The sequence below is a fragment of the Plasmodium gonderi genome (genome assembly GCF_002157705.1).
Source record: "Plasmodium gonderi DNA, contig: Chr12, whole genome shotgun sequence".
Lineage (NCBI taxonomy): Eukaryota > Apicomplexa > Aconoidasida > Haemosporida > Plasmodiidae > Plasmodium > Plasmodium gonderi.
The window spans coordinates 70,225-133,875 of record NW_021628937.1 but is presented as its reverse complement, the minus strand read 5'-3'; the positions used below and the strand labels follow the sequence as shown (position 1 = coordinate 133,875).

Genomic DNA, 63,651 nt, shown 5'->3' with positions numbered 1-63,651 from the left:
ATATTTTTTCAGTATTTCGAATATATCTATATAATTACATGTTACTATACAGTGTTTGATATTCAGGTTTTATATATTTCGATTATTTCTATATAAAAATATAAGTGTTTATTAAAATTAAACATACAATTCATATGAAATATATATAAATATTATAGATTGCGTCTTCATGTGATACAATATTATGTATTCTTTAATATGTTCCAATTATTGAATATAATTTAATATTATAAACATATATATATTTAAAATATTTTATATATTTTTGGTAAATTTATTTTTATTGTTATCGCAAAAGCACATTTATACATTATTTATGTAATGTTATATCCACTTATATATAAATGCAGCATTTGAGCATTACATGCTCACAACATCTTATATTATTCAACTGTTACATTTATTAATTTTTATTATTTATATTGTATAAAATATTATGAATTTAATACATATTCTTATCAATGTACAAAAAATTAAATGTTTTTATAAGAATGAACTTGCATATTGAGTTTTTTAATAACTATTCTAGAAAAATTAAAAAGAGAATTATATCGCATATATATATTTTTCCATATTATGAGCATTCAATTAATTATAATGATACTTACTCAATATTATGTTTACATATGGTGGAATGTATATAAATAAATATGCAGTGTACATTTGAAATTATATATAAGGAATAATAGGTATGTGATTTTTTATTTTGCTTCTTGCGATTTCATTTGTAGTTATTCTTCTTTGATAGATTATATTTTTTATCCTTACTGAATTATGCTTCTTAATCTAAATTGATCAAACTATTTTTATAACCTATAAATAAAATGATAATACATAATAAATTTGCGCAAAATTTATAATATTTTATCAAAACAATTTTGCTCGAAAAATAATTTATACACTATTAGATTTCTATAGCATTAATAATAAATTATTCGAAAATTTTAGCATGTAGTCTATACGTAATTATTTAAATCTTTCTTTATTTAATAATTATAATTTTTTCATGAGATAATATATTATATGAAGAATATAAACTTTATATATTTTGAAAAATCTTATATGATGAACACAGAATTCAAAGAATAATTATTAAACATAGTGCTTATCATAATTCTAGTTTTTTGCGAAATCCCTTTATATTAATTATAATAATTTGTGCTATAACGAATTTGTTAATTCTTTGAGCATCTGAAATATTTAATAATGTATATATATAAGTAATTTTTTTTACATTCATGACAAATAATATGAGTGCAGAAAATAATTCATTTTCACGCATATTATAAATAATACTGTACACAAAACTTTTTAACCAATGAATCGTCTGAATAATATAAAGTGAAATTGTACATAAATAATCATAGCATCATAAGAAAAAAAGCTATATAGGAAAAATCGAGAATAAATGATGCATGGGAAAAAAAATTGTTTTGTTTTTTCATGCTAAATAAGATTACATAGTAAATACATTATGCGCCCTCATAAATATGTTCCCTATAGTTAAATTTATATAATTTCTTATATATTATATTTCTTCGTATGAATAAAAAAAATGAAATTAATTTTTTTACAATATTATTCTAAAATTACATTGCATGTATTATTAGTCATATAGTGGTCCTTTTAATTATATCATATCATTAATTTATATTCGCTTCATTAATAACAGATGTAGTAATTATATATATTATTTGAAAAATGACAAATATTAAATTAAATACTTGTATATTAAAAAAATAAATTGTATTACAAATAAATAATAAAAATTAATAAAAAAACATAGATATAATATAAATACAATTTATATTTAATTATATCAATATAAAATAATGAAAAATATTTAATATGATCAATACAAATATTGAACAAGAATTATATGTAAAAAATGTGAGGTTGTTTCTCATGGATATTTTTTATCTTTCTATTTACTTAAATAAATGTTATATAAGTATTAATAATGCTTTTACACAAGGAATATTGTAATTTCATTTATTTTATTATGCATTATATATATGAATGAACTATTAGTTCCTAAAATGATTCCATGATTAATAACAAAACAATTAATATATTTAATATTACTAATTATTTCTAAATAAAAACAACTACGAAGTGCCATAGCCTACATAATGATCTTGTACATCTTGATAATCAGGTTTAAGGTATTCTGATGCATCGGTAGATAGCTCATGGCTTTCTTTATCCAGGCTACGTATAGCACTTTTCTTCCTTCTAATAATATTTCCTAAATATTTCCCCATGGGTGTAAACTATTATAAGCACGAATAATATGATATATGTAATGTATAAATTTATTATGTATGGTTTTGTTAGTCGTGCCATTACCGTGATTTAAGATTTATGTATATTAATTAAAATTGTGTTTACTTTATACATAACTCCTAAAGTAATAGTAAGGAAAAATACTCCTAGAATTACAATACTAAATGTTCTCATGGAATTTGGACTGTCATATATTAAATGGGGTTCATTATAAGGTATTGTTGTATGTATTGGAGATACAAGACTATCTTGTTCATTTTGAGAAATATTTGATTCTTGTGGTGATAATTCTGTTTGAACTTCATCTGTTTGTTCTTCTTCTTATCGAATCTATGGTGTTCTAGAACATTTTGTGGGTTGCATTCCATAAACATAGTATGTGATACTGGACACGAATCTTCATTACTACGTGTACAAAGTATCTTAAAATGATTGTATATATCTTGTATATCGACAAGGTGTTTAAGATATTCATTACATATTTCGTTATCATATCCATACATTTGCTTGTATGCTTTATAGCCTATGCAATAATCATATAATTTCTTTCTTTTTTCCCAATCATTGTATGAAAGTATATAAGGGTCTAGATTACAATCGAATAAACTGTACATACTCATAAATATAGATCTAGAAAATTTGCTTAATATACAGTGAATTCTATTATAAATAGTGTTAGCATTACAGTCGTTTTCTTGACATTTTTGTACTAATTGATTATATTACCAGTAACTTAATAAATTGCAGAACTCACCCTTGATAATATATTCATGTCTATTTTCGTATTCATTCTTCAGATAATTTAATAATTTTGAACATAAATTCTTAATTTGGGGGTATTTATCTAATGCATTATTATCTCTAATAGAACAGAAAGGGGTAGTATTACGCACAGCATCCACTACTTTATTCAATCTATCATAAAATTTTACAGAAGATAAATCAGGAGTGTTCAAAATCTGAAAATCGGAATGTAAAAATGAATCTTTGCGCAATATAAATATTATTAGATATTTATACATTTTATTATGCATCATGAAATGAAAAATATTTAAGAATACAATAATTTGTTAGAAATTCATAGAATAATGTAAAATATATACACACATGTACAGGTTCATGAATCATTGCAGTATTTTATATTAGTGACTTATACAAAATATAAAGAATAATTTATGACATCGAATAAGTATATACCAAACGACTGGGGATTGTAATTATTATGCGGTAATATAAAACGTATTTACATAAATATTTGGGTACATTATCTTTAAATATAATGTTATAATTTGTAACTTTATATTTTGAAAATTGCATTCAAATAGAATAATATTATGAAAGAAATTATTATATATTGCTTAATATACAAATTTGAGTAATAATTTTATACTTATATAAAAAATAATAGAAGTATAAAATAATCAATTAGAAGAATATTTTTGAAATATACATAAACAATATAAGGAATATATGTTAATTATTTATTATAACATAAGGATAAAAAGTAGTTATTATTTAATTTAAATAATTTCTGCAGTGTATATTTGTATATTATTGTTATATGTATTATATAATAAAGTTTGTGTTCAGTTTAATTGAAGTTGGTTCATATGTCCTTTTATATGAGTATAAATTATTATAATTTCTTATATATATCTCTTTTTAAATTAATATATTTCTAATTTTTTTTTAGCTATTATATATGCGACAAATGTTTAATGAAATAATGTAGTGTTATGCTATAATTTTAAATTTAATAATATTAAAGGCTTATGCAATTATTTCATGCAGGATTATTCAAGTCGCATATTATATATATATTTCCATGAACATTACATTAAATAAAAAATATTTCTTTTAATATTATAATTAGGTATAGTTTATTGTTTAGGTTTAGGATTTTATATATACCTTTAAGATTTTTTATTTATATTTAGTATTTGTTTTATATCTTTATGATTTTTTGTTTTAGGTATTAGTGTTGGAATTATAATATCTTTTTTATATATTTGGATTACGTTTAGTTATATATAAATTTTTTATTACATTTTTATTATAATGGTATGTATACCGACATGTGTTTTGAGGATTTATGAATTTTATTATATTTTATATTATTTTTAGTAAATATAAAGAGAATAATCTTAATAATAATATATTTTACGTAGGATAAAAAATATTCATTCCTATATATGTATGCTGTTGTATTATTTTTTTTATTATAGGAAAACTGTGTTCGATGTATGATATGTTAATATTGTCTTGCAGTAATGGTATATTATTTTATATATATATAAATTTAGTTCTACATTATTTTACACAATTTGTATTTATTATTTTATAATTATATATATTATTAATTCATTTATTTTATTCGTTATTAAGCCATTATTATTCTAAAATCCACTCGATTTTTTAATTTATTACACTATTTATTCATAAAATATACATTACTTTGCATATAAGCGTATTTATAAAAATAAATTAGTATGTTATTTATTATATAGTATATATTATGTAATTTACAATTAATACAGATTTTAATTTTTAATAATTGCATAATTTTGATAAATATTTAATAATTTATCTTATAAATCATTTAATTGAATTTTGAGATTTAGAAGAGGATTAAATAATCTTTTAAAGGTATCTTTTTTTTAAAAGATAAATATGAATTATACATTATTATTTTAATTCATCAATCTGATATATTAATTATGTGTACATTTTATTTTCTGACACATTTACATTAATTAATAATTCATGAAAATTGCACATTATTACAATATAAAAAATATAGTTCATATTTTGTATTAAGAAATAGAAATAAAAATTCTAATATATATGTTCTCTCTTATTTTTACAATGGAAGATATATCATAAGTACATTATATTTCACGAACATTTACTCCGATGCATAATATTTTGGAAACATAATTTTATTTATATTTAAAACGGAATAATATGAAAGAATAGATATATATGTGAGAATATACAACATAAAATTATGGATAATATATTCTTCAAAGAAATGTAGCTTTAAATTCATTGTTATAAGCAATATATTATATTATTGATATACGCTCATAGTTTTATTAAATGATTATATTAGGATATAGAAATAAAAACAATGATTAATAAACATTAAATACTATAACAGTGGTATATATAAAAAATATTATAAATAATAAATTATATATATATATAAACACTTCTATATACAGAACTATGATTAAATGATATTCATCGTGAAATTTATATAATGATAATGAATTTTCATATAATAAATAAAAAATCATGTATACAAAATAATTCATATTTATATGATATCAAGACATATTGACCAAATGAAAATAACGTAATCATAATATCATATACATAGCATGTCCATATTCTATATAATCCACATAAATGAGAACGACAATTTTAATACTGTTCAATTAATCATTATTATATAATTGAGAACCAGGATCATTAAAATCGATCAAAAAATTATTATAAAAACGAGAACTATAAAATAATGACAATAACAAAAGAACAATTATTTCAAAAAATAAAATTTAAAAATTATACGCAAAATCGAAAAACCGTGAACCCTAAAGCCTGAACTCTGAAACCCGAATCCTTAAATAAAGATTTGTACATTAACCCGGAACACTTAATAATCCTATAAGAAATATAAATATGGAAAGCGTTAGGTTTAATAAACTGATACATATAACATGAATAATGAGCTCTCATTGTGTCATTTTGGAATGAACCAATAAATTATGTGAATTTTGTTCAGCAAGAATAAAATGATAATATATTATTATTTTTTAATTTGAAAATTATTTTTATGTAGAACAGATATGTTTAATTCTCATTAATATTATAAAAATCTTTGATTAATTTTTTTTGAAATAATATAATATTTATTTTTCCCGCTTTTATAAATGTTGAAATATAGTAGTAACCAAAAAAGAAAAAAATAAATGTATGAAAAATATACGAATTTTATTAAACGATTAATCTTATATTTTATAAATAATACAAAATTTTATTAAAAAACTTTATCATAATATTCAGGTTTCCAAATATAATTCCTAGTTTTTAACCTATGTAAATAAAACATATGTTATATTTCAATAATGTACTTATTATGTATTTCCTTGAATTTTTATGAATAATATGAAAAAAAAAATATTCCTTGATATCTCATGTTATAATATATAGGAAATATATTTTTTATTATAGAAATCTGATTTCGTTATACATTCATTTTTAGATTTTATATGCGTCGAATATATTTTTCATATTATATAATATTGGTTTTTTTTATCAATAATATTATGGGATAATTAAATAGAATTAGATAGAACTTTATAGAGAAAATAACAATTATTATGTAATATATCAACATGATAATATACGTTATATTTTGTGGGATTTATTGCTTTTGATGAATATTATTTATATATAACATATATCAACTCTTTGTTATGTAATCACGAAATATTGAAAACTGACTACAAATTATATATTTTACATTTAGTCATTAATAACTCATTAATTACTATATATTACTTACGTTCTATCTACACTCTTATCTGAATAATGGGGTAATGATTCATATATTATTTTTTTTGACCTCAGTAAAAGCTCAATGGGCGATATATTATAGAATAACAAACTTATTTAATATGTTTCTGTCAGTTTCATGAACACTTTTCAATAAATATTATCAATAAATTACATTTAGTTCTTTTATTAGTTCTTTTAACACTTTACTGATTTTATGAGTTTGTTCTTTATTACTTATCCTTTTTTTTTATATATTTTATTTTTTTATGATTCATATTATAACAATTTCTAAAATTCCCCTAAATATATTAATACAATGAGTTTATTTATCTATAATACAGGAAAATAAATATATATCATGCAATAATTCAATGTATTATCATTTTTTATTATACCTATTTATATATATATCATCATTAGACGCAGAGCTCATTTATAACTTTTATTTACAGAATTATACTTGAATATAAATTTTACAAATAAAAAAATTATACATATCTATAATTGTTTTGTTGTTTATTATATTTTAATTCCTTATAATAAAGAAGTAAGAATTATGCATTAATATATATTTATTTTTTATGCAACTTTCAATTCATAGTCCTATGTGCTAATATCTTCCAGGTTCATGGTTATTATTTAAAAAAATATATAATCTGAATTATTATTATAATTAAAAAAATAATTTTTATATGTTTTATAATTGTCAATAATAATATATATAACATATTTTTTTTTAACTATGAATTACACATAAATATCTTTCTATAATATATGGAATATTTATTATATTCACGATAGATAATTCTATGCATATTATAAGTTTAACTCACTAATTATTGTAATTCTTAATTGTTTTTATTGAAAATACATTGTTCCTATAATCAAAATTAAAAATATAAAATTAATGAAATGGTAAACTATTCTGAGGAATTATGATGTAAATAATTTTTTTGTGATATATAATTGTTAATATCACTATGATTTATATAAAAAATGGAAAAAAATGTAAATAATAATTATTAAAACCATATATATATTTTTTATTGTTCCCGAAGAATGTAAAAATATATATACTTCAAATATTATTTTTATATATTTAATAATATACATAAAAGAAGTTTCATTGTCTTTTGCATTAATATATATTTATTCAGTTTAAATAGAATGCATAAGTATATTTTATATAATGCACAAAAAAATAATAAGAAAATCCATAGTCCTTATTTTATATAAAATAACAAGTTAAGAATAAAGTAAAAGAAAAATTCGATATATAAATAAATATGCATTTTATAATATTTTATCACTTCTTATTTTTATCATTTGCATTATTGGATACAAGGAATGAATAAATATACTAATTATAAGGTGTACACAAAAATAATATAAAAAATTATAAATTTATTAATTATGATACTAATACATATCACATATAATACATTAATTATTTCTATAATATTCAAATACAGTTAAAAAAGATATGCATAATTTATTTACTCAGATTTATAATATTAAATCACATTTTATTATATATTATACAAAGTATTTTACCACACAAAATTATTTAATCATGGTACATAATTAAATTTCATATAATTTAGATTTATTTAATAAATCTTTATATTATATATACATTACTCATTATATTATGTTAAAATTATTTTAAAATATTATGCTTAAAGCATAAATAATAAATTATAAACATGCATAATGCATAAATATTTTTCACTGTGCCTAATTTTTAATGGAAACTTAAGGCATGTAAAAAAATGAAGTACTTAAATTAATCAATTATTAAATAAATACATTTTTCATTTAATTTAGGAGTGACGCAAAATTGTATTGACTTTCATTCTCTATATAATTTTATGATATGTGTATTTTTTTTATTACATAATAGTGCAAATAATTTGCAATATTATATTGCTATTTTTTTAATATGAATTAATACACTAAAATGCTAATTCATTTGGGGTATTAGTACGGAGGATTAACAAATAAAAAGAATTAACCAAGAATATAATAATATATTAATTTTAATATATATTATTATAAAATTCACATTATATATTATCAATGTAGTACATATTCTAAGACATTTGTTATGTAAAAACTTAAAAGAATCTATTTATTTTTATGAATTCATTCAAAAATATTTATATAATGGTTTTCCCTAAATATACGAAACACAAAGTATATTTCTATTTGTTTTTATAAATATAATTTACATTATTTAATTATATCATATTCTTAGTTCTGAAAAACAAGTAATTATTTCAATTTAAATGTTTTTTTTTATATTTTTCAACACATTAATACATTTATTTTTAGTTTGATTTTAGTGATATATATCATAATTGTGTAGAAGGATATAATTGGTCATTCCTCTCTAATTATAATACTGTGGCTCAGGAGTTAACAACACTGTGTAGTTATTTTAATAATAGTATATATGGTTCTTGTAAAGGGAATTTTTTTCAACGTTGCCAACTTGTTACTTATTATTTATATTATATAAAAAATAATAAATCATATGCATGTTGTATATATTTTTATTACAAACTAAAAGATTTATTGAATAATTATGGATGCAAATGTAATAACCTTAAAAATTGTTATGATGAAATGGTGAGTCTAAGCAAGAATTCGAGATTGGTTAATCATATTTCTTTATTATTTTCGCAGTGTAGTGATTATCCATTTCATCTTGATGATGAAATATTTTTATTAATATTTAAAAAGATGGATGAAGCGTATTATAATTTAAAGGAATTCACAAAATACAAACAACCACAAGTTTCGAAATTTTTGGATTTTAATCAAGGGATGGAATATTTAAGAAGTTGTCAAGATAAATATAACTACGGTTTTGAAAAAGTACTTACATATTTTAATAAATCAATTAAAGATTATTTGGAAGGATTAGATAAAAATAATTCATTTGTCAAGGCATTCTTTAGTTATGATTACATATCTAGATATATTACAGGAGAATTGAGCGTAGTAGATATAAAGCCACAAATTCAAGCTATAACAGGTCAATATATTGGTAGAGATACTAATACACATACTATCAGAGATACTAGTACAGATACTAATACAGATAATGGTACACAAATAAGTACAGTAGTGACCTTTTCATTTTTTGCAATATTGTTATATATGTTTATCTTGTATAAGGTCCAAAATAAATTACATTTTTATAATATATATAGTTTTACAATTTATATTACATATTATGATGAATCATTATATCACATATATAATATACTCATATAAATAATATAATGTCACATTATTTTCAGTACACTTCTCTTGGATCATATTTACAGCCCAAAACAATGTGGTTAAGGAAAATAATGAAAAGAAAAAATAAAAAACATATGAACCAATTAGATTCATATGAAAATATGTACAATGAATCAAATGACAAACAATATAAAATAGCATATAGATCAATATGAAACGTTTGTAAAATTATTAAAATAAATAAAATAAGAATAAAATGAATTTATTTAAAATTTTTTTTTAAAAATTCTATGTTTAAAACATATTTTAGTTATGTAAGTTAATAAATAATTATAAGAAAAGGTTTAGGGTTTATGTTTATTATTTATGCCAGAGCATATAGTATAAGGCATATAATGAGAATTAAATATATTATTATATTCATATCTATTATATAGTTAAGAAAATATTGGATATACTTATTGTGTTCTTACAAAACTATGACATTTTTTCTACTAAATATATTTTAAGTGAAAAATGGACAAAATTATTATAATTATAATTGATTTATATTGTATAGAATATATCATTCCTCTTTATTTTACTTGACACATTATTTACATGTATTTTACTTATATATGTATTGTCTAAGTTATTTTAATTATAGTACGTAGTACATGAATATAATTTTTATATAAAAATATTTTCTATATTATTTTACAAACTTAATATTATTTAAATTTTATATTATTAATAGATATATTTTTACTTCTACTTAATAATTTATATGTAATTATCTACTTGGTATTTGAAAATTATTTATATACGTTTTCATTATTTCAATAGTGCTGCGTTTATAAGATTAATTATATAATATATTAGTTTTTTTTTCCTTTTAAATAAAAATATAATTAAAATATACAGCAGTGTATTCTAAAAATAAATGGTTTATAATTTTTTAATGTGGGTATATATTTTATGTATATGTTTTTTATTATAAAATCAAATAGTCTATAATGCATTAACACTTTTTTTATAAATATACATTTTATAATATTTAAAAAAATATTTTGTCATATTGTAATGAGTATTTATACATATGCCGTTATTTTATCTGAAACATATTCTATATTTTGAATAAATTTATACACTCTAAAGTGTATGAAATATTTGCTAAATCCTGATAATTTAGAAAGTTTTAATTTTATTTTTTCCTATATGGCTAGTATGAAAATCTAATAATATAGATTCATTTATTTTTCGCAATAATTTTTAAGTATTTATCCATGTAACATTGTTGTATCATGATTATATATGTTAAATTGCACGAAGTTTCTTATGTTAAAGAATAAACAACATATGTAATTTTGATAAATTTGTTTTATAGTTCTAAAATTATTTACTACTCAAATGTCTATATAATAATTAATATAAGTTGATATATCTGATCTATAAAAAAGTGAATATTTCTAGTTTTTATTAATGTATATATGTGATGTTGTTTTACGAAAAATAGCTTCTTAATTATATATTTTATTTCTTCAATGAAAATACATTATTGCTTCAACACATGATTTATTACATTTTAGATATACGTCAAAACATTTGAATAAATTAACAGTTCATTAATACAATCCACAATTAATTTCAATAAATAGCATTGTAATTAATTATTTTTATAATTTTTTCCTATTATTAACCAATTATATTTTTAAAAAAAAATTAAAATTTACAGTACTAAAATAATAAATAAAAAAGAACAACATTTTTAAAAAATATAATGATATTTTGCATAAAAGGAAAAATATGAGAAAAAAGTAGTTCATGTCTAAAAATAATTTTGTTCTGCTAATTTTTATATTACTAGATTTGAAATAATTTATATTAATAATTTTTCTTCTCTTTAATTCGTTATATACTATTTATAAATATATTGTTACTAATTTTTTTTCCTTCTAAATATCTTCATATGTTTTAAAGTAAGAAGCATAAATTAATAGTAATTAATTTCTCGTTATATTTATCCTATAATCTTATGAAGAATTATTGATTTCAGAGAAATTCAACTGAGATTATAAGAATATGGATTATATATATTTAAAAACGTAAAAGCATAGATTCTACTAATATTAGTTTATGAAAAAATAGTGTACATAATTAAAACTCCTTCTACCTGAAGAAAATATTCATCATATAAACTCCTAAATAAAAATAGTCTTATTGTGAAAAATATCATTTACATAGAGTCAAAATTTAAATGGGAAAAAAAAAAGAATCGTGAAATAAATTTTCTATAATATATAGCTCTTTACACTTATGATGATTAAGAATTATTTTTATTTTTTTGGTGAATTATTAATTGATATACAGTATGTATATAACTTATTAAAAATTTACAAAATAATAAAATTCAGCACAATGTTACATTCTGTGAGGATTATAATATTGTTATTTTTTTAATAAAAATAAATATAATCCAAATTTTCCATTTTATATTTCTAGCACTTATGCAGCTTGATCTGAAACACATTAAGTCTCAGTTGCTAATAATTTATTTATTTTTTTTAAAATTATACAAAGAACAAAAAGATATATTAATAAAAAATATGCTAACTTTTCACAGGTATATAAGAATGATATGAAAAAAACATTATATTATTTTATATTTTATAATGTTTTAATTTATGGTAGTATTTTTATGTAAAGTTAAATGATCGTAGTTAAAAATTTTTATAAGACATTTGTAAATAGATAATTAATTTAATGTTATATACACTACTCAAAGAAAAAGAAATTATTTCCTAAGGGAAAGTATATAAATATAAATTATTTTAATGTTTTCCTACATAACATAATGACTAATTACCGTATTCATTTGTGCATCTAAAATATAAGGAAATAGGTAATGTTTTATTTTTAAATATTGAAAATATTTAGGTCTATTACCAGGAAGGGCGTGATGATATGTATTATTTACTTTGCGTCAAAACATCAATATATTTAAACAAATTATATGAAGAACTGAACAAAATACGTAAAAATGTAAGCTATTGCGTCGAACACATGTTTCATGATAATATAGGGGAAAAGTATTATAACAGGCATGAAGCAGAAAGTAAATTTGTTAGTGATAAATTTTTTAATACATTATCCATGTTAATTAAAATTCATCCAAATTTGAAACAATTCCGATGATATGAATTAGATTAACGGGAACGATATGAAAAGGAGAAAGGTCAACATGATATTTATGAAAATTATAAATATATCTAAAGAAATAATTGACATAAAGAACAATTATGGAACGTATTTAAATTATGACATTCACATTGAACCAATATATATGATGTATTATTATGGATATAGATTTTACTCTTAAAATGAAATTGTTGAATTCCTTGTAATCGCCAATTTATTTATGATTTAACATATATCTCAAATGTTGTTCTAACCATTTCTAAGATCTTATACGAGAAATAAAGTACAAATTATGTTAAGAATTTAAGTGTATAGGAACCCCAAACGATGAGTTTGATAGCATTTTACATATTAAATTAGCACTCAACTTCAGTCTAACAAGCCATATAACATATTTAGGCTATTTTAATAAATCAGTCAAGAGAAACAGAAAATGATCTTCCCAGTAATATAGAAACATACTATTATATATAAAATTATTATTACTTTTATCATGTTTTTATAATTGCATCATTAGTAGAAGCAAAATTATTCTTAAGCATTTTCTTCGTGCAAACAAAAAATAATATATAAATATTTAAATATTTTCTTAGTATATATAACTTACTTATGTTATATTAATATTTATAAAATGATTATGTATTTTTTCTTTTTATACATTGGCCTCCTTACATGTGATCAACATTTTATAAAATAAGAATAAAATCAAATTAATATAAAGTCAAAATATATTTTTACAAGAAAACCTATTAAAATTTTAGTGTGTGTTCGATTCCTTAGATTAAAACAAGGGGAAATCCTATTACAGAAAATCATCCCTCATAATAATATTTTCTATATTTACATCATTAAGACACATTTTCTCTTTTTTAGAAGATTTATATGAATCTAGGTTCTAGTTCAGTTACATGAGCAGTCGGTGTTATGAGTTAAAAAGAAAAAAAATTATGAAATGTAGTTGTAACAATAAAACAAAAATGCAAGCATCACACATTAGAAGTGAATGTGTATTAATATTATAGATTAATAAATACTGTCATAAATTATAAATATGTTTCACTTGTTGTAATTATTATCGGCATGTGTTTGTTTGTAGATTATCAAAATTAATAATAATAAATATTAAATGTAATATAAATTTTTAAACAAAATGTTGTTCACGTTAAATAGAAAAGCAAAAAATAATATAAAATTAGGAACGAAGATATATTGATTATATAAATCCAAATAAAGTTTGTCATTTTGAATAATGACGTAGGGTATTAAAACAATATTATCCTAGGAAGCGATAATATAGTTAACATAATAAAAAAATTAACGAAAAAAAAAAATGTAATAAAAAGTAAATCGAAATATCGTGCTTCCGCTAATTATGCTTTTGCAAAAAAAAAAAAAAGATTTTTATTAAAAAGCATATTAGAAAATATATTTTATATTAGAGAATGTTACATTAAGCTAATTTAATGAATATTTGTGTTATACATGAAAAATAATGCAATTTAATGATTTACAGATTCAGTGAATATATATCAATCTATTTGACAATTAATAATATCTTATATAAATATATGTATGTATTTCAATTTCTTCCCTGTTGATGATAATACAGTGAAATTTATAATGGTATTTTTTATATTGTAAAAATTATTGATATCAATTAAAACAAAAAAAAATATATATAATGTAACAAAATAACTAAATAAAATGAGAAGAAAAAACGTAAACAATAAGTAATATTTTGTAGTTTTTGTTCTGGTATATACAGATAAACTTCTGTATAACAAAATTCCACATATTGCTGAATTAATCGTAAGGACAAATGAAACACTTCGTGTTGATATAGTTAGAATGAATTTGTATGAATTGTATTCAATTATTATTACAATATCATATTAGAATAATTTATGTTATATTACACTATATATATTTCCTTATTTTATATATAAAATACTAAATTATTATAAAAATATTTTATTCATGTAAAGCTCTATTTATTAAAACGACCTACATACAATATTTTTTCGTAGTTTTATTTTTCAATATTTATGGTAATATAATGCAATATTTATGAATTTCTATCTTATAATATTGAGAATTTAATATATATTTTTCCTTGATTATAGATTATGAATTATTTTGTTCTTTTGGTATTCATTTAATAAAATAATTCTCCGCTTAATTTAGCTATATTTTTCTTTCCGTTTTTTAAGATATGTTATTTCCTTCAAATTATGTATTAATTATAAAAATATTCCGAATGGTGTAGTAGATTATATCTATTACTTCTTGAAGCGTCATTGTACATTTCTGAAGGCTTCAATATGTTCCACTTTTTGTTCATATTATTCCACTTATTTATTAATTCCCTCATTCGACAGTTTATATATGAATTATATGGGGTGAACTAATTCGTAATAAAAAAAAATTGTGTATAGATTTCCAATATTTGTATAATAATTTTTTTTTTATATTTATTTAGAAAAATGATTTTACAATATAAAAATATGTCGAAATTTTCTAATTAACCCTGTATATAACAAATAGAAAAAATGGGATTAGAAACATTACAAGAATCGTTATTATAATGGTAGCTGATCTATTAATTCTAGATGAAATAATAACTTCCTTTTGAAGATTCAATAACGGTACATTTTGAGGTTTAATATTATCACAACCATGAATTAACATTAATTCCTTAAATTCAGTTCGAATATTTTTAAATGCACTGCAAAAATAGCTATCACGATTTGATTCACATTTATTTATGTACTTCATATATATATGAGAACAATCATTGGCATAATTGCATTTTTCTTTTCCTTTAGAAGGTTCAGATAAAGATTTCTTTAATTGATTATACTTATTATGCAAATCACATATATCTATGAGTTTTTCCCATTCCTCTCCTTCATTATCTTCCGGAAAAAGAGGTCTCTTAGCTGCTTTGCCAAAACTAGTACCATGGTATTTTTTTATTAATTTTCTATAAAGTTCTTTGAGTTGTTCTTTACTTATTCCATGCGTGGAACTATCCGTATATATCCAATAATACATATATTGTAATCCTTTTATAAGATTTGTCTGTATAATCTCAAAGCGCAAAGAATTTAAATATGGAAGCCAATTGAAACATTTATTATTTATATAATTTAATTGTTCATCTTCATTTTTTTCTTTTTGCATGAATTGACATTCATCATTGTATATACGAGGATTACTATTATCATCATCATACATAATAGCTCTGTATTTAGAAAAGTGCGAATCTAAGTTTTCAAACTAAAGATAAAAAAATAATAATGATGTAAAAAATATAATACTGAAAATAATTTCATCATATTTAAAAAAAATAAAAAGATGAAGAATTAAACAAATATGTGAATATCACTAATTAAAACCTACAACACCTTCCATATCATATAATATTATGAAACCTTATAGATCAACAAAGCGAAAGGATAAAATATAAAAAATATATAGTAATAATTTTTAAAAATAAACACACTTCATATGAACAGAATTTTCATATGTATTTATTTAATTATATGCTTAACACCAAAATGTAATTTACACCAGTGTGCATTTAATATTATAAAATATAAGATATGCTACAATTTATTTGTGACATAAAATATATATTCATAGTTATATTAATAAATGCATCAAACATTTGAATATATAATTTGGAAAAAAAATAAGCATTACTTACTAAAATGTAATATAAAAGATTTTATAATAAAAATTACGTTAATAAAAAGTTTTAACGTACAATTTTGGGCTGATGTATTATATATGTATATTATTTTTTTTTTTCATTTTATCCTTCATAATAATGTATTTAATTAAAAGAAACTTATAAGAAATTGTTCATTAGGCAATCCTTAAGCTTAGGATATTAGAATAAAGATTTTAGCTCAGGAGATTTAGTACATAATTTCATTTTTTTGATAAGGTTTTTTTTTTTTTAATGATTTATTTTTTATTTATAAACCTATAATTATTTTTTATGGTATTTCTTTTATTTAATATGTATGTTTCTTTTGAATTATAATTTTTTATCATTTTATTTCCATATTTATAAATCATTTATATTTATATATATATGTCTTTATAATACATATATTGTCTATATATTTAAATATTGCATAATTTTTTGTTTAATAAAATAATAATTTTTTATTCTATTGTCACTATTTAAAAATATATATTATTTTTTTATTAATTGTATTATTTTAATATTAATAATTGAATATTATTAAAATATATACATCATTTATGAAGTATTATTGAAAATAAACATTTAATGCAATTTTATCTAAATTTATTTAATAATCACGTAAATGTCGCATTATTAAAATATGTGAGTTGTATTTCATGTAATTTTTATATATATTAACTTTGATATATTACTAGAAAACATTTATTAATAATAAGATTTTATATAATCCAATTCAGTTTTTTTTATATTGAATTATTTGAAAATAAATTATTATTTAAATTAATTAATTTAATTTTCTTTTTTTATTCATTTATTTGTCACTTAGGTTAAAATTTTATTTGCATATTATCATTAAATATATATTTCTAATTTTTATATTAAACTATGCTAACTATATATATATAAATCTTTAATTGTATATAATTATATGTGAAAATTAATATTTCAATTTATCCTTTCATTAAAATACATAATATTATCTGGTTTTTATATTAGAGATGAAATCATCATTTAATAGGAATTATATTAGTTTATATATACGTTAACGTTTCATTTATCAAAATTCAATTATATATATAAAATTTATTTCAAATTTAAGAAAATAGTATTTTTGAAAGTACATTATATATTAATATGGTTATACCATTTTTTTCTTTTATTTAACGTATTCATTACTATAATTAGACTTTTAAATCTTTGTAATGTAAATAATATGCTACTATCCTCTGTATATTACATACATTTACTATTGAAAGAAGCAATATCAATGTTCTTCACATAATAAGCATATGAATTATGATGATTAAATGTTATATTTATTAATATATTTGTAAATAATATTATTATCATATTTATTTATATCTTTTTATATGCTGTAATATACTGTAGAATAAATGTGTAATAATTAAAACTTTATGCCAAAGGTATATAAATATTTTTAGAGAAATTTTATATAAATATTAATAAAAGTGCATCATAATTTGTATTAACGAAGATAGAACCTTATACATCCTTTATTATTCAATATGCGAATAATGTTTTTAGGTTATTGAAGTGAAATATTTTGTTGTATGTATTAACAAGCATGCGAAATTTTTGCATGAATATTGGTTTTATATGTATTTTGAAATATATTTTAAATAATAATCAAATCTATGCTTTATCATTTATGATACATATATTCCTCTCTTATAATTTATTTAAAGATGTATAAAGGTGACAGCTGAAATGTCTTTAATAAGTTTATCATTGTTACTATATATATGCATTTTTTTCATACTAAACATAGTAATTTCTATGAATGTGAATTAAAATTTATGCATATATTCTTAATAAAATTATTATACTGAATTAGTATTATATAATCTGTCTAATGCATAATGTTCTATTCATTATTTTTAGTATTAATTTTTTTCATATTATTTTAGATAAAAAATATTATTTATTGATACACTTAGGAATTTTGATTATACATTTTAAATAATATATATTTTTTTATTATAACGTTTTACGCAAATAGATTTTAAATTAATCATATTTTAATATTTTATTGCAAAAACATAAAGGCCATCGTATTATCATTAAATGAGGTAGAATGTACATATATGAAATTAAATATGTAAATTAAAAAATATTTCTAATATACTTTTATTATTTTTGTATGATTATAATGGTAAAAATATAAATTCAGTAAATCTATATTTTTCCTTTAGTTAAAAATTTATTTTTATTTATAATCATTCATAAAGTTTATAATTATATAATTTAATATATTGTATATTATAGAAATGCTATACTATCATATACCTTATTTGTTGTATAAATAATTAAACTGTGGATTCATTTAATATTTTCAAATAATATTTATATTTCGCATTAATGAAGAGTATATTATTACCTACTTATATTAATGTATACAGGATGTATTTAATATGAATAATATAGTTCTCTAATTTTTACGAATATATACAAAATAATGTATATAGTAAAATCAAGTGATATGATAAATAGGTATTATGTGATAAAAATATTATTCATCAGATTTAGATATATATATAATATAGTATAAATATATTGGACACAATTTTAATGTAATAAAGTTATACATTTTTATTTAAGCTTCATGTATCCTTAATATAATTTAGACAAGAGTTATATAAATTAAAAAATATTAAATATTATCTAAAAAAAAAAAAAAGAGAAGATACATATAACTATTAAATAGAGTTAAATGAAATATAAACGTAAAAAATAAATATTGTATTATTTTATATACATCCAAATAGAAATATAACATGTATTATAATATGATATTGTAATGACATAAATGTAGAAAGGTATAATATATGGACAATTAAATCATACGTTTGTAATTATCAAGAAAATATAATTAAAAAATCATTATTAATAAGTGCATAAATATATAGAAACATTTTTTTAAATATATTAAGTAGTTAAATAGTATTTTATAAATATAAATAATTCGTATTATGTTCATTGATTGTTTCTATATATTTATATTATATATATTTTAGTATTATTCTATGTAGAAAATTACAATTTTATTTATTACAATCACTTTTATAACTTAAAAAACTTTATGCATAAAAAAGACAACATAAGAATATGATATGTTCCATAATATTATACAATGTATTTTTAATTACTATTTACACATATAACAAATAAAATATATGTTCATATTATTACGTTTCTTTTTTACAAGCATTGTGGTACAATAGGAAGATATTCAAGTTAGCAATTTTTTTATATATTGTACCGATTATTTCACATTTATGTGAGTATTTTTACAGTAATCTTATTCGAATGCTTGCCCTGCAGTCATTTGAACATTATTTTAATAAAGGAATTTCTTTTACTTGTAAGTTAAAGTGAAAAAATAGGAGGAATTTTGTAAAATATTATAACTTTTATTTCTAGATATATTGTTATATATTTTGGATTCTTCCAATATATTTTTTTCCTCATCTACATTATCGTTTCCACATATTTCCATTAATGTTGTACGTCTAAAATATGAACCAATTATCATGACCTCATTAATAATTTAAAAAAAAATTATTAATTATAAGTCGATATTTTGAAATGTTTTAGAAGAATTAACTTATGGTATAAATATATATATACATATAATATCATAAATAATGATATATTAATACTACAAAAAAAGTATATTAATAATAATATAACAATTATATGTGTAATGGGAACTACAATATTAGAACATAAATGTGATAACAATTCGGATATTTTAATTTCTAAAGTTATATATAACACTTTTTCATAAAATTAGCTTCTAATATTTTTTAATACATCAAATATATTCTTATCATATGTTGGTTCATATGAAAACATAAGGAGCTTATACATGTCAGCGTGTTCAATTGAAAAATTACACTGATGTACTTTATAGAACTTACAATCTCTTATATTACTATGATTAAAGCTAATATCATATATATCTTTGAGATTTTCAAATTCTATCATTGTAAATTCTACATCATAATAATACATATTCTTCATTTTTACAAATTAATCATTATACACATTTTTCAATTCATAATAAAATTTATTGATGCATTCAACTTCTTTTATCATATCGTTATAACGAATATATAGCCAGTAGTACAACTACTCTCATTCATAATTGTTTAAAGTATTGTCAGAATTTCCACATATATTTATAAATAAAGCATAAATTGGAGAGATTTTTTTTTTAACATTGAAAATAATATAATTATAATTTAAATTCATCTGCATCATCACAGTCCATATTTCAGTAAACATGATCATTATCTTTATTTCTTCTATAATTTTATTATATTGAATGAATAAATCTATAAATATAAACTAAAAAACCTAATAGTGTGTTAAACATATATGACTGCCCACATTTTTATATAAATTAAAAAAAGCATGAAGTACATATATTATAGGATTGTTATTTCTGTTATAATAGGACAAAGCATACAATACTTCTTTTATTATCTATAACATGTACTTATTTAGAATAATTAAATAATGTTATAAAATTAATGAGCAGAAAATGCCAATTTTATTTAAAAATATAAGTAATCCCAATAAATGAAATGATCCAAAATTTTATAATTACAATATTAACATAAAAATATCATAGATTCGCAATATAATTAATTTTAATACTGCTAAATATTTATTAGTAATAACATGTTTGCATATAATATGTTATATATTTTTATAATAATTATAATGCGTAAATGGGAAATGCATATATATTATTTGGAAAAGGAAAAAATGTTATATCGTGCTAAATATAATATTAATGATATTTTTCTTTACAAAAGTAAAATGTTTGCTTATATAATCCTAATTTTTCATAGTTTAATAGTTTTTTTATGCTATAATAAAAAAAATAGAAGCTTAATATATTTAATAATAGTAGTTTGCTTAAATAATATATAAACAAAATACTATTAATGTTTTAATGACTTATTGTAATATATCTTTTAATATGATAATCACATACATAATAATATAGTGCAACACATGTAAGAATATGTACTGTAATTTCTTCATTAAAAATATAGGTATATAATGCATTTATATAATTATGTTATGAAGTATGATATCAAAATTATTCACATATTATTATTTCTACACATGTACATATTTAATATAAAAATTAGATTTATTTCCTTTTGATAGTATACATTTGATGATTCCATATATATATTATCATATTATTCATTGTGCCTAATAATGCAAACACACAATAAAGCAGAATTAGATCAAAAAGTAATTGAATAATCTAAAAATAAAATTAAATTATTATATCCATAGTAAATAATTTCAAGTAGGAATTTACATTTAGCATTTTAGTTACGATTATACATATTTTCTTTTTTGTGAATTATATCAATTAATTTTACATTTAATCAATAATACGAAAGATTATATTCGAATATACCCTAGTACAATAATAAGAATATATAAACTGTTGCATTAATGAAAAAAGAATAATTATGTGTAAGTTATAATTTGTATTTATGCTTTTATTATTGTGAGCGCTCTTATAATATGTATATTTTTATCATAATTATGCTGATCATAATCATATAATATATGCTTTATATAGGTTTATGAAAATGATAAATGTAGTACAGAAAAAATCTATATAGTTTAGAAAAAAATTTATTTAATTCTTGCAAAAATAAAATTTTCTTAGGAAAGAATTATTCCACGTGTGAATTTGGTCAGAATACATATTTTTTTAGATATATTAAAATTTCAGATTTTTATATTACATAAATATTTATAATAATTTAAATTTATGTATTGATTCATAAACAAAATTACTATATTATAAAGAATCTGTATTAATTAGTTTAAGAAAATAATGTGTTAGAGAGGTATTTTTATTCTATCTTGTTTTTATTTCATTTTATTATTTTTTTATTTGTGTAACAAAAATCGAGTTTTTTAATTATATACACATACTGAGGGAAAGAAAGATGAATTCATTAATTTCAGTTATACGCATTATTATTAGTGATCCATTTTCATATGTACTATTTTACACCTTTCATTTATCAAATGTTATGATGTTCCATTATATAAAACCACTAAATTTAGATGACCATTTTTTTTTTTTTTTCCATTTTCTTGGATTACTTACCATTGGTAGTAAAACTTAGCCGCAAAAAGCACACTAAATTAATGAAATAGTATGATATATTTATGTATAGTATACTTTTTCCATATCATATTTTCATAATTTTATCATATATTATCATATAAAATAAATTTTACTCATGAAATTAATTTATAAACATATAAAAAATTAACAAATTCATCAGTATTAAAAAATATTACAAAATAGTCATGCTTGTAGTTACTCCTGTGATTGTTTATTTTATTGTTTCTTCCTTTTACATTATCTTTGTTTGAGAATATATTTTTTTCCTTGATGTATTTCCCTCTTAGTGTATGAACTTGTTTGTGTTGAAAAAATAATACAAAAAGGCTTATTTCTTACATCAGCAATATATTATCCATTAAATCTTTAAAAAAAAATATTTAGAAGTACTACATTTACAATATTAACGTTTTTCAAATTTTAAAATATAATTTTCGTGAGGTTTTCTATTGTAATAACAACTACATTTATGACGCTTAAATCAGTAAACATTGTCGTATAGTTAATCAATATATAATATAATAGAAATTAATTTTCATTATGATATATAATTAATTCTATACATATATCAGGGTTCTATAAATAAATTTAACCTCTTAATTTTTCTAACAGTTTATCGTAACATAATTCTTCATGCCAACAGTTATTATATATTTCTTTTTATTCATATATTAGACTTTAACCAAAATATTTACAACATCGTTCTATATGCTTAGGGATCATTCCATTAAATATACTAGGTAAATGGAGGCTAAGACATTTAAAAGGAAAATATCAAGCATATAAACTAAGAGGATATTTAATTGCTATATTAATACAAAAATGTTTTTAAAGGAATTCGAATCACTAAATGTGAAGTCTTCCATATCGACATTCTACAGCATAACAATATTCCTCCTGATCCTTCGTGAATATACCAGTAAATGGAGTTAATAAAGGAAATTATAAAATACTGAAAATTTTTAAATATCATTGTTCATAGAATATATTTATTTAGTTTTCAAATATGGAAATATATAATACGATTATAATAAGAAATATAGATGTACCTCTGTGAACACGTTATTACTCTTAACCCATTATAATTTATATGTTTAATGTATTAAAAAAAATACTTCTCTTTTTTTTTATAATAAATTTTTATATTATAAAAAAAAAAATAAAATATTACACTGATACCATATGTTCAAATAAATAAATTTTTTTATTTTATTTATGATGAGATAAATATATTTTAACATAACTTATCAAAGTATAATAGATATATATATTTGAATAAAAAAAAATATTAGGAAAAGTATTTCTGAGAAAACTAAATTTTCTATGAGCGTTAATAAATAAAAAATGCATTATTATTATTTATATATAATTATGTAGTCATTCTGTACATAGGATTATATGGAATATATTAACATATGTTGTAAAGTTTTATCACATGGTTTTTTTTATTGTATTTTATTCACCTTAAATACTTGAAACAAATGGATGTAATTATATGATATATATATATCTAAAAGTTTGAGTACATGCATGAATTCAGCATTTAATAATTATTTTTCATAATTTATTTCATGTCATTTATGTTATAGTGTATGATTTTTAGAAATTATTTTACAGTATTCGAAAAATAAAAGAATTTTTATACTATGAATTATCTTTATTTTTGTGAATTACATTTTAAATGGAAAAACTACGTGGAAATTTTCAAATATTTCAATGAGCATAACATGAGAATATGACAGAAACTAATAAGATATTCTAATAGTGTTTATATAAATTTATTCAATTTTAATATATACATATGAGCATATTTTAGATAATGATATGTGCTTTATTTTGGAATGATGATATAATAGCCTTAAGAAGTATATGTAAGACAAACAATATATAATGATCATCTATATATATAATGCATATAAAATATGCATAAATATAGCATCATACAATGTATATATTCAAATATTATAAATTATTATCAAAATAAATAACTTAACGAAAAATATATGTTAATTTTAGGATATTATAAATTTACTTCTTTTAATATTTTATCACAGAAAAAATAAAAAAATTTCATCTATTACTTCTTCTAGACCTATAATATCACCTATTTTATTTTTTTATTATTTTTTTTTTTATATCTCCTTATTTATTATAATTACACCTATTTATTTATAATAAAATATTCAAGTAATAAAAAAAAGGAACAAGGATAAAAGTAATTCCTTGTGATACACTTGTATGTATCAAAAAAAAAATGTTTAAATATACATTATAATATATATAAAATAAAAGATTTATTCTATTGAATTAGTTATTTACTTTTCAAAAATATCATTAAATACATTTTGAAAATATATTTTTATTCCTTATAATTCACAAAAGAATGAATAACAAATCACATTTTGTCACTGTATTTTATATGATAAATTAAGAAAGAACATAAAATTTCCGCATAAATTAAAATAAATATTTTGCAATTGAATATTTATTTTGTGTGATATTTATATTATACTAAAAAAAATTAATGAGAAAACATTAGTATCACAAAAGAACTATAGGAATAATTCAAATATTATAATGTTTATTCTAAAGAAAATTTATATATATGATATAAGTCCTGGAATATTCTAATGTGAATAATAAGAAAATATAAAATGTTACATACATAAAATTAAAGGGTGTCATATATGTATTTATTGTTATTTAATTATTTAAAATAAATAATCCATATACGTAAGAAGAATCATGTGAAACATTATATTATTTATAATTAATATTCCTCTCGTAAAAATAGCGCTTACATATCATTTAAAATAAGGTTTTATAATGATTTTCTAAACCTAAATATAAAGAAAAATGAAATAAAAATAAATATAATCTAATATATAAAATATGAATAATTTACATAAATAGTAATCCATAATAAACAAATAATTAATTCTATACGTAAAAAACGAAGCTATACACACTTAGCATTAATCAATGAATATTTTTAATGGTTATAGTAAGACATTTAAATATATAAATATTAAATTACTAAATTAGCAAGTGATAATATATATAATTACTTTTTTTATGCATTTCATGAGTACTTCAATGTCATTATTATAATATTTTTATTTATTGTTCTTATTTCTGATTAGGAAGTTTGTAAAAGCCTTATAAAGGATATTACTAATTCACATGAATTTATCCATGATAGGGCAGATCATTATAGTACCTATTGCACTTCTCTAGGTTTTAATCAAAGGCAATACAGGGAAGGAAAAGAATTTTTAATTGAATGTTTTTGGAAGGACGTATTCAATGATGATTATTCCAAATGCAATCCAAAGGAATCTTATATTTCCTTATTATTCAAAGAATGGTGTAATAATAGAAGTAAGGCCAAGATGATATTCAATAATATTTTATCATACAAAAATAAGTCATATGTAATAAAAACACTTTTACTTGTTTATGTTTAGATTATGATAACAGTTTTATTCATTATATTTTTCCTATTTAATGTAATATAAGTATTTTTTTAAGAAATTATGAATATTATATAATAAATATTTAAGTTATATTAAAATTAATTTAATTGCAAACATTACACATTATATTTTATTAATAATTTATCTATTATTATAGTTTTCTAAAATAAAAAGATTTTCATATAATAATTTAATTAAAAGGAAAGCTTTGATAAAACATTTAAAATATAAAAATACATTTAGTAATAAGGTACCATTTCCATTATATACAGAAAAAAAGAGATTAATATAATCAACGAATCTGAGAAAAATTTATAGTTAAAATGTATTGAAAAGTAGAACATTTTTCATTAAATAGTACAATCTTATTATTGGTATACCTCTTAATTAGCATTTGAAAAATATAAAAAATAAATATAATGACAAATATATATTTAACATTTTATGTAAAAATAATGAAAATGATAAAAAAACTATTAAAATATATTATATTTGAAATAAATAAATGCAGTAATTCTAAAAAAAAAATGTAATAAACTAAAAATAAAAATATATATCCGATTATATTAAATATGAAATTAGTCTAAAATATATTTTAAATTAATGTTTCCACAATTGATTAATATAACATTATGTTCCTATATAAGATTATTTCCATCATTCTTATAAATATTATATATTTTTTTTATTTTTTGTATTTTATCAATTATATTATATATTTTTGCTATAAAAAGTTTTTGAGTTTAAAATATAATAAGAATTATGAAATATTTCACTTTGAATAAATGCAAATCAATGACACGGTTAATGTGAATCCCTATATTAATAAATTCAGTATTATAACACATATTACTATTATTATAACATAACTATATTTTTATTTTAATTGCATATTTAATGTAGAAAGTGCATTATGGAAGCATATAACAAGAATATATTTTGCATAATTTCATCAATGAATTATATATAAATTTAGATTTTTATTTATATAATATTAAATATTATTATAAATTTCTTAATATATAAATTTTTTAAAATTATAATATATTTATGTGTGCTAATTATTGAAGAAATATAGTTTAACTTCTTCTTGCATATTATCACTATTGCTAAAGATCTATAGGAAAATAAATATATCATTATACATATATATATATATATATATATTTAGTGTTCAATAGTTAATAAAATTATAAACTAATATAACTGTCCTAATGTATATATAAATTGTTTTATTATAAGATGATTTGAATAAGGAATATAAATCATTCAGAATTCTTATCCCATATATATAATTAAAGGAAAACAAAGCATTATAAAATATTTAATTCTGAATATATAATTCAAAATTTATTTAAGCATGTATTTATTATATATAGATAAAATTATTTTTTTTATATATCCTATAGGATAAACATCGTGTAAAAGAAATATTTTTATTTAATCATAATAATTTATAGAAATTGTTAAAAAAGCAATCTTAAAAAATTTCCATAATAATCAGTGCATATGTGTTAATATATTAAAGAACATAATAGATAACCTTCATTATATTTATAGTTTATATAATTTTTCATAGTGACATTTCATTCGATTATAATATATAAAATAAATTTATTATAATAACAAAAGTACAGTTCCATAATTTTACTAACGGTATCAGGAGTTATATGAATTATTCATAAATAACGAAAATCGCAACAAATTTTTATTTTAAAAATTATTAATCAAAAAATTTTGTAATATGATAATTGGAAAATATATAATTACTCTCTCGGAACTAATACCACAGAAATAAAAATAAGTCATTGTGAAAGAATTAGTAATTGTCGTTTTATAATTAAATAAATTCAATAAAATCACCAAAAATTATAATTATAACAATTTTTTTTTAACATAATTGTAAGAATCGTACTAATATATATCATATAATTTATGGGTGACCTTATCTCTAAAGAAAAATAAAATTTAAAAAATATCTAAGTAAGAAGCATTATGTTGAAAATGAAATGTATTAATTCAAATTTTTTTTCTGTTTATCTATATCGATATTTCTTTTGAGTACATAAGAATTCAAATTTCTGTTGTATTATCATCACGTGCTTTATTCATTGCGTAATAATTAAATCAAATTTATTAATTTAATCCTATTAATAATAAATTTATTAATGAAACAAAAAACATTATATATATATTATTTTTTTTAATTTTTTCATTTCTCATGTGTAACATAATTCGTTTCAATTAATTAATATGTATGTCCTCGAAATATAAGAATCATTATGTTTCTTATTAAATAAAAAATGCAAATATAATTTTAACTTCTAATTGTTACGTGTGAAGGAAACATACAGACAATGTTTAATACAATATAATAAGCTTTTTAATGTAATCAATCAATATATAAATTGAAATTATATTCACTATAATATATATAGAATAAAAACACTTACAGAAATATGAAATATGTTGGTAAAATATAAATATATTTTTTTGTAGAGGCCATATAAATGTAAACAGAACAATTTCAAAAATTAAATATCATGTATATATTATATATGGTAGTATTATAATATTACCTTTTTCATTACGGTATTGGAATTACTGATGAATATAATGGCTTAAATATATGTGGGAAATAGCACATTATAATTTTTTAATAGCATTTTTTATGATAATTATATAATATTAATTACAACAAGATATCATAAATACACAGTAATATACTATATATCACACTATTTATAATGGAATACAATAAATTCGAATTTTATCAAACAGAAGTATATAACTTCCAGATGAAAGGTGCGTTAGTACTTAGAATATAAATAATTTATATATTTACTACAAAAAATGAATTTACACACAATACAGTTTTATATTTTATTATTTTGTATAGATAGTATTCAATTTAACAAATTGTTTTCTCATAAATATATAAACATATTTTCATCAGTATGTATTAACAAGAACGCACCTGTATGTACTATACTAAAACAATATGATACATGTGGAATATTTTCTCTAAAATATCTATTTATTATTATTAATTTTTATAGTATCTGATCTATGAAATTAATATATTCCTATTCATCTCTGTAAAAAATTTATTTTGGAATGGCCTGAATACTTATAACTTACACAAAATTGCTCCTTCCAGGAATATATTTTATGATAAAATTAGTCACGATTGTATAGTATATCGTATCTGCAATCATCTATATTAAAACTGTTTATTCCAGGTGGTTTTATTATATTCCATTCATCATTTATATTATAATTCTTATTTATTATTCTTCTTATTAAACGGTGCATATATGAACGGTGTGGGATAAACTATGTCATTATGAAATATATAAGTGTATACCAAATGTAGCTTTTATATGAAGAATTATACATTTTAAAATTATTTATAGATATTTTCTAGTACTATACTTATATATATATAATAGAATAACTAACCTTAATAATAATAAAAATAAATATAAGAATTATCAACATTACAGAAATTGTAATAATAATTGGAACTATAGTATTATTTTTGTAAATGGTCTGTATTACAGGTTTAATATCTTTACAGGAGTTAGTTTTTTCTTGCATTTTATCTTCATTATTAAAAACATTAACAACATAACATAATTTATCATAATCATAATCTTCACAATAATCTTTTAATATATAAACACTTTTATAAATGTCATGTATTGCTTTGATTGTTTCAATTAATTCATTATTTTTTTTTATTTGATACATAATTGATTTGCATATATTTACATTATTATTTCCTATCTTAATTAAATTATCATAAATATTATCTTTATCAATCTGAGTAATATGATGTTCCTTACTTTCATTATCTAACCAATAATATAAGTAAAGGCAAAGGGATTCTTTAGAAACGTATTTGGAATTTCCCTTTATCATAGATGCATATGACAATGCTGCATTACTTTTTTTTTTATCGAATTTATTCCCTAAACCCATAGCAGCAATTTGACCATTAATACAAGCATTAGCCTCATATGTAGGCTTTATAATATATTCTTCAATATACTTATTACATTTAGGAAAATGTTTTGTTAATCCATACTATAAAGAAAATAATGAGCGTCTATAAATCGTAATATTTTGCTTATCAAATTATTATTGTCCATTTGAAATATCGTATATATTTATGTATATATAATATTATTGAATATCATATATTATTAAAAGTATAGTACATGAATTGCTTCCATTTCAGATAATAGAACATAATTCTCTTGCTAATCTAAAAATAATAAAAAAATTATGAACACATATATATATATGTAATTTAAAAAAAAAAAAGATTAATTGTGTTAGATGCCAATGAAATCCTCTTTAAATGTTAAAATATTTATATAAAATTTTTTTACATGATAGAGATCATAAATAATTATACGTCTATGAACATAGGAATTATATTTGTCAAATAATATATATTATTATTTATTATGAAGAAAAATATTAAAATAAAAAATAAATATACAAAAGAAAAAATAATAAAATATTGTTATCCTGAGATATGGAATTTGTGTACTTATATTAACTCTCTAAATAACATATTTATATATACAGGTTCTGCGTTTTAGTGTTTACGGTTTAGTCATATTCACATAATATTATCTGGATTAATAGATTTTGATATTCCTTCTCATTTTTATTTGTGTAGATTCTCACTTATTTTTTTTTGTGTTTTAAATTTGTTTATAAAGGATTTTAAATTTTATTTTATATTAATTCTGTTATATATTATTTTTATGTTACAAAAATTGGTATTGATATCGATGCATAAATTTATTATAATAATATTATTTATATATTAAATAATGTGCATATTACATATTTTAGCTTGTTTATATTATTTTAGTTATTTTGTTTAATATGAATAATTATTATATTTTTATAATAATAAATCGTAATAGGGAATTCATTGAATCAGTAATATTTTTATATATATTTTTATCTGTGTTATATATTTTTTTTTTTGTATATTTGTGTTTCTTATATTTTTCATTATTAGCACATATAATTTACTATATAAAATAATGTTATGTATAATTATATATTTATTGAATATCTTATAATCCTATTATCTTTATATATTTAGTACTTACATGATAATTTTTAATCCAGTGTTTATAAAGTAACTGATTGATAATATAGGGAAAAAAATTTTATCACTAGGAGCTATTTAATTTATTAATTTATAGTATATTAAATAAACTATTTATTTTTTCTATTTACATTAAGTTTTTTCCCCCATTAACGTAATTTTTATTCAAATTATTGTGTATTATATATAATATTATAATAAAATATATTGTATTCAAAATGTATCATTATACAATCTTATATAAAATTAATAAGTAGTAATAAGTGATAGCATTGAAATTTATATATTTTTATTTATTATACATTATATAAAATTTTATACTAAGCATTAGTTTCCCTAATATATTAATGAACTATAAAAATTTGCACAATGCAAATATCTCAATTTTTAGTTAATTCTATTAATATATATGAAATTGTGTATTATATTATTACGCCTATTATGTATTATAATTATTTATTTAGATTTATTTTTTTTTAGTCTTAAATTTGTAAATATTGATTTTATTAATAATTCTGTATCTTCACTCTCATAATATATTAATTTTTAGAATATTATTAGTGTGCAATTGTGTTGATCCAAGAGAATGGTACAATATTTTGTTTAGAGGACAGTTTTTTATTGTATAAATGTTTATATAATGTGAAAAGTTATAGAATTGAAAAATTTAGTCCACATACTAATGTGAAAATGTACATAGCAAGTATACACTATATTGAAATAACAATTGCACCTAAATAATTCATGAGAAAATCCATGTACATAAATTAAAAATATAATTGATCCATATAAAACATAAATTATCACAATATATATTTAATTAATAAAATAATCTATTACTCTATAATAACGTATTGGTTAGTCGTAGAGAATTACATCACATTGCGGAAGAAGACAGTATTCAATAAAAAAAGTTTATGATAGCCCTAATTAGATCAGACTAAATTATATTAGATTTACATATGATTAATAGTTTTATATGGTTTTATTATTTTATAACAGGTTAAAAAAGTGAAATTTTTTTAAAATTCACTAATAATTTCTGTGTTATTTGCATTCATACAAATTTATATGCAAAAAATTATTACATATACATACACTCATAAAAAGAAATCTTGAATATATTTAAACTGATTATATTTATAGCATTATAAGAATTTATATATAATCTCTATATTTCAATGTTGTATATTTTTTATCAGATATGTAATAACACATTTATAATGCCATAATTTTTATAAATAATATATACAACCCTAAAATAATATTCATTCAATATAATTAAATATATATGAAAGAAATTGTATAATACAGTGTTTATATTTGTACATAGTGCTGTCCTTTGAATATAATCCATTAAATGCTTTTATTGAAGTCCTACAACCTATATAGCAATTATAATTATATATGTGGATATATACTAACATTTATGAATCCTATGATTTATAATATACAAATTTATTTGTTTAAGTTTGTACTATTATTATATTGGATTTTATTTATATAACAAGATATACATCTTAAAAAATTGCGTTGAAATAATGTTTTCCTACTTATACCTATTTTAATAAATAATAAACATCTACATTGTTTTATTGGGTTTATTCTTTACATATCAATCTAACAAAAAAGAATTTAACGTACATTAATTTAAATATATATATTTTAGTACATTAACAATAATCATAAATATAATATTTTTTCTAAAACATTTTATTCATCCTATGAATAAATATGATATAAATGTCTTAATGAAAATTAATAACAATAAAGAACATATATACATATTATATATGTTAATATTTTTTAAATAATATTATGCAAAAAAAAGAAAATAAAAAGAATAAATATAAGGAGCGGGTATATAAAATATATTTTATTATGTATTTTTGCTTGAGAATAATAATTGCAATATAGTATTATTTTTTCCTTTTAAAAAATTAAAAGTTTAAGGATAACAATAATAATTCTCTAAATGTAGCTGTAATAGACATATTACCTCTTTAGTTGGAAGACAAATATTTGGACATACTACTCTATGGTATTTTTAAAATAATACATTCATGGCTCTTTTTAAATATTCTAGTTCATGCATAAAAACATACACTTGTATAAAATTTAACTATTTTTACCTTAAATTTATATATATCAAAAAATGTTCTGTAATAATTACGTTCAGTAATTATGAATTATTTAAGAAATATATCTGCATTTATATGAAGAACTAATAAAATATTTTATTTTCCTGTTATCTCAACTCTAAATGATTTTATATGTGAAAAATATATCCTAAAAATATTTGAATTAATAAAATTTCTTCGCAAATGTTTGTAAATGATAAATTTAGTATAATGTCTCCATAACAACACACATTATGTTATGTAAACTACATGTAATCTTATTTCGAATATATTGCGTACATATATGTATGTTTAAAATATTTCACTCTAAATAGCATCATCATATAAAGGGTCACAATATACTGAAAGTGTTCATTATTTTTCTCCTTATGCTTTTTTCTAATTTCATTTATATATTTATTTTTTTCTAAAAATTATTTTTTAATTTATTAAATATTTCCATCAATGATATTTGTTAAATCGTCATTTATTCCCCTTTTCTTTCCATATGAATATTTTTTATTGTCTATATGCACCCATTTATTATTAAGCATTTATAATCTTTATCATTTAATGAGTTTGTTTAGAATTTAGACCTTTGGAACATATTAATTCTGATATATGTTATATTACCTGATGAATTCAGATTTTGTTAAGTCATAATTTTTTGTATATTTTTATTATATACAGAATTCAAATATAATTTCTCGTTTTATTAGAGAACATTGGATGTTTGTTTTAGAACCAAAATATAATAATCTTTTAATATTTTTGCAAATGTATTTTTTTGATTAAATTAAATAATATATGGAAAAATGAGTTTTGTATATATATTCATTTTCTATATATAAAAGATTCAATTTATGCAATGATAATTAATTTTAATACTGTTACTTCAATATTTTTAATAGATTAATAACCCAAAAGTTATGATTACAACAAAAGAATATTTCTAATATGATACAATTTATGTCTTTAATATTTTCAACAAACGTAGTGTAATCTGATAAATTAACACATTTAAGCATAGAGAATAGAAAGATATATTTATATAATTATTCCTATGTTAACGCATTAGTGAATCCCCATGATTTATAATAATATATTTACCATAAATAATAGATATTTAAATATAATTATAAATAAATTTGTTGAATAAAATTATTTTCTTTTTAAATGATAATATCAATATGAAAAAAGAACTTATACATAAATTAAGGAAATTATATTAACCAAGGAGATATTTTCAGTCCTTTAATTGCCTATAATCTATCATAGGGTCTTAAGAACAAATCCATTCTTGCTTATATAAGAAGGAATATATATTAAAAATTATTGTGAATCGAAAATGTAAATAAATATATATGTTATATATATATTGATTAGATCTGTAATGATTTGCTATATCATTCTTTTTGTTAGTTCTGCCTCATTTAACACTTACTAATGCGAAATAAGGTTAAATATAAAGATTGAATTTATAAATTTATTTATACACATTATTTTAAGAATAAATTTACATTTATGACTTATGCGTTAGAGTTTTCAATAATTTCGAAATATTATTATAAAGGTAATATAAACTGTAATATTAATTCATTTAATTTATATATGACAAATAACATGCAAATTTTATATAACATTTAATGCTGGAATAGGATTGTGTATGACATAGTCTTATAAAAATATGATTTAATATTTTTAATATATAATTTATTTATAGGTTTTAAAAATATAATTTTTTTTATGTTATGAGATTGTTACATAAATATTTATATAAGATCATTTCAATGGATATAAATACATATCATGTAATACATGGATATTGATTAAACAATATTTTATAAAATTAATTATTTCATAATGAATAAATAAAAAATTTACAAATAACATAAAAATTTAAAGAAATAATATCAACGTATATGAAATATTAGAATATATAATGAATCTATATATTTTCATTCAGTTCAAATTACTCAAACAAAAGTTACGTTTTATTAAATTCTTATAGACTCTATTAAAATATAGTTTCATTTAAAAAATATTATTCTTATATTTTCAATTTAAATATTCGAAAATGAAATAAATTAAATATTGTGATAAATATAACTAAATTATATATAAGATATGAAGAATAAATAAAATTTATTAATACTAATGTAACATAATTACAACGAATAATGTATTTTATTATTTTTTCTCATTATTTCCTATAATGTACACATTAATCCAAAATGGCTTATACATGAATTATAAAAAAATATATCAAATAATTTATGAACTAAAAAAATTCCTGACAAACGTATATAATAATTACTATATAAAATCGTTAATAAAAATTTCATATAAAAAATAGATATTATATAATATAACAATTATAAAACTTATATATGAATTAAATATTATCGTATCTTCGAAATATTAAATATCTATTATTAAAATTATATAAGCTATTAGTTACTATAAATTTAATAGTTCTATAATATATTACTATATATTCGCAAAATCCTTAGTTTATAACAATATTGATAAAATAAGGAATAATATTATTTTATAACTAAATAATTTTGTTATTATAAATTTATTAAATTATGACATGTATAATTGTACCAAAAGTAACGGAATGTAAAGGTGACAAATCATTTTCTTCATAATAAATAATAACCAATATTATATATATACAAAAATCATATGTTTACACATCATAATATAGAAAAAATTAATATTCAATATAATGTTTACTTTGAAAAAAAATAAAATAAATAATGTATTAATATTTTTATATATCTATACCCTTATACTTATCTCATATATTTGTAATAATAATATGAAATTATAAAATATTCATAACTAGAGAGGATGGAACTCACATATAAATAAGAACGCACAATATATATTTTTTTCAAATTCTAATGATTTTATATATTGACATAAAAAAAAATACATATAATATAATGCATATTATAAATGTCTTTAAAATAGCCTTAAATATTATAAATAAAAAAATAAGCAGTAAATTTCATTCCATATATCTTAAAACAAATCTTTGAATCATAAACACTATATTCTGAAAATATGACAAAAGTTATAATATCAATTTTATATATTTTATCATTGGCACTACATTTTTTTGATAAATAATAGTGCATTTATACATTATATGAGCTTTCTTCTTATGAGAGCATAATAAATTATTAATTCTTCTTGTATATTTTTATATCTTTTCAGGAAAAGTGCCAAGGTATTATAATGAATGAACTTCTTAGTATAACTGATGTTACGAGTCTTATGGGTAATCTTATTGCCTATTGTTCATCAATAGGTGTTAATTCTATTAACTCTGGTCCAGAAATTTTTTGTACGGACTGTTTTATGAAGGATAAATATCAAGATAATTATACCAAATGCGATGAAAAATCTAATATCACTTCATCATTCAAAGAATGGCTATATGCAGAAAAACATGTCCCAGATGCGCCTAAGAGTGCTTTACAGAGTAAGAACTATGCTTCGCCAATTAAAACAGTTTTTTCAACTTGTTTTTGTCTTTTATTGATAATACTTTCAACATTTTTCTTTTTATATAATGTAATATAATAATTATAAAAAAATATATTATATTTAACTTCTATAAAATATAAACTAATATAATATTAAAAACATGGCAATTATTCATATATAACATATTTTCTATTGTTATACCTTTAATATATAGTATTCTATTATAAAATCATTTTTATATAATAAATATAAGACGAAGAGTTTAATAAAGAAATATATACAATATATTTGCTCTTTAACAAACAATGGTGTTTCTGTATTAGCTTCTGATTATGAAAGAATGAATATAAATTATTCATCTCGGACAAATTTATAATTATAGTATACACTAAAATATCTCATTAAGTTTTAGTTTATCTAAAATTACCAATTGTAAAATAACTGAATTGTGAAAAAAGTTATAAAATTATATGTATATAAAAACAAGGAAATGTCGTAATTAGACATGTAAACAAAGTGATGCATAATGTAAAAATTAAATATTATGTTTCTAAATTATGTCATTACATATTATAATAAAATGAATGAGTATTAAAATTTAATATATTTATGTCGTAAACCTAAGAGCGCGTAATATATTTAGTAATAAAATATATTATATGGATGATTATATAAATTATATTTCGAAATAAATTATTAGCGCATTTTATAACAACAAAAACACCTTTTTAATAATATTATATAATAAAATTACATGATATAACTAGCAAAGTACTATACATATATTATACAATTATTATCACAACTTGAATTTTCATATGTACAACTATATTATACTTATATTTTGTATTACTAACCCACAGATTATATAGTGTATATATATTAAAGACATATAATCCCCATTTTTAGTGGTGTATTAATACAAAATATACAATATATTGTTGAAGATAATATTAATTCATTATTTGTAAACACAGGTAATAATATTTTGGACGCCATTATATTATTAATTTGAAGTACAGAAATATGAAAATGAATAATTGAAAAATATACTTATCTTATTATATTATAATAATTATTAAAAATATTATAATTATTTTAAAAAGAAATATATCAATATTGTATTGTTACTATTTTTTATTACATATAAAACAATAATTTCTTCATATTATATATGGATTGTAAGAAGACGAAAAATCTTGGATATATAATGCCTTATAATATTGCTTTAGTAATATCAAACATTTGAAATTAAATGATTAATAACGTTTAAATACTTATAATATATTCGAAATTTCTCCAAATAATGGTATAAATATTCTTCATTATTTATTAATATATTATTAAATATATAAAATTTTACTTGACACAAGGTTATGTAAAATTAAATTAAAAATGAATTCAACATAATCAAATATTAAAAGTATGTAAATAGGTACAATAAAACAGAATCATATCATAAAGGGTATAAAAAAATGTTAAATAAATTAGTTCATTATTATATCCAAATTTTAAAACGATTATATTATATATATATTAATAAAATATAATACATATATAACAAAATATATGCAAATTATTTTTTCACTTAGCGTATTAGATGTACAGTATATTATTACAAATAATTCCTAATATTGTAAAATTGATAATCAGTAATTGATATATATATTAAAGAATTAAAAGAAAAATATTATCATATAATTTTATTATTATAATTCATGAACACATAGTTAAGCGACACTCTATATTAAGAACATTATTTTATTATATTTAGAAGAAAAATAAGATTAAGGTTATAATGATGGAATAGAGATATCATTAATATATATAAGGGCATAATGATAATTCTAATACTTCCTTTAATTTTTGTCGTAGAACTTGGAATTATAATATTCCTTATATATTATTATAAATGATTATTATATAAGACATAAAATTTTATGTTTAATATAGTGTATAAATTTAGAAATTAGTATTAATTCATTTTTCATTAGTTTTGTATAGGAAAATTTATTGAAATAATACATGCTATAGTGTAGCAATATTTTAAAATGCGTAACAAAATATATTGAACAAATTTGTTCATGTTTTCTTCTATTAAACATTAAGTGATTCATATTTATATTATATAAATATTATAAATTACTGTGTAAAATATATATTTATCTTAGGCTATACTAATGAAACATTTGCTTATAAAAAATTTCAATTGAATATCTAATATAAAATAAATATACGTAATTTATATTAATTTTCTAAGCTTGAGTATATCCACCTAGGATAATTTTATTAATTTTTACTACTTCCAATTTATTCTTTTATAGATATTTATGTATAGTATTTATATTATGCTTTGATAATGTTTTCAATACACAAATTTTCACATTAACATGTTGTAATATTTTAGTATATGTAAATATATCACTAAATGTAAAAAATAGAAGCGAAATGCACAATTAATTCCTTTCCATTATCTTTAATTTTCTTTTATATTCTTTAGAATATAATATATATTTTATATTTATATATATTTATGAACATAATTTAATGAAAAAATTACTTTTCTACAATAGTTGTTGCATTTGTTTCTCAGCAGCATATACATGGAGAACATAATTCTTTTAATAAAATTATAAAAATATGAAAGAATATAGCGTATATATAATTCCTAATACATAGTTGAAACATATTCAATAATTTTAATATGTTCTTAAAATTTATCCTACATTTCCAAGGTGTTTTCTTATAAGAATAGTGAAGCCATAAAGAAACCAGCATATTAATATGTATTTACACTGCTTACAATATTAAGCTTAGCAAGAGCTATATTGCTTATACCATTTAGTCTTATATTTATGGTATTTTAATCTACTAAAAATTATACATATATAGTATGGAAGTTAAATTAATATACTTTTTACATGACATCTACTATTTAACAAATTATTAATGTTAAATAAATACATAATAAATATATATTTTCATTATCGAGCTCTATTTGCGCATATATTTATTACAATGTTACAATATTAAAATATTGTATATGTTGATTATGTAGAGAATTTTTATATTAATATATATTGTTTTGTATTATTTAGTAAATCCCGATTAAATTTGTTTGAATTTTATTTCCAATTTTTTAAAATTACTGATAATGTTGAGTTATATATTCTTTAATATTGGGAAATTCGGAAAAAATTAATGTATTATGTAAATATATAACTATAAAATTAATAAAAATTTATATCATTGCAATATATATAAATATTTATAATAAATAATATTATGTTCTAACTACGATTCTAAAGAATATATTATACGTCTTTTGAAGAAATAGTATTTATATGTTGTAACATTATAAATGCATTGGAATATTTAAAACATTTAAATATGGAGTGTAGAAAAATATAAATCTAGAGATATCTCTAATTTTTCAAAAGACATGTGATCATTTTTAAAGTATTCACGAGATAAAGTGTGGATCTATTGGTTTCATGATTATTTGTACATGCTTTTTACATTAAAAGAAGATCATATTTTATATATATTATACACGCTATATAGTGTGTATATGTATATGATGAATCATACATTATAATATCTGTTTTAAATAATAGCTATAAGAATAAATTTCGTTAAATTCATTTTAGAATATAGTCTAGTATATTAAAACATATTATATATTTGAAGAAAATTATTTAATTATTATTTTATATTAAAATATTCATGAGGGATTATATTATCCAATTCCCATAATACTCAAAAGATGAAAAATACACTCTATCCTATTTTATATATAAACTCATCCTTTCTAATTGTGAAAACACCATATGATTCTTTGTTTAATAAAATATTAAACTATCCTTAGAAACACCGTTTATATTTTATCTGCCTATAATATGCATATTTATTATAATGAAATGTGCCTATATATGCATTTAAATTTGCCAAATAATGAATGAAATACGAATATAAATATAGATGAAAAGTGATTTATTAACTAATTAGATATCAAAAGAATAATTATACTCTTATAAAATTATTTGTACATAAGCATCACGTAATTATAATATTAAGCATATATATAATTAGTATTAATTAGTAGTAGTTTATTAGACTCTTAGATGTAGAATAATACTAACATAGAATTTATAATATGTTTTTTAATTTTAATACATATATATTATGTTAATTCTGTTATTGAATTATTATTTTATATAAATTTATATAATACAAAAACAAATAATTATTATACATATATGTGTAAGGATAATATAGAATGATATATGTAACATATATATTAATATACACAGCATATAATTTTTCTAAGTTATCCTCTGTATATTTTAGAAATAAAACAATGATATGAATAAAATTTATTTTATTAATATTATATCATTAAATAAAATAGCAAACTAAAAATTATTAATCCATCAATAACATATATTGGAAGATAAGTACAGAATTTTGAGGATAGATCAATATATAATATACCATAAAGTGTTAAAGCAATCCTTTATATTACAAAATAATTAGTTTTTAATTCCATATAAATTTTTTTTCCGTGTCGTAGAAATATTAATTCTCGAAAAAACTAAACATTTTAATACAGATATAATGATATACTACTGAGTCCTTTCTAGTAATATATAAATATTTGTCCTGTTAAAATTTGTGTTTTTTACTTATCTAAATCAATTTATTTTACATAATTATATAAATTTATTGCTATAAATCATTGTTATTTTATATAAAAAATAATGATAAACGTAGTTCACGAATCATCGTTTACGTATATTCCTATTATACGTATATATTGTCCCAATATGAACTGCCTAATAGAATGCATCGTATTTTTTATTCAGACACAAATTTACTTATTCATGGATTGGTAATATATATTATTTTTTTCTTGATCAATATTTTGATTATTATTTCTGTATGTTTTATATTGTTCGTAATAAGCTTCCTCGTTAAAATTTTCACTCAATCTAACTTTATGCTTAGGACCAGTTCGAAATATAGATACTATAGGCGTAAACTATTAAGTAATAAAAATATATATACATATTCAGATATTCTATATATATTGTTTTAGTGTTGTATTATTAATTTATTTATATTTAATTATTTAGAATTTCCTTATAAAAGTGTTAACAAGTTTTTATTACTTCGTTTAAAAAAAAGGCAAGAAAGATTGTTCCTAAAACTGTTACACTTATTGGAAGAGCAATGGTACTTATTAATGATTTGCAAATATACGATTTTTCAGCTTTTAACACTGGAGAGTAGTTAATTTTTTCAGGAGGGCTTTTGTCACAATAATTATTAGATGTGGTACTCGTTGCTTCTGTATTTTCGCCGAATAATTTATACTTTTCACCTAAGTAAAATAATATACTAAGTTTAGCACAGTTTTCCTTAATAGAATTTTTGTCCTTATCATCTTTTTTAAAACAAACATGTTCCTCAACTTCTTGTTTATAGCATCTATCATTAATATTAGGATTCCTACGAGCTACATCTTTAAAATAGTAAGAATAAACTCTTTTACAGCTTTCGTCACTATAATATTGTTTTAGCTTATCCCATAATGGTTCAATATGAATATTCCACCAACGTAAATTATAATAACACCTTCCAAAGTTAGTGTACAAATTTTTTTGTTCATCTAACCATGTATTTAAAGCAGCACACGCAGTATTATAACGTTTTTGGTTTTTTTTATTAAAATATTGATGGGCAATTCCATAATTATGATATAAATATAAAGCAACATATGTTAAAATAGGATCATGAAATTTACTTATATCATTTATGTATTCATCTTTTATGCTAAGTACTCTCGGATAAAAATTAAATTCTTTAAAAAAGTAGGTATGGCATAAGCCCAACTGAATTTTAAAAAAATTAATGAAAAAAAATAAATATATATTATTACAGAAGGAAATGTAAATAATTGTATACTTAAAATATAATTATTATATTCATATATTTTTGTAATACATATGTAGTTCTTTTTAAAATAAAAGGAAAATTACTGCCTCATATTGTGGTGCGCATTGTCCTTCATTAATATATTTCTCATATTCATTATTTTTACTATGTTTCATTTTAAAAAAATCATTAGGAAAATATAGGCATAAATTAAAAAATATATAATTCCTGTAAAAATATTAGTATATATATAATTTATAAACAGAATATATTGGAAGAATTATATAATGATTATATATTAATATGTATAATCCCTTTAAAAAAAATATATCTGCATAATTATATATATTAAAATTCATTATATCAATATATATCACCTATATAAATTAATATTTACAAAAAAAGCTCTTAAATAAATGTGAAAACACAAAGTAATTTTCTTTAATGTTTTCTTAAGTATTGTATTATTTATTCATATACATGATTTCGTAGAATATACATTATTATTTATATAAATATTATATTAATTTTTTATATATAAATATAATTTACGTTACGTTTTTTTAAATAAAATTTCAATAAAGTTTTTATGAATACAGATTATTTATGATAGAAAATTTTTTTTTTCAATTGCATTTTTCAATGATTTAATATAAATCAATATTATAATGGTTAATATATATCATCATGACAATAAATTAAATTACGCACTGGAAATCATAATATAAAAAAAAAAATTAATATTTTCCTGAACTCATTCTGTAATATATATTTTAATATATATTAAAAGACATATATATACCAATATGATAGTTGTAATTATTTTTATAAAGCATGAATTATTAATACCCTAGTCATTCTAATAGTAAGCATGGAAAAATACTGCAAAACGCAAGAATATTATGATAAAAATATTTTCTTATTGATGTTTAATATTATTTACGAAATTTAAAAGAATTAAATATAAATATAGTTATTTTAATATATTCTGTAAATAGGAATATTGTTTTTATTTATGCTTATAAAAAATAAATATCTTAAATTATTATATGTTCTACCATATATTATATACAAAATATATTATGTATATGTTTTTTCTATATTATATAACCCATTATATCGTGTTATATGTTTTGTATGATATTTATATTGAATGTTTAAATAAATATATATATAATGACAAAAGAACGAGATAGATTATGTCCCGATGCTTACGTAATTTTTATTTATCTTTGATAATATCACAGAATAATATACAGCTTAATAAGAATATCAAATATTGTTTTTTTGATTCAATGTAATTTTACTTTTATTATATATATATAAGTTCATATATTATACTCCATTATATATATTTATCTACAGAATCAAGTATGTTATTCCTATTTTAATAGAATTTATAATGATATTCGCTACTATCTTTATCCAAATAAGTACGAGCATATACAATGTGACGATAAAATTGATAAAATTTATAAAATTGATAATTTAATTAAAGATAAATTTGATAATTTTTTTAAAGATAAATTTGATAATATTTTTAAAGATATTAATGATCCTATTTTAAAACATATTGCTATATACTTGATAGCAAATTACGCTGGAGCTCATGTATATTTTAGTAATGATGGAAAATGGGTACAGAATCCTGCCTGTGAATCGTTAAACAAATGGCTCGATAATAGAAAGAGTTATTTCACACTTGCACTTAATTGTAAAGGAAACGTTCATTTATGGGATAATACTATTGAAGCATTATGGAAAGAACTGGAATCTATTTATAAAAATAATGGGAGTAATAAAAAATGGTGTGAAAGGTACAATTTATTCAGAGGATCTCTTGATCTACCCAAAGGACTACCTCCACCTATGTGTTATAAGCATGTTCCTAAGGATTATATATGTGTTCGACCTTTTCCTCCAAATATGTGTAACTTAGCAAATACATATAAGAATAATGGTAAGGATATAAAATCATATTATGAAATATGTAAAAAAAATAAGGATGGAGCAGATGTTACTGATTTCTCTTTGATGATTTCCGAAGCTATTGCTAATGGATATCCCCTCTTTAAGGGCATCCATGATATTACATTCTCACGTCAAGTGCAGAAAAACGTCGATTGTCCTTCGTTAGAGTATGCTACTCCTATTTCTGTATGTCTTTCCTTTTTTGGGACACTGTTAATTATATATATATTAATGAATGTAATATAAGAATTTCCGTATATTTATAGGATTTTTTTAATTAATTAACATAAATAAAACTTATTTAGTTTTATCAATTAAATGAATTATAAAATATGAAAAATAATTACATATTAATATTTGTTTATTAGTTTACTCCTCTTGGATCTAAAATGTCATATAGAGGCATAAATAAAAAAAGGATTAGAGATAATTTCAACGAAGAACCAGAATACGAAGAATATGCTAGATCTATTAAAAAAAATCTACATCGAGGATGTAGAAGAAATAATATATATTACCATTCTGTGAGGAATTAATTCTTTCATATATTAATGTAATATTGTTACGTAAAATTGTTTATATAATATAAATATATTTTATATGAAAATATTATCTTTAATGGTTAATCCATCATATTTACGAAATATAATATTTATGTTAATATTATTTTTTCCATAAAATGCAATATAGAAAATATATATGTCTGCATAATATAACGAGTTTAATGAAATAAAATTATAATGTAATATATAGGACAATAACAAGAATTGATGATGTTTTTTATAGGTTATAGATTTAAAGGTTTATCAGAATTATATTTAGTTATGAATATATATATATTCACAAATATGAATATGTCAATGATATCACTGTTAATTTTGGAAAGAAATATATTTTAATTTAAAAAATATTCAACATTATTATATATGTACAAATATAGAATGCTTAATAATCTAAAGCACACAAAATTCTGAATATTTCCAAAAAATAATATAACGAATAATATATATAACGAATAATTACACAAAAGTAAAAGTTAAGTTATTGCAAGTTAGTAACACCTTGGATAGAATTAAAGCGAAAAAGGAATAGATATATACATAATTTGTATGATTATCCAAGGATTATGTAAATAATTATAACTCTGGAAAATATTTTTTGATTGGTTAAGATAATATAATTAATATATTAAGAGATTAAGTAAGAAAAATATCATTTTTAATGAATTATACTGAAAATGAAATTATTGAATTAAAAAAAAAAACGTATATAATATATAAAATGCATCTGTTATTGATAGTTCATCAGATGGTAAAAGAAATTGATAGTTGATATACTACAAAAAAAAGAGAAATTACTTGGAAAAAAATTTGCAAATCTATGTCATGTATAAAAGTATTCGGATGAATGTGACATGAATAATGATAACAATAGTTGTGTAAATAAAAATGATATCGTTATAAACGAGAAGGTGAAAGGACTAAACTTTTATATGCAGGAATGATAACTTTGGTGTTATCTATTTGTTATAATATCTCATTAATTGCTTTTAAGCAGAATAAGGAGTAAAATGTTAATGATATTTCATTAGATGAAGCATTTAAGTGTATAACTGTAATTAAATAGCACGTTAAATAACAGAATATAGAAGATTGTTATGACAAGATTTATAAATTTTATGAAAAAATTAACATATGTGCATATACAATTAAAAATATAGCTTAAACATTACATGGAAGCGAATGACTACCAAAAATTATTATACATAAAAAAAAATTAATTAAAATACATAATAATATAAAATATTTAGAAAAAAAAAATTACACAGTTAACATTAATTTTATAGACAAGTAATAATAATTAAAATAAATAGATGTATATTATATATGTTATATTTTTATTGTATAATATTATCATAATATAATAACTATTATATATTCACATATGAGTATACAATAAAATAAACATACAACCTATAAAGACTAACAAGAAATATAAAACTAAAAGAGAATAATCTGATATAAAAATAATAACCAATACATAAGAAATAATGATTAAACTAAGACTAAAACATAAAAAACTAAATATTAAATAATAAATAATAAAATATAACACCTAAAAATAAAAAAAAATCATAAATCATCAACTCTGAAAAAGAACACTAAAACTAAATCCTATATCCTTAAACCTAAACCCTAAACCTTGTATTACTAAAAGAAAAGCAAATATATACACTTTCTTAGAAAGATAATTCTGTACAACAATACTTATCATGTTTCAGATATATTTGACAAAATTATTCCTTTTTGTATCAAAAGCAGAACTGTTATATATGACTGTATCTTACATTAAATCTTCTCGGTGAGTCTAAATCTTCAGGAATCGCGTAATCTTCTATTATATTCCTATCAATTATAATATTACGTTTCCTTTTAGATTTTCCTTGTATGGTTTTTTTTAACCAATACCCAACTGGAGTAAACTATAGAAAATGCCATATATACAGAGCATATTTTATGTATAATATTTGTAGGAATCAAATAAAAATTAATAAAATTTATTTAAAATAATGTTGTATATATTTTTTTTTATTCAAAATAATAATTACTTTGCACAGTAAAATAGAAAAAACTGTAATTCCTATAACTAAGGAAGAAATGACAATACTTTTTGAAGTTGAATTAGCTGAAGGACTATCTAAAATATTCATAAGGGGGCTAAATTTTGTATTCACATTTGCTAAATGAGAATCTTCCGATAGTTCATATATTAAATTTTGTAAATCTGCATTCATATATGCATCTTGACTTACAGGTTGATTTACCTGTTTTCCTTGATTATCATCATTTACAATTGTATATGTCTCTCTTCTTTGTATTCCTTGATCAGGTGACCGTGGCGCAATATCTTGATGCTTTTCCTGTGTTGTATGATTAGTATTACTTTCTTCTAATATACAATTCCATCCTCTTAAGTCTTCTTGAGTCTTACGTCCAAAAAGTGTATTAAAAAATTCACAATGCACATCCTTATTATTTGATGTATTACAGTTGTTTTTGAACTTGTAATAAATTATGATATATTTAACAAGATAATTCCTAAATACCCTATTACAAATCCTGTTACCTTTACTCAAAAGTTTATCAAGATGATCATAGTCTTTCGAAAAGTCAAATAATAGCTTAAATTCCATAAAATCATCAAAAGCGATATTATAATAATAATTATCATAAGTACAAATACCCCCAAGATCAACACTATTTAGGAAATATTTAAGCGTTTCCATAATGGTTCTAAACTTAATTGAATATATTAAATCACTATGCAATACATAGCCTAACCAAAAATACAGGTAATCACACTCAGTACTATTAAATTGCTCTGTGGATTTTTTCTCATATACATAACATAAGACATTACGTATTTTATTATGATAACCATTAAGCCACTCCTCATTATTAATGAGACGCGCTACACCATCGTAATTATGAGAATGCACACAATTATCATCTGCATTTTCGAAACTATGGTACACCTTTTTTGAAGGTAATTCTTTAAGGTCATTTTCCTATGAATTTAAAATAAATGATAAAATATATATTTTTTATTTAAAAAAAAATATATAATTAATTTAAGAAATACGATATTTTAACATTAACAATGATTTATATTATATAAATAACGTACCCCTAAAGCATGAACCATTATTAAGGAAGATCAAAATGTAATATACAAACAATATAAATGAGTCATATATTTAACTATGTATATACAAGCCATTGAAAAAGTTTCAATAAAATTAATAATATTATACATGGTGTTATTTAAGATTAAAAATTTTTCTATATAATATTGTCTATTTTTATAAATTTTTTTCGTATAATTTTAGTATTATATTCCATGAAATAAGAATATATATTTGTTTATAGTACATATTATATAAACGTACATATTTGTAATATTCCATTATATATACAATATGAGTATGAAATTATTAGTAATTCTTAATAATATATACCATACTGTACATTACAGCTATAATATATAATATCTATAAATACAGTTTATAAAGTGTTATGACACTACTAATAATATTAAAGGTTATCACTTTTTAACGTACACAAACTACGATTATATGAAATTTTTTATATAATTTACATTAATAAGTATATATTTATGTGCAAGATTATAGCATGTATTGTTATTTTTTTTCACGCTATAGATTTAGTACTTCTCCTAAAAACATTTATTTAATATTTGAATTCATTAATTTCTTCTCCATTTTCATATTATATGTAAGTATTAATTATATATTATTAATATTTATAAGAACGTTCTAACACTATATACGAAATAATTTATATTTTATTTTGATTTATATATATCATCATATTTTTATTATTGATATATATGTAAATTTGTTTTATTAGATGTTACTTTAAATAGATATTATATGAATCAATAAATCATTTTATATGTTTTTATTTTCTTTATTTGAAAAAATATATATATTCATAATTAAAAGTTAAAAAAAAATTTTTTTTTTTATGTATATGTGAAGCTATTACTTAGTAAAAGTATAACAATAACATTTTACAAACACATTCATATTTATTAAAAGATAAGTACATTCAATGATATATAATTTTTAAATGTTAATTATAATTATTCTCTAATTATATATATATAAATAGAGTTTAATTTGCACGAACAATTCTATGTAAAGTATTGCATATTTTTATGTATGTTTTTATTAAAACATATGATGGCTATAATATAGTGATGTTTTTTATATATAAGACAACTGTTAACCTAATTAGTAACAACAAATTTTAATATTTATTTATAAAGCATATTTTATACAAAACTAGGTGTTAAGTTTGTAGTTTCTTTAAAATTCGTGAATTTTTTAAAAAAACTTATTTATTATAATTTTTCCCTTGTATTGTTAATTATTATATATTTTCAACTATTAATGGCTCATAAATATACATATTAATTCAATATAATGGAACATATGGCTTAAAAAACAATAATTTCATATATGATGGATGTATTTTATCATGTATATTGCAATAAAAGATAAATATATTTAAGAAATGGAAAAAATCTGTCTATAGATGAAAATATTATAGTATAACTTTTTTGAAATGCAATTATAACAACTCTGAATAAAGGTAAATTAATAATGATACATTAGATTCTTATGTACAAGTTGTTTAGAAATGTAAAAATTTATAATGAATGACAAAATAATAATATATAAAAATAATTATTATTGCTTTTTAAATGTTCGTATAATTCATATAGTTTATGATATTATTATAAAATCTAATAAGTAATAATATTGTTCTGTCTTTTCAGTACAATGTTTTATTTCTATTTTTAATTTGTTGAAAATTTTTTCATGACACTTCATGCTTTATGAGCACACTATTTTATTATAAATATTTTTAAGTTCTGAATTGCAGACAAAAATAAATTTTTAATATATTTATTTAAATAAATTAAACAGCTTATATATAAATCTTCACACCTGTAATACTGACAAATGTAGTGACATACTTCAAAAATGAATAAAAAATAATAATTTTTACAATTTTTCCATTTATAATCTCATTAAGTCAAAAACAAAATTTGCTCAAAAAAATATATATTCCGTTATCTGTTATTAGTATCCTAGGACCAATAAACTACGAAATGTGTTATTTCTATGTATTTCAATATTGTAAAAGGATGAAAACTTATTCAATATACACAATAATACATATTGTATAAAAAAATTATTAACATATTATAGCTTATTTGAATGATTAAGAAAATTAAATCATATCTATAAAAAAATTATATATATTATGTAAAATAATCTAGATTTTATGATTATCTAATGTGTATAATATTTTAGAAAATCATTAATAAACTAAACATCATAGATAATGTTCATTAAAATGGCTATATTCAGGAGATTATATGTAACCAACAAATAGCTATTTTCTGTTGTATGTTACAATAATGCTTCATATACATAATTATGTTTATCTATGTGTTAGTAAGATAATTCTTGATACATACAAAGATATTCATTTAATTTTTCCAATCAGAACATATTCGATTGTGATAAAAGTTCATAAATATATATATTCCTTAAATATGTAAAGAATAATATCATGAAAATACTTATATCACATGATTATATTATTATATTTATTAGATACTCTAGTTACACAATAATCTATATAACTGATAATCACTGATATAGAAATTGTAAGTGAATGATTGAATCGCTTCTTATTATATAATTTACAACAAAAAACAGGGTTTTGATAAATGAGTATAAATTTAGCGTTCATGTAAAGGATATTTTGTTATTTTTTAAAAAAATACTTCCTTTATTAAAATTTTCTTATTCTTTATAATTTTTTTCACATGTCTTTTTTAAAAGTATGCTGATATATATTACATTCATTTGCGATCAAAGAGAAGCCAATATATTATGATAGAATTAAATGTGAAAGATAACAGATTTAATATACCCTTACTTATTGTAATTATTATTGCAGGTTTATCGAATTATAATTTTTCGTATGGTCTTTATATGAAAAATGTGTTACAGTGTGTTACATTTTATGTTATTAGACATTGTGCAAAATGTTTTTTGATAATCTTCTTATTTAATATGATTTTTAAAATATATTTTTATCTGTTTAGTCAGAAATATGGGTTCCCCTATTCATAAACATAATTCTCGGAAAAAAATAAACATCTATGATCTCTTCCCTATTATGATCATTAAAAGTATCAATATCCTCAAATGCTTAATGTAGAGAATCGTCACCTATCTTCTCCTCATCATTCTTCTTAAATGAAATTAAAGAGATACCAAAACAAATAGATAAACACAAAACAACTCATCCTGCGTATAAAACGCTTATTCATTCCTCCATGGTTTAAAAATTATATCAATTTTTACCCATAGTAGTATTGTTATCACCGTTAATATCACATTCATCCGAGTCTTATTGTTCTTGCGATAATTTTGAAACTTGTTTTCAATATAATTTCTCTTGTTGTTCTTCTACATCATCTAGCAATTTCTTTTGACAATCAAATTAATTATCAATAACAGTAGAATTTTATATATCATCTCCTTTTGCTTTAATTTTATCCAAGACTTTACTATTTTGCGATAACATAGATATTGCTTTTGTGTGATTGTTTGTTATATCGATTATTACTTTTTTGATTTTTTGGGGTGTCTTCAGAATTTTTTGTGGCATCAATTCTTTCTTGGATATTTTTGTTTGTATCTTCAATAAATACGTTTATTTCTAATTTTGTATCGATCTCATAAACAATAGCTTTATTTTCCTTGTAATAACTTTCTATCTGATAAAAATTTTTCCTTTTCTGGAAAACTTTTTCTGTAATTTCTTCTTGTATCATCTTCTATTTTTACAATGGCAGAGATGAAACCTTTCATATTATTATATGTACAAAAGTTTTCATATTAATTTATATTCTCTAATAATTTTTGCATCTTCTCCCACAAAATACTCATTATTTCATTAGTTCCTGTTATATTGTTTCTTATATCATTATTATTTCATTATTCTCATATTTCATTTCTTCACACGCATATTGAAATTGATTACTTCGAATTATATTTATATCTAATATGGGCAACTTTAATTTCTGCTTATGCTTACAGGATGGTCTTCCATTAACACTCATATATGGCACTGCAGTAAAAATTTACAAGTAAAATTATTGTGTACTATCATGCATAATTTGACCTCCTGCTATTTAAATAAAAAAAAAAAAACAGTTATGAATACATGAGTAAACGTTCAATAATTTATTATATGCATTCATGTATATATCTCTATGTACAAATTTATATGCATTTTTTAAAATTGTATGTATCTAAAAGTACAAATTGAAAATTGTATAATATTATCCTAATAATTTTATTTTTTTTCCAACATATACTAAATAAGGGAATTAGAAAAATATTTATACTACTAATCAAAAGTATATCATTCAACTGCTTTAAAAGAAGTGTTACTTAATTATATATATAATTGAAAAGTTCTAATGTGAATTAATTTACACTTATAGTAAATTCACTACATATCTAAAATATAGGAATAAATTAATGCGTATGTATAACACAGTAGTTTATTGTGTTAAACTTATAATGGAAAAAACATGAGGTTCTATATTATATTGTAAAAATAAAATAGCATTCCAAAAATTCACATTAAATATTATTATTGTAGATTTATATATAAATTCGAATGGCTATTATCGCAGTTCAACGATAAGTAATTAGATAAGGTTGGGAAATGAAGTTTAGAGAAAACACATTTTTTTTTACTTTTTACAAGGTTATTAAGAAGAATGAATATTAATACAGATAAATAACATTTATAAAGGACTAAAACTTTAATGAAATTAAATTATACAAAGAAAAATTTACACCATTTAGAAAATAGGTTAATGGGAAAACCATTAATTTTATGTTTCAATTTAAATATGTTAGAGATAAAGTTGTGTGCAGAAATCAGGAATATCGTAGCACATATTATATATTTTAGAAGAGTTTTAATAAATTACACCTCAAAAAAAAAAAATCATTTTTTTATTTTAATTTTCTTTAATATACATCATTCTATATAATGTTTAAATTACAAATTCAAAGTATATAATTTTTCCGCATATGAACATATTATAGCATCCATAACAGCGTTGTAAAACTAGAAATAATTTTAGAAGCATGCGAAAAAATCTCCTTCGCTACATAATTCTATGAAAAGTCTTCTATTGATTTAGGAGAGTTAGGGAATATTTTAATATGATTACATAATAAAATATTTTTCATAAATTAGTAGCATATGTGCTTTCAAATAATTCAATCATTGTTTAAAAATTATTTTAGTTTTAAATCATATTTTTAATTATATTTTAATACATTTAAACTAAACGAGGATTTACACATTAATAATTAGGGGATTCTCTATTCCTAAGGACTTATTACCTTAAACACCAAAAAAAAAAAAAAAAAAAAAAATTATAAACGTATTCCATTTCATTGTTCTTTATTAGGGACATCAAGAACAAAATAATTTTAATTCTTTTTAATTTCATTATAATTATACATTTAAACTTGTTTACTCTGCATGATTATATTTTCTTACTAATACGTTATCATCTTTCTTTATTAAAAAATTATTGTAACGTAAGTGATTTTAAATTTTTTCCATAGATTTAATATTTTAAATGTCAAAGTATATAATATGATTTTACAATTTATTTTTTTATTCATTTTGATAAAAACTTAATTAGGTTTACACAATTATTATGTAACATATTTGTGAATTTTTGAAACAGATATGTAAATTTTTAGCCGAAAAGATTTCTTCAAAAAATAAGTTATTTTCTTGTAATTTTCAAGTGAAAATTTTTTCTACATATGTGGATGGTTCATGTTATTTATCAGTTCTACTTCACTTGATATTCCATTTGTCCTTTTATTTGTACTATATGTATTTGACAATTTCATATGGTTTTATATACATGTAATTATTAGCGTGTTATTTATTATTTTTACACATTTTACACAATTTACTATAGATTGTATTGTTCATTATATCTTATCATATTTTCTTTTATAATAAATAAAATATCAGTCAAGTTGATTATTATCCCTTTTAATTTTATAATTAACATATGTAATAGATGATAAACAGTGTAAGAATATAATCAATAACAATTTAAATTTGTTTATATAAATATTCAAAATCATTTATTTATGAAATTATTAAAATAATATTTATTAAAAATATATATAATAGCAAAAACCTTCATGATTTGATTCCTTTTAAATAAGAATTGCAACAAAAATATAACATATTCTACACACCATTATAATAATAATATGCATACTAATTTACATCACACATTTTCACTTTTAATGATATATTTTACGATAAAAATATTATCAGATATTTAATGTACACAAGTGAATATACCTGAGGAACTATGCTATATATTTATGCAATAAGCAATATAATAGCATAAAAATAAATAACTACCTAGCAGAATATAACATAAATGAATAATTATGAATTATAATCCATTATCATTATTAAAATATGTAGATTCAGTTTAAATTGACAATTATCAAAAATTAAATTATAAAAATAAAATTTATTAACTAATAGACATAATTTACTCCAAAAAACATATATTTTAACACAAAAATAATTGTATTTTTCTTTTCTCTACTATAGAAATACTTATAAATTGTCACATGTACTAAAATAGATATAGAAGATCCTATAGGAATAAACATTTATCCACTTATTTTGCAAAGATTAATATACAATATTATAACTCATACTTATTTCAATACTTTTGCAATATTCACGTATACAATCTCTGTATGTATATAATAGTGTTGAATATTTTTTAAAAAATAAGTTAATAAATTTGCAGAATTAACATTATTCTCATTGGAAAAATCATAATTGTAAATATATACATGATTTATTACAAACTCTAATACTGCTAAAGCATGAAACCTAAACCCTAAACCCTGAATCCATGAAGCCTAATAAAAATAAAGGATATATAAATTAATATAAATATGCATATTAAATATTGATTTATATTTAGCGTTGAAATTTTGATAAATACTATAATATATTAAGTCATTAAGACAAATTAATCATTGTATTTACATATAACTCGTTAGAATAGAGAGAATTATTATAATTTGATTATAAAATATTATATTAAATAAAAGAAAAAACATAATAAAAAAATATTACAATGTAAACGACTTAATGTGAATGAAAGAATTAATATTTATACAAGCAATAAATAATTAGTAATTATTAGTATTTTCAAATAAAAAACATATATTAGCAATCCTATATATTATATAGAGAACTACGAAAATTATATAATTCTTATATAAAATGATAAAATAAATAATATTTATCAGGAATCCATAACATTTTGTTTTAAATATAATATTTATATTTTAATATTTTTATTTGTAATCATTAATAATTTATATTATATGTAAAAGATAATTCCTATAATATTTTTAGCAGAATAATTATTACTTATCTGGATTATAAATAAAAAATTTACATGATTTCTATAATTGTGAAAAATAATTGTAATATTTTTCATAATATATGTCTCTATTTTTAGTAATAAAGACCTATGTACTCGTGTATTTCATTATTATTTTTATGACTCCTGCAAACTTATGTAGTGTCATCTGAGATGGGAAAAATAGATGTGAATTCTTTTTAAAATATATAAATTACAATAATAGAAATATATAATATATCAATATGTAATATGAAATATTATACAAATGAATATTATAATTGTCATATATACATTATTATTTTTTTTTTACTATACATTATTAAAATGTTTCCCTAAATGTAATAAAATTATAGAGGCAAATATTGAAAATCCAACAGATGATTATATTCAATCTACTACCGGCATAATCGATTCAATTAAAGAACTGAATGGTAGATTTACAAAGGAAAATGCAACGAAGACTTGTCGTTTGTTTCTATTATTAAGAAAGTATATATGGAATACCTAAAACGGCACTTTGTTTCTTCTTATATTATTGGTTATATAATGAATTAGAAGCTAAAGGTATAAGTCACATAACAAAGAATATTTATAAAAAATTGATAACAAAGTGGTCTAATCAAGAAATACATTACATATGCGATCAATCTATGTATGATTAGTATTTAGCCAATGGAAAAAAAATAAAAATCATCCTCATATATGTTTTATGTAAATTTTTTAATAATGTAAATGATAATGATGGATGGGATAAAGTCGAAAATATTTCTAAAGCACTAAGTAATATTACAAAAGAATATACAGAACGAGTATAAAGTAAGGTTCCTAAGATTAGTGAAAAAGATGAAATGCTCCCTTGCCAACGTAATATTTCACTTTTTTTTATAATACCTATTGTTATAATATTAATAATAACATATTATGTATTTATATTGTGCAAGGATAACATAGCTATCATTACTATATAGAATAATATATCGATAATTTTTATAATTAAATATAATATTATCGTAAAAACATTATATCATTAATACTCATATTTATATATAATATTTTAGTTAAAATACTATGGATCATATATCAATCGTAGAATAAAAAAAATGAGGAATAAATACGATAATATGACGAAGAATGTAATAGAATGCAGCAATTTGAAAAATGAAAAAATATTTCAACTGATATGTTATACAATGAACCATATAATTTAGATTAATTACATCATTAAACATACAATTCTATGAATAATATTATCTGTAAGATACATTGCTTAATCGTATTGTAAAATAGATTTTTGATTGATTACATTCACAACTTAATTGTATATATGAGGTTGTGTAAGAGAAGAAAAAAAATAAAAACATTTTATTAAAGAAATATGCAGCATTTATTTTCTTTTTATGAAATAATAGATTTAGTATCATTTTTTTAATACAAGAAAACGAATGTATATTTAAATTAATAGATGCATCAGATAAATATGAGTAATGATTCTTGTATATATGTAAGAAATTAAACAACATTTATCGCTAATAAAATTATTTTTTATAATACTTTATAAATTATTTATAATCCAGATATAAGTGAATCTTTCTTCTATGAAGTGTATATTACACTTTCCTAAATTTGAAATTTATACATATTCACTGTGACAATCCTGTAATTCTACATATAAATTATTAATATTATATTTCAATAATAATAATATAATTTTATTAAAGAAATGCACTTTAAAAATTATAATGCATTATTACTACTATATTTGCTTAGTTATATCATTCAACACAATTTCTAATTATATTACAAAAATACATTTCTGCATATTAGTGTCTTCTATAATGATTATATAATAATTGTGGTTGTAAATTGATATATTTGATATTTATTGATTATAATTATAAATATTATTATTTTACATATATAATGATTATACATGTGTCATCTGTAATGTATAATACTACATAATTATTATTTTTTTATATTATATATTCATTATGACTATATAACAAGATGATATACTGTGTTTTATAAATAAAGGTTTATATTCTCCCTTGACACATGAGAATTAAGCATAATATTAATATATTTGTTTTCTGTGAAATCATGCAAATACCGATTTTTTTTTTTCATATGTATATATATGTACTACATAAAAAAAGGTAATTCTGTAAAATATAAAAGTATTAAACAAGGATGTGTATATACAAAAGAAATATATTAAAAATATTTTTAATAAAAATTATAAGTAACAACAACCGATTTAAATTATTAATATTATTTATTTTTAATATTATATATGAATAAACGTATTATAGTATAATAATAAATTGTTATGTCATTTATACTAAATTATAGTCTCCATGGATAGGTGAAAAATTAATGTCTGAAATAATATATGTTTTTATTAAGGTAACAATTTCATATATATTTATATAGTTTTATATTTAATTAAATCAATCATTACTTTATAAAATGATGACATTCATATATAATAATCTTATACATATGTAATATATTGCTTGTATTAATAATAATTATAATTGGGGGTTTCTTATTATAATTTATATAAACTGTAAATAATAAACATTAAATTTATTGTATTTTCTATTTTACATATTTTGAGAATAGATTCCATGTAATAATAATATATTTTACAGTTATACTAATTATTAAATTCTTTTATTAATCTTAAGTAAATAATAAATTATGTACATTCATAGTTCTTTTATAAATTATTAAAATATCTAATGAAACAATTACATTTTAGTAGAAACTGATTATGGACTATTATAATTAGTATACATTAAATAATATAAATGAATCAAAAATTATTTAAAATAATAAATATTCGATAATGATTTTTATAATTCATATGCATACTAAAGTCTAAGTTTGCATATAATTAAATGAACATGGTTTTTATGAATTTTCTTACTATCTTAATGATAATATATGAAAATTGTATTAAAAGTATACAATTTGTTTTATTAATGTATTATATAATTTTACCTGAGTATACCGTATATTTTCTCATCTATACATCCAATTAATTATTCAGGAATAAATTTTGCGTAAATTTCTATTTACTGTTCATTGAACTACTCATATAATTTATTAGGTCTATAAATTTATAATCTTAGAAGAGAAAAGAATAACTATTAAATATTTAAAATAAGAAATGATATTTTTCCTATTTATTAACTTGCTTTTCTTTTAATTCTTATATTATATATATAATAAGAGTTACATTTTCTTATATTAGTCATATTCTTGGATGATCAAAATACTCAATTTATACATAGGACCTCATAATACACCTAACGTTAATTTTATCTATGTATAGACTACCCAGTTTTTTGATGAGTACGTTATTAATTATTATATTAAATATTTTTTATCATATACTACATGATTGGTTGTCAAAAGTATCTGATTACAAAATTCCATATTTTCTATAAACATAGGATATTCCCAATGCACTATTTTGATCAATATTTTATATAAACCACTTTTTATATCATTGAAAGTTCTTCTAAGCCTATATAGTTAATTTTTATAGAATTTATCTTTTTCTCTTGAGTATAATGTTTTATACTACCCTGTGTATAACATTTCTTTATAAAAGATATTTAATTTTCTACATTTAATAAATGAATTTAACTAATAAACTAGTATATATCTTATCATGGATTTTAGGCCAACAATGGATTTTGCATTATATCATACATAACTATATAATAATCAGATTACTCCTAGATTATATAGAAACGTTATATTATTGATAATTTTACTAGTGTTAATATTTGAAAGAAAATAATATTTTTCCTAATATAATAGTAAATAAAATATATACAATATAATAATTATTTTTCATAAATAATAACAATAGGTATATTCAAGAAAAAACATTATTCCTCTTAAATATTTAAATTTACAATACAATGAATAAATTAGAAAAATTTTTTTTTATATTTTGAACAAATTCACAATATTAAGAATTATTACAATAACCAAGGTATCATTACCTAATGTGTTATAGATATAATGAACACATTTATGAAGCGAAATGTAAATCATTGATTTAAAATATTAAGTTTTCTATAATATACACTTTATTTTTAACATCGTATAATAGTAAATATTATGAATAAAATATTATTATACTTTTCTGTTATATATATAAAATTTTGAAGTAACCTTCTTAATATATTACCAAAACAGGTACTTTTTATCTTAATATAATTTTCAATAATTTATTCCTTTTTAAAAATTATTATCATAATAAATAAAAATATATTGTACTTATTTATTTTTATTATATTTTATATGTTTTTACATAATTTATTCTATATTGGTAATCACTAAAAGATTCCAGAAAAAGAAAAATAAACATATATGTATTACAATTTTTATATTATATGTGGAATTCTCTTTAAGAATATTTAATGATTTATACGCTTATACTTGCGCAATGGTATACATGTTGTTGATATTATTTATTTAACAGTCTTAATTCATAATACTGTGCATTGAATTAATATATTTTTATTTCTTTTAAATAAAATATAAATATATAAACGGATGTAAGAATTATTATTCTTCCATGAAAAGTAATATATGAAAACAATATGCACATATTTTGTATACTAAAATTAATATTTTATGTGAATGAGATGTTATTTTGTTATATATATTTTTCTCTTCAAACACTATATAATAAAAATTAAGTGGTATATTTTTAAATTAAAAAATAATAATTGATACTTTATTTTTTAATATTGATTGTATATATGCATCATAATACAAGAATGCATTTAACCTTGTTATATTTATGTAAAATATAATATGTTTATTATTTATAAGGCTAAGAAGATTAAATTATTCATATAATTGCATATTAAATTTAATTATAAAAAGTACATATTTTATATGATATATAATATTAATTCAAACATATATATTCAACAGCAATTATATATTCAATAAGTGTAAATAAATATATCTGATATAAGTAAGAGTTTAAAATATTTTATCTGTTTTTTGAATTCAATAAACATCATTCGATTAGTTTGAAAAAGCTGATAACATAAGCTAATCTTTAAAAATGCATTCGAAATATTATATATTTAACCAAAATATATATTACTCATAGTTGCATCGTTATTATACCGTATTTAAAATGAATTAAAAAATTTTGAATAAATATTCTACGATAAATATCTTACTATTAGTATAAATATCACAGTTGAACCATAATATAGAAAAATAACGCTCTTATTATAGTGTTCTTTAATTAACTTCATTAAAAAGGAATTATTTATTATTTATTATTTATATAATATAAGAATATTATAATTCATTTTACATAATATGCATTTATATTAAAAATTTTTTCCCATATAACAATATAATTATTATGCAGTAGTATAATATATAAGGGAAAATAAATAAAAATATAAATTAAAAGTGTTCCTATGAATATTATAAATAGTATTATTTATGGAATATTGTATCCATCTATATTTTACCATTATATTTTAATTATAAAATTATTGTAATAAAATATATAAAAAATTCTTTAATATTAGATATAATGACTGGGAGTAGAGATGTGAACGATAATGTAAGTTTTGGTATATTATGTAATAAAAATATGTACTTTTTAACTAGAAACTACGATTATATGTTATATTCAAGAAAATCTTTTTTTTTTAATCTTATTTCTAATTTTTTTGTTTTTTTTATAATTTTTAGTTCGATTTTGAAGGTATATTTCCCTCATGTAGAAAAGAATATTTAGAGATTGAAGGTAAAACATCAGTTTTGCCAAATAATCTATTAAATATGTGCCATAATATTATGAATAATACTGGACTTTGTGGAACGCGTCAGAATTCTTTTAATGCTGCGAATTACTGTAAAAATCTTGGTATTTATTTAAATCACATACAAAGCAGGCACCAGGGGGAAAAAAAAAGAAGCTGTTTATTTTTTTTTTACAAATTGAAGCATATGGTGAAAACATATAATGGAACATGCAGTACGACTGTAGAATGCTATAATATAATGAAAGCAGATCGTCAAATAATGGGATCGAGTATGAGTACATTTTTCACCCAAAAAATTTCTGATATCTGTCATGAATATGCATCAAATAATAATATAGATAATAATATATTTAGTAAATTACAAGATTTGGAAGAACTATATGATATTTATGAAAAATTCATTGAACACAATAACGATGGTTGTGCTCACGATAGTATTATTAAAGAGTATAACCAAATTATTGCAAAATATGGGAATGAAAACGCAAGTTTTATGAAGGAATTAGAAAAAATTAAAGCGCAATGTAGCACATTTATTGAGAAATATAATCAGTGTCAAACTTCTTCTATAAATGCGAAACCAATATCAGCAGATGATCAAGTGATATCTATCGTGACATCTAACGTGACATCTACGGAGACAGCTCCAGTGGCGCATGCAGTGATGAATGTATGGAGGCATACAGGAACAGGTGTGAGTGCATTCACAGTTGTGTTTTTAATAATTATGTTAATTTTGTATAAGGTTAAAAATAAATTTAATTTATTAAATGTTTAACGAATTAAAATTTATATTGTATAACGTTTGTATATGTTAGACGCAAAAATTATTTATTTTTCAAAATAATATATTTTTTTTTAATTATTAGTTTACTATTATGGGCTCATTTTTACAATCAATAGTAAGAAATCTAAGGAAAAATATTATGAAAAAAAATAGTGTTCATCAAAATTCAAAGGATTCATTTGATAGGATATATAATTATTTGAATGACAATAATTATCGAATAGCATATATCTCAGAAGAGTAATCTTTATAAAAATATATATTCAGTGAATGATTTATATTTTGTTTTAAGGAATAAAATAGAATTATTAAATACGTATTTTTTGCAAATCATATAAAAATTATATAGGAGCAAAAATATATATTAATACAATGATAAAAATATTAATATAATGTTCTAAATCTTATCACAATTTAATGTAATGTATATAATGTCATTCTTGATGTATTTCTTCATTAAAAAGACAATTGTACCTAATAACAAAATATAAAATATGTAATAAACTATATAAATACGTTCATAATTATAGATTATTATTAATTATTACTTAGAAATAAGGTTATTTATATATAATATA

General features: G+C 19.5%; 7 protein-coding genes across 7 annotated transcripts, besides 3 other annotated features; 3 read left to right on the top strand and 4 right to left on the bottom strand.

The window, feature by feature from the left end:
• Window positions 1-2,108: 2,108 nt before the first annotated feature.
• Window positions 2,109-2,273: a sequence feature (nonsense mutation produce stop codon;~variable surface protein).
• Window positions 2,274-2,391: 118 nt separating this feature from the next.
• Window positions 2,392-3,245: a sequence feature (nonsense mutation produce stop codon;~variable surface protein).
• Window positions 3,246-3,525: 280 nt separating this feature from the next.
• Window positions 3,526-3,603: a sequence feature (nonsense mutation produce stop codon;~variable surface protein).
• Window positions 3,604-8,988: 5,385 nt separating this feature from the next.
• PGO_120150 (variable surface protein) lies at window positions 8,989-10,316 on the top strand (the record flags this gene model as incomplete). The annotated part of the gene is made up of 3 exons (XM_028688812.1): window positions 8,989-9,045; window positions 9,184-10,032; window positions 10,158-10,316. 3 exons carry the CDS (start codon window positions 8,989-8,991, stop codon window positions 10,314-10,316), a joined length of 1,065 nt encoding a protein of 354 aa, XP_028544613.1.
• A 5,198-nt stretch (window positions 10,317-15,514) lies between these two features.
• PGO_120140 (variable surface protein) lies at window positions 15,515-16,861 on the bottom strand (the record flags this gene model as incomplete). The annotated part of the gene is made up of 3 exons (XM_028688811.1): window positions 15,515-15,682; window positions 15,805-16,557; window positions 16,835-16,861. 3 exons carry the CDS (start codon window positions 16,859-16,861, stop codon window positions 15,515-15,517), a joined length of 948 nt encoding a protein of 315 aa, XP_028544612.1.
• Window positions 16,862-29,848: 12,987 nt separating this feature from the next.
• Window positions 29,849-30,906, bottom strand: PGO_120130 (variable surface protein; the record flags this gene model as incomplete). Its single annotated transcript, XM_028688810.1, has 3 exons — window positions 29,849-30,004; window positions 30,131-30,757; window positions 30,892-30,906. The coding sequence occupies 3 exons, from the start codon at window positions 30,904-30,906 to the stop codon at window positions 29,849-29,851; spliced, it is 798 nt and encodes a 265-aa protein (XP_028544611.1).
• Window positions 30,907-42,299: 11,393 nt separating this feature from the next.
• On the bottom strand, window positions 42,300-43,539 carry PGO_120120 (variable surface protein; the record flags this gene model as incomplete). The annotated part of the gene is made up of 3 exons (XM_028688809.1): window positions 42,300-42,467; window positions 42,598-43,320; window positions 43,468-43,539. The coding sequence occupies 3 exons, from the start codon at window positions 43,537-43,539 to the stop codon at window positions 42,300-42,302; spliced, it is 963 nt and encodes a 320-aa protein (XP_028544610.1).
• A 1,000-nt stretch (window positions 43,540-44,539) lies between these two features.
• PGO_120110 (variable surface protein) lies at window positions 44,540-45,870 on the top strand (the record flags this gene model as incomplete). Its single annotated transcript, XM_028688808.1, has 3 exons — window positions 44,540-44,578; window positions 44,729-45,481; window positions 45,703-45,870. 3 exons carry the CDS (start codon window positions 44,540-44,542, stop codon window positions 45,868-45,870), a joined length of 960 nt encoding a protein of 319 aa, XP_028544609.1.
• Window positions 45,871-47,660: 1,790 nt separating this feature from the next.
• On the bottom strand, window positions 47,661-49,114 carry PGO_120100 (variable surface protein; the record flags this gene model as incomplete). The annotated part of the gene is made up of 3 exons (XM_028688807.1): window positions 47,661-47,816; window positions 47,943-48,902; window positions 49,097-49,114. 3 exons carry the CDS (start codon window positions 49,112-49,114, stop codon window positions 47,661-47,663), a joined length of 1,134 nt encoding a protein of 377 aa, XP_028544608.1.
• A 12,937-nt stretch (window positions 49,115-62,051) lies between these two features.
• On the top strand, window positions 62,052-63,317 carry PGO_120090 (variable surface protein; the record flags this gene model as incomplete). The annotated part of the gene is made up of 3 exons (XM_028688806.1): window positions 62,052-62,081; window positions 62,213-63,031; window positions 63,156-63,317. 3 exons carry the CDS (start codon window positions 62,052-62,054, stop codon window positions 63,315-63,317), a joined length of 1,011 nt encoding a protein of 336 aa, XP_028544607.1.
• Between the last annotated feature and the right edge of the window lie 334 nt (window positions 63,318-63,651).